Raw genomic sequence first — 72,089 nt, forward strand, 5'->3', positions numbered from 1 at the left:
ACAACCACAGCTCACACTCTAGTTTTGGTGTGACACCATACAAGCCTTGTATGACGGAAAAGGTAAGCCTTTGACTGATTGAGAATAGAGTATTCCTTGATTTTGAGACTAAGTGAATGATTTGTCAAGAAGGATTGGAACCGTTGAATGAAAAGTGTTCCGAATTATTTCGACTAAAGGTAAATTAAGTTTGGAGGACCAAACTTCCTAAAGGGGGGAAGACTGTGATACCCCTGTTCTGTAATATGTCAATTGGTCCTTAATATGAGTATAATTATGTGATTGATATGATTTTGTGTTCCATTATGTAAAAATGTGTAGTTTTGACTTTCTATCTGTTCACTGTAGGAATATCTGCTTGATTTTTCCGCTTCAGAAATTAAATTAGAAGCCTTATCGGCCACAAAACCCAAAATTTATTACGCCATTGTGATTGGCATAATTTTTAGAGCCTACGGTGAAATTTAATTGAAAATTTATTTGGGTCAGATTAAATCGATTAAATTGATGAATTGGTGCCCATTACTTTATTATTATATTGGAATTAGTGGGGCCTTATGTATAGGGTCATACACTCTCTCATTGTTTCTTTTTGAGTCCAAAAATCTGAGTTATACATTGTGAGAGTGAGGAGGCCGACTATAGAGAGAGAGAGAGAGAAAGAAGAATTGTGCAATTTTGGTCTTGAAGTTTATTAATTTTGAAGCCACACTCATGAATTTGCTATTGATTGAAAGGATTGAGCCTCTAGGTAGGTAATTGATCTTGAATTCATAAGTTTGGACTTGTGATTTTGTGTATTCAAGCTAGTTGGGTAATCAAGAATGAGAAAGAGCATGTATTGAGTTTGTAATGTTGAATTTGAAGTCAAGTGATGCATGCATGTGTTCAATTGTCATGAATTTGTATAGTTATGTATGAAAAATATGATTCATGTGGAATTTTGGTTAGAACTCATGCTTGTGGTCATCATTTACACCATCTAGGTGAAGAATGGAGGTTATATCCCACATGCATGTACAAATCACAAGAGTATGAACTTGAATGCATGAAATTGTTATGTTGGAAGTAAGCTTGGTGTAAATTTGAGACATGCATGTAGATAATTTATGAAATTAAGCTTCAATATGTGGTAATTTGATGCTTGTACCATGTTAGTACATGTCTATGAGTAATTTGAGCCATAACATGCATGAATTGTTGGTTAAAAGTCGAAATGAAGCTCAAGAACACAATTTTGGATTTTCCAGAATTTTGAGTTCCGCTCGAGCGGGAAATGCGTGCTCCCAGTAGTTTTGCATACTTGATGTCCGCTTGAGCGGGGTAATTCACGCTCGAGCGGGGGAGCTATTTTGACAGGCCTTCCGCTCGAGCACCCTATTTCACGCTCGAGCATATTTTTGATGCAACCAGCACTTTTGCAGGCCTATAGGGTCCGCTCAAGAGGGTAAGTCCACGCTCGAGCGGGGACCCTGTTTTCTGAAATTTTGTTTGCGTGTTCTATGTTTCGTTTTCCGTTCTCTTTCACTTGCAAGCACTCTTAGGCATATGTTAAGCATTGTAAATGAGTTAAAGAGATAAGAATGAAGCCTAAAGAGGAAAATGTGAATTTTGAACGGATTGAATTGTTAGTGACGCTTGTATGTTCATGGCATGTATAGGGTCGAGTTCCAGGGCGAACCAATCAACCGATCATTGTGAGTAATATCTGACATATGTTATTGTCCAATTGCTACTTCTATGTAAGTTTTGTAAAGTTCATTAATTTGAATGGTGGACACAGTTTGATACGAAAGGCCTATGAGCCAGTTTGATACGAAAGGCCTATGAGCCAGTTTGATATGAAAGTTTGAAAGGCCTATGAGCCAGTTTGACATGAATTAATGGATAGGCCAGAGGCCGTTTTGTCATGAATGGATGGGCCAAAGGCCGTTTGACACGAATGAGTGGGCCAGAGGCCGTTTTGACAGGAATGAAAGATAAATGGGCTAAAGGCCAGTATGTTTGAAACTACAGTAACTTGACGTAAATTGTATATACAGTTTAAATAGAAATGTGAATTGGGCCTAAGGCCGTTCAGAATATGTTGTTCTACATATTGTTGTATCTTCTTATTTGATATTATTCACTGGGCTTTCGCTCACGCTCATTCATGTGTTTATAGGTGAGCTAAGAGAGGTCCAGACCCAGCCCCAGTGAAGCCAGTGTGGAACAACCAAGTTTTTGAGAGTCAGCCCCTACGTCTCACGCACGAGACTCGTCTTCGCCCTTTTGTTTGGTATTCATATTTTGTCATGTTGGCGAGGACTCTGTATTTGTTGTGCATAGTTTTGACGGGGTGACTTAGACTAATGATCCTGTCTATACAGAACCTTATGTTACTGTATTTTCTGATGTAAGTTGTTAACATATTTGTGTCTGGAATGTTATGACGTGCATATAAGCATAGCTCCATGGACAAAGTTTTAAATTGCTTTCGTTTGGCCCCCATTAACTCTGTTAAAATACATTTGGTTTGGTTTGAGGCCGTAGGTAATCTCATGATTACTGGCCGGTTACGTCCTTAACCCACGGGGGTGGGTTCGGGTCGTGACAACCACAGCCCAACACGTCTTTATGAAAGAGAAAACACACAACCTAGGATACATAACACCAGTACCCTTCACCAAAATACTTACACAGTACCATCATAAAGCACATATGCAAACAATCACATAGAGACTTCCATCAATTTACATATCATTTACCACATAACATGTAACACATAATCGCGCTAAGTCTACAAAGATCATTCGTTCCAGCACTCACTTAGATTTCTCATTAGAAACAACGTTGATCAAGCGCATTTCCAATAAGACCTCCAAGTTAGTCAACTAGACACCGAATAATATCTATGTATCTCAACACCATGCCCACATAAATGCAACACATAAGCATGTTATCACATAGCACACAACATATAAATGTCCTCACCGAGCATGATAAACCCATTATAGCTAACCAATTTCTGTGAGCCCAAGGTTTTTAAACCCGGTTAGCTCTGATACAAAGTTGTCATGCCCCGAATTTACGGAGTCCGACCCATGTAAATAAACTACCCATCGGTAAACAATAAACAATAACTCTCATGCAGATGTATATAATATACACAATACACTTGTTTCACCAATTTCATATATTCCTAGATACAACATCTACGCCGAATGAATGTTCTGTACTTGAAACATACACAGATGTTATAATTTAAATTAAACGCCAAGAGGCTTACATCATATACAAAGGGTGTTATTCTTATAAGAATGGTACACGACCAATGGTTCCAAACATATCTTCACGTTTCAGTCCACATCCACACATGTACACCTGAAAATATTTTCAACCACATAGGGTGAGCATAAAGCCCAATAGAGAATATTTCAAAAACTAAACATGTTCAACCAGCATAAATGACCGAGCTGCAATACATATATATAATATACTCAAATGCATTTTCAAATCCATCTGGTTTCTCAACAAAACATTTTCTTTCCAGTTACCAAAACCTTTTCTTTGTTCAAAACATTTTCCAAATTCAAAACATCAGTTTGATATAAAATCCCATTCCAAAACCAATCCAGGTATCTCAATACCAACCGAAAAATACATCGCCAAATCAAATACGAATACATCGTTAACCAGTAGCAATTACGTTGCTAAAATCATTTCCAAATCATTTATTTCCAAAACCAAAATGCCAATAAATAAAATGGAATCTCCAGGGCTAGTGTTCATACGAGTAACTATACAAGTCACAAGGTCATTTTTATTAGGATTATCTGGAAGGCTCGACACCTACCGCGCTGGCTTTAGGTCTTACACCATAGACACACATGCCAACTTAATTCTGCTTTAACACCCCCTACCCACCTTTACCACTTTATTTACCCTTTTCCAAAGAACACAATACATGTGATCCAATATATAGTTTTTCTAAAACAATACAATGTTCCAGATATAATACAAGACTTCCCAAAATCCACTGTCCAAGACATACCATTTAAATTTCCAAAATCCATTATATACTCCATGACATGCATGATTTACAAACAATCCAGTTTGCCTAGTCTATATGCAATTTCTAACACATGAGAATGCTATCCTCCACCGCTAGCCAAAACAGTTTTCTCTAATACAATAATTAAAAGACAACAAACATAGCTATACAATCTCATATAACTCCCAATAACCCCATATTTTCCAAAAGGGTAAGATACCAGCCATTTCTAAAATCCAACAACCATTTTCCAAAACACAATCCAACTTCCAAAACAACATCATTTAGGATTTTCTACAAATTGGGGCTTTTCCTTTTTTAGAAATCCATATGCAATTTTGTATACCGAAAATAGTTATAGTAGAAAAACCAAAGCCCAATAACTCCCAATTTCACAAAACCATTAAACCCGAAATAAAATTCCAAAATCAACCAAATGGATACAAAATATAAATAACCAAATGCACCACAAATAGCTACAAAACTCATATTGAGTTAAGGAAATAGACCCTGCCTTTTGAAGCAAAGAGGAGACAAGTCGAATAAACCACCGGCAACGAAAACACGATCTGCTTAGATTAAAATGAAGCCCTCATCGAGCTCTACATTTTTATATAAGGGACTAGGGGTAGAAGGTGGGTAAAAATAGATGAAACCCAAGCTCAAAGGGTTGAAAAAGTAAAAAATGACGAAAATGAGAGAGAAAGGGAAGAAACAGATCTGAAAAGTGATATTTTCAACTTTTTGGACCCTTATATAGAAAAACAGACCACAGGCGCGAACCCCAGGCTGCGGCTGCCAACTTAGCCACCGACCTGGTCGCGGGCATGACCAGGTCTACCGCGGGTATGACTAACTGGATTGCACGGTTGCGAGCACAACTACCCCATTCGCGAGTGCGACTTATTGAGCTGTGGCCTGACACTGCAATCTCTCACAACCTACGCACCTCTGCTCCCATACATAGGACTTGAGAGTTGGTTTTCATCACGGCCTGGCCACAGCCACCACCTGCACTAATGCCCATTGTAGGCGCGATGCTTATTGGTCGTGGGCTCGACCAGTCTATGCTCAGGTTTCTGGGCTGCTGTCCAGCAAACCCTCTAACATAACCCGAAGGTCCAAACAACTCAGAAAGGTCTAACTCACTCAGAACAACCCCGTGTCAAAGAAAATGATCAGGTTAAACTGATTCGAGCCACTACAAATGCATAACTGGTGTAGGTACACTAGTTAGTGCACTAATTGGTGCATGTAGCACCACCGTTAGGGTTAGTGTTTGTAACGCCCTTAAAATAATACATAAAACCCATCACTTTAGACATGCATTGATATAAAAGAAACTAACCATCTTCCCATTAATCAGAGTAGTTCTTACAAAAGTATTACATGTTAACAACAAAAGCAAATGCCCTACGGGCTTATAGCTTTCCAAGTTAACACTTGGTTACAAAAAGAAGAGTGCTAACTCAATACATATTAAGCCATTGGCTTGAATTTACATGTAATACATCAAAAGAAAGCAAACAACGAAGGCAGTCTGTTTGCCTCTAACCTTCCAAGCTATGTCCTTGGAGGTGGCATGCTACCTGCACTTGAAAATGATGTCCCATAAAGGGTGAGCCAACGCCCAGTAGAGATATGCTAAACACAGTATGAGTAATAACTAAGACATTGACAATTGATAAATGTTCAATTTCCATAAATCAATTCATAACCCATTTCCATTTCATGACCACTATGTTCATATTTCATTTCAGTTTCCATTTCTTATCAATTTCACAATTTACGTCAACGGCTCAGAACCTGGCCAACCACTTATATGAGACAGTGACTCATATTAAACGTCTCACATTTCATAATAGATAAACATACTAGTTGTATCAACATCTCAACAGATAAGCATACAAGCTGCATCCACATTTCAACAGATATGCATATTAGCTATATCAACACTTCCAAAGATAAGCATATGAGCTGTATCAACACTTCCATAGATAAACATATAAGCTGTATCAACACGTTAACTGACAAGCATATGAGCTGTATCAGTGGAGTCCATCCCCTATCTCCTCCCAAACAACATCCGGTTTAGAGGTCCATCCCCTATCTTTTCCTAAATCGTGGAGTACATCCCCTATCTCCTCTCACACACACAATGTATATATACATAGGTCATATACACAATCAATCAATACACAACGTTAATGTATTCTAACAACCGTCATACTCTATGACATATTCAATTGATTAGTTTTAGTTTGCCTAATCATCATGCACTGTCTACAACAATCAAAACTACCCTCCACCGGTAGCCCAAGCAATTATTTCTAAACAGATAATAAAAGCTCGAACAGATAAAATATCAATGTTTTCAAAAGTGTGCGATTAATAAATCCAACTCCACTATTCTACTATATAATGAGCCAATTTCATTATTTCCAACTCAATTTCATATAACCACAATTTTCCCAAATTAATCATACTAATTAATTTATACAACCAATTAGGGTTTTCTACCACATTTTCCAATATTGACCCAATGGTCTATATATCAACAACCAACATCAATAACACCATTTTGAAACCCAAAATACATGTTTAAGAATCAAAATGACAAAACCCCCATTTATACTTTTTGAAACCCTAAGTCCCAAAATCAACCATTTAACAAAATGCCGAAAATCTAGGTTAAAACCCATAGTAGTGAGTAGGAATCCCTACCTCAAAATCGGAGCCCAAGAGAAGAGGATGAAGAAAACCAAAATGCTCCAAACCACAAGTTTCTCGGATCAAAATGTAGCCCTCGACGATCAACACAACTTTTACACAGGCCAAAGGGGAGGGGAACACTCTAACTAGATCAAACCCTAGAGAGAAGGGAGTTTTTAGAGAGAGAAGCTCTCAAATGGTGTTTTGGAAAAGTAAGAGAGAGAGAGGAAGTGTAGAAAATGATTCAAAAATGCCCAGCTGCCCTCAGTTATACAACATTCCCGCTCGAACGGAAAACACAACGCTCGAGCGTCAAGAACAAAAAACTAGGTCCGCTCGAGCGCAATAAGGCCCGCTCGAGCGCCAAGACACAAGAATAAAGTACATCCGCTTGAGCGCGAAAACCAGTCCGCTCGAGCGTAGATTTTCATCTCCCAGAACTTTCACCAACGAGGTACTACCCGCTCGAGCGCCAACAAGCTTGCTCGAGCTCAACCCGCTCGAGCACAAGAAACCCGCTCGAGCGTAGAAAACACACTTGCAGAAGTTTTGCAGGGACTCGAAATGCTGGAAGGGTGTAAACCCCTCTCGAGCGTAAAATGACCCGCTCGAGCGGACCACTCAAAAACTGGGCAACAGCAATGGGAGCCAAAGCTCTACCAACTTGTAACAACTAAGCCCAACACATCCTAAAACTCAAACAAATGGAATTAAAGGACGACAACAAGATAGACACAACTACCAATTCCACGGAACCGAGTCCAGAATGCAACAGAACAGTAAAGGGAATACCGGAATCGCTATAACCTTCCCCCTTTAAAGAATTTCGTCCCCGAAATTAAATACAAGTTTATCAAAAACAAGTTTTCTCCATTCCCAACAATATTACAACATAATGTTAAACAATCCGACCCGTTATCGATCAATCCCATCTCTTTTCAAGAGGCATATCACATTATACATAACAACCTACATTATCAACATGCATTCCTTTGAAATTTACCAATTTCAACTCATTTTCCACAATTCTATAATACATGCAACATTAACATCATGCTTGCATTCCCACAATACATTGAACATATGCAATGTTATAACAAATTTCCATTAACCAAAACATTCACAATGTTTTACAACTTAAGACATATATAATGCTCTTAAAGTTCAACGATATTACAAAATTACCAAGGCATGGTTACACATCAACAAACAAGTCCGGATATTTCTCGCGGACTTCCAACTCACGTTCCCAAGTGGCTTCCTCCACTCCATGATGTTTCCACAAAACCTTTACCAAGGGAATGGTCTTGCCTCGCAAGACTTGACCCGCTTATCCAAGACTCGAACCGGTCTCTCCTCATAAGAGGCATCCTCATCTACCTCTAAGTCGGTCCAATCTAACACATGGGACGGATACGGCTCATACTTCTGAAGCATACTCACATGAAACATGTCATGTACCCTGGACAACTGCGGTGGCAAAGCTAAACAATAAGCAACCTCCCAAATCCTCTCAAGGATCTCAAAGGGACCGATAAACCAAGGGGATAACTTCCCACTCTTCCCGAGCCTCATCAGACCTCGCCTAGGTGATATTTTCAAGAAGACATGATCACCTGCCTCAAACGCCAAAGGCCTCCTCCTACTGTCGGCATAACTCTTTTGGCGACTCTGGGCTGTAACAAGCCTCCTACGGATAAGTTCAACTTTCTCTGTCGTCTCCTTAACCAACTCTGGACCCAACAAAGGTGCATCACCCACCTCGGCCCAACACACTGGAGACCTACACGGTCGGCCATACAAGGCCTCAAACGGTGCCATACCGATGCTAGACTGAAAACTGTTGTTGTAGGCAAACTCCACCAAGGGCAAGTGCCTCTCCCACATCCCACTAAAGTCAATGACACAACCTCGAAGCATATCCTCAAGGATCTGAATAGTATGCTCGGACTGCCCGTCAGTCTGAGGATGATAAGCCGTACTAAAGGTCAACTTAGTGCCCAAGGCACTCTGCAAACTCTGCCACAACCTAGCAGTAAAACAAGGATCTCTATCTGAGACGATCATCACTGGGACCCCGTGCAATCTCACTATGTCCTGAATATACAAGTCGGCGAGATGATCTACCGAATCTCTCACGCGCATAGGAATGAAGTGCGCCGACTTAGTCAACCGGTCTACAACCACCCAAATGGCATCACTACCCCGCTGAGTCCTCGGAAGACCTACAACGAAGTCCATAGTGACATGCTCCCACTTCTACTCGGCAATAGGCAAGGGTTGCAACAAACCCGCTAGCCTCTGATGCTCGGCCTTCACTTGTTGACAAGTAAGACACTTTGATACGAAAACAGCCACATCTCTCTTCATACCCCGCCACCAAAACTAGCGACCCAAATCCCGATACATCTTAGTGCCTCCCGGATACACCGCAAGGCGTGAATGATGGAACTCTCGGAGTACTTCCTCTCGGAAAGACTCCGGCGCAAACAAACGGTCTCGGTATCTCACACTTAGGTCGGGATACACCGTCAAACCCTTCTCAACCTTCCCACTGGAGATCTTCTCTCGGAGGGATTCTACCTCAAGGTCACCTTTCTGTGCCTCTAACACTCGGGTCACAAGTGTAGGCTGCACAATAACAAAAAACAAGGCCGCAGCCTCAACAGATTCGCCCAGAAGCAAATCAAACTCGCCAAGTGCACCCAACATCTCCCATTCCCAGATGGCTATACAAGCTACATCACTAATGGGTTTCCTACTAAGGGCATCGGCCACAACATTGGCCTTTCCTGGGTGATAGTGCAACTCAAAATCATAGTCCTCAATGAACTCCATCCACCTCCTCTGCCTCAGATTCAAGTCTCTCTGTGTAAAAAGGTATTTCAAACTCTTGTGGTTCGAGAACACCTCGAACCTCTCACCATAAAGGTAGTGCCTCCAAATCTTCAAGGCGAAGATCACTGCTACTAACTCTAGGTCGTGTGTAGGGTAATTTTTCTCGTGTATTTTTAACTGACGTGAGCCATAAGCTACCACTTTCCTCTCTTGCATCAACACACAACCCAAACCCTCTCGTGAGGTATCCCAATAAACCGCATAACCCAACCCTCTCTCCAGAATAATCAAAACCAGAGCGGTGGTCAATCTAACCTTCAACTCCTGGAACGACTTTTCGCAAGTCTCACTCCACACAAACTTGATCCCTTTCCGCGTCAATCTAGTCAACGGCGAAGCTAGCCTGGAGAAATCTTTCACAAACCGACGGTCATACCCAGCTAATCCCAGAAAACTGTGGATCTCAAACACACTCTTAGGCTGTGCCCAATCTTGCACTGCCTCTACCTTGGATCTATCAACAGACACCCCTTCCCCGGATACCACATGGCCTAAGAATTTGACCTCTCCTAGCCAGAACTCACACTTCCCAAACTTGGCATACAACCTATGGGCTCTAAGCAATTCAAGCACCACTCTCAAGTGTTCCTCGTGCTCCTCCTCAGAAGGTGAATAGATAAGAATGTCGTCCACGAAAACGACCACAAATCGATCTAAGAATTCCCGGAAGATCCGGTTCATCAAGTCCATAAAGACTGCTGGTGCATTGGTAAGCCCAAATGGCATCACCAGAAACTCATAATGGCCATACCGCGTACGGAATGCCGTCTTAGGAATATCCTCCTCCCTGACCCTCAACTGGTGGTAACCCGATCTCAAGTCTATCTTAGAGAAACAACGGGAACCCTTCAACTGGTCAAACAAATCATCTATATGGGGCATAGGGTACTTATTCTTAACCGTAGCCCGATTCAACTTTCGGTAGTCGATACACAATCTCAAGGCACCATCTTTCTTTTTAACAAAGAGGGTCGGTGCTCCCCACGGCAAAACACTAGGGCGAACAAAACCCTTATCTAGCAATTCCTGGAGCTGAATCTTCAACTCACTCAACTCGGCTGGGGCAAAACGATATGGTGCCATAGAAATCGGCGCTGTGCCGGGCACTAAATCAATAGAGAACTCTATCTCTCGATGAGGTGGCAAACTGACGAGATCCTCGGGAAAAACGTCCGAATACTCCCAAACCACCCTCGGCAATACAATCTGGGTCTCATCACACTCACCACTCATAAAGCTAGCAAGTAGACCACTAAGCTTATTCCGCCCTCGCGGATCATACATCGGTGGCAACACACTACCAACCCGATCCCCTAAGAAATGGAAACACTCTCCGCTCAAGGTACATGCTGTGACCCTCTGGCGGTAACAATCAATAACAGACCGGTATGTTGATAGCTAGTCCGTACCCAAAATAACATCAAAACCCTTCATGGGCATGACAACAAAAGGAAAAGGAAGCCTATGGTCGGCGACCTCTATATCACAACCTCTACATCCGTGTTTCAAAATCAATTCACCCCCAACAGGTGATACAACACAAATAGGAGACGCTAACTATGCCAACTCCAACACCAACACAGATGCGAATGCAGCAGATACAAAAGAATGAGATGCACCCATATCAATCAATACATTAGCAACCGAGTTGCAAAACAAGAAGGTACCTCTCACTACGGATGGAGCCGGTACTAGGTCCTGCGCGGTAACAGCATACACGCGCCCTGTAGGCCTCTGACCCACCTGCTCACCTCTAGGAGCAAAAGACTGCTGCACTGACTGGGATGACGAAGCTCCCGGATTGGCCCTCGAGGCCTGCACAGACTGAACTGGCTGATAACTCTGCGTCTGCTTAGAACCAGACACTCCTGAAGTGGCACTCAACTGTGGGCAATACCTCTTTAGGTACCCAGGCTGACCACACTGATAACAAGACAAAGGCTGGCCCCTGCCCTGACTCTGGCCCTGAGGTCTAGCTGAAGAAGAAGCAGCTCGCTGACCCCCTCCCTTCTGCGGGCAAACCGAAGACTTGTGACCCAGCTGGCCACACGCAAAACAAGTCAAGCCTCCCTGACTACCTCTCCCAGAGCCCGCACTCGGTACTGGAAAGGTCGATCTAGTCAAACCTCCCTGAGACTGCTGAGGGTTAGAACCCCTCTGTCTCCTGCCGTCACCCTGACCATCTTGGCTCCTCTTGGAGCCTCTCTACCCTTCATCCTCCTTCTACATCGTAATCTCCATATGAGCTGCAGCATCAACCAAACGTCTGTACTCTCGGATAAAGGACCCTCCAACTCTCAGCTTGAGTCCACGTCTCAACTTCCGCTCAAACTCAAAGCAACGACGTTCCTCAGACGCCACAAGTTCAGGTGCAAACCTGGGCAGACTAGTAAAAGTAGCCTCAAACTCGGCCACTGACAAGCCCTGCTGTTTAAGCTGGCAAAACTGCTCCCTCAGCTTCTCCCTAGCAGTTGAAGATAAAAACTTCTCCTGGAAAGCATTCACAAACGCCTCCCATGCACCACCAACACTGCCCTTCTCGTACTTCCACCGTTGACCCGCATCTCCCTTCAGTTAGAAGGATGCCAAGGTCACCTTTAAAGCCCCATCCTCGATGCCAAGCATCTCGAACGTCTTCTCCATCTGTTCCAACCACTCGTCAGCCTTAAGTGGCTCATTCGGATCCTCAACAAACTCGTCCGGATTGGACCGAAAGAATTCCCTCTTCAAGAAGGAAGGCCTTGCCTCAGCTGCGTGGGCCTGTTCCTGATCCCCTGCTCTGAGAATACCCAAAGCTCCTGCTATCTCTCGGGCCAAGGCACTCATAGCCTGCTGACCCGCTGGCTCGGCCACATTGGCCTGACCAACACCCTCCTGCTGTGCCGGGATATCATCCGGTAAAGGCATCTCCTGCCTACCACGCCTGCCACGCCTACCACGTGCTCGTCCTGACATCCTAATAAAGGTAACCAAGACCATTAGCACATTCACAAATGTGCCGAAGCTATAACACTCACGTCCTAATGCATGGACAACTGTAATTCACTCCACATAAGCACATAATCACATAAGCAATTACGAATTTCATTTCCGGATAATGATAGTCCCGAGGCGTTAATTGAGTTCCAGTTAGAAACAGCATTGATCAAGTGCTTTTCCAACAAGACTCCCAGAAACCCAAAGATCTAATCAACATCGTAGAAACTACGTTTCATACCCACATAGTCACATAAACATGTTATCATCTAAGAACATAACACTACATCTAAGTCTCTATCAAGCGAGACAAACCCATTGTGATCCTAATCACTTCCCACGTACCCAAAGTATTCGAACCCGGTAGCTCTGATACCAAGTTGTAACGCCCTTAAAATAATACATAAAACCCATCACTTTAGACATGCATTGATATAAAAGAAACTAACCATCTTCCCATTAATCAGAGTAGTTCTTACAAAAGTATTACATGTTAACAACAAAAGCAAATGCCCTACGGGCTTACAGCTTTCCAAGTTAACACTTGGTTACAAAAAGAAGAGTGCTAACTCAATACATATTAAGCCATTGGCTTGAATTTACATGTAATACATCAAAAGAAAGCAAACAACAAAAGCAGTCTGTCTGCCTCTAACCTCCCAAGCTATGTCCTTGGAGGTGGCATGCTACCTGTACCTGAAAATGATGTCCCATAAAGGGTGAGCCAACGCCCAGTAGAGATATGCTAAACACAGTATGAGTAATAACTAAGACATTAGCAATTGATAAATGTTCAATTTCCATAAATCAATTCATAACCCATTTCCATTTCATGACCACTATGTTCATATTTCATTTCAGTTTCCATTTCTTATCAATTTCACAATTTACGTCAACGGCTCAGAACCTGGCCAACCACTTATATGAGACAGTGACTCATATTAAACGTCTCCCATTTCACAATAGATAAACATACTAGTTGTATCAACATCTCAACAGATAAGCATACAAGCTGTATCTACATTTCAACAAATATGCATATTAGCTATATCAACATTTCCAAAGATAAGCATATGAGCTGTAACAACACTTCCATAGATAAGCATATAAGCTGTATCAACACGTTAACTGACAAGCATATGAGCTGTATCAGTGGAGTCCATCCCCTATCTCCTCCCAAACAACATCCGGTTTAGAGGTCCATCCCCTATCTTCTCCTAAATCGTGGAGTACATCCCCTATCTCCTCCCACACACACAACGTATATACACATAGGTTATATACACAATCAATCAATACATAACGTTAATGTATTCTAACAATCGTCATACTCTATGACATATTCAATTGATTAGTTTTAGTTTTCCTAATCATCATGCATTGTCTACAACAATCAAAACTACCCTCCACCGGTAGCCCAAACAATTATTTCTAAACAGATAATAAAAGCTCCAATAGATAAAATATCAATGTTTTCAAAAGTGAGCGATTAATAAATCCAACTCCACTATTCTACTATATAATGAGCCAATTTCATTATTTCCAACTCAATTTCATATAACCACAATTTTTCCAAATTAATCATACTAATTAATTTATACAACCAATTAGGGTTTACTACCCCATTTTCCAATATTGACCCAATGGTCTATATATCAACAACCAACATCAATAACACCATTTTGAAACCCAAAATACATGTTTAAGAATCAAAATGACAAAACCCCCATTTTTACTTTTTGAAACCCTAAGTCCCAAAATCAACCATTTAACAAAATGCCCAAAATCTAGGTTAAAACCCATAGTAGTGAATAGGAATCCCTACCTCAAATTCGGAGCCCAAGAGAAGAGGATGAAGAAAACCAAAATGCTCCAAACCACAAGTTTCTCGGATCAAAATGTAGCCCTCGACGATCAACACAACTTTTACAAAGGCCAAAGGGGAGGGGAACACTCTAACTAGATCAAACCCTAGAGAGAAGGGAGTTTCTAGAGAGAGAAGCTCTCAAATGGCGTTTTGGAAAAGTAAGAGAGAGAGAGGAAGTGTAGAAAATGATTCAAAAATGCCCAGCTGCCCTCAGTTATACGACATTCCTGCTCGAGCGCAATAAGGCCCGCTCGAGCGCAAAGACACAAGAATAAAGTACATCCGCTCGAGCGCGAAAACCAGTCCGCTCGAGCGTAGATTTTTATCTCCCAGAACTTTCACCAACGAGGTACTACCCGTTCGAGCGCCAACAAGCCCGCTCAAGCTCAACCCGCTCGAGCGCAAGAAACCCGCTCGAGCGTAGAAAACACACCTGCAGAAGTTTTGTAGGGACTCGAAATGCTGGAAGGGTGTAAACCCCGCTCGAGCGTAAAATGACCCGCTCGAGCGGACCACTCAAAAACTGGGCAACAGTAATGGGAGCCAAAGCTCTACCAACCTGTAACAACCAAGCCCAACACATCCTAAAACTCAAACAAAGGGAATTAAAGGACGACAACAAGATAGACACAACTACCAATTCCACGAAACCGAGTCCGGAATGCAACATAACAGTAAAGGGAATACCGGAATCGCTATAGTGTTTGGTTAGGATTAAGAATTAATTTGGAGAATAAAATGAATATGAGGGTATTTTTGACATTTGATTTAATTTTTTACTTTGATTTAGAACTTTTGCATTGCCCACTCTAAATTTGGGAGAGTATGGCACACCTTTATTATCTTTAATGAAAGAATTAACTGTAGCACTTTAGTCCAAAGCCATAAGGAAGTTCTCCACCGATATTTGAACCACAGGGGATAAAGTGCTCTGAGGCTAAACCATAAAGGGGTAAAGTGAATTTTGCCCTAAAAAATTCTTAGGTGCTCTAAGTACACTACATGATATTATTATTCACCACTCACCGAGCATTATGTTTTATGCCCTAACACAAAATTGTAGGCCTTACCCTTTCTACCAATTACAAACCTCCTAGTAACCACTGACCATGCCCTAAAAATATTAGATAATTTCTCCTAGTTCAAGTGGGCACTAATGTTGTCACATTTACTTTTGTTTTGTTGTTTCAAAATTTAAAAACTTCATAACTTTTATTATATATATATATATATTTATTTTTAATTTAAAAAAAAATCATAGTTTAGAGTCTACACAATGAGATCTATCAAACAAGACCAATATAGTATATAAAATTTTATAAAAGTGAAATATTAGTTTTTGAGCTATACAAAACTAACAATTTCTCAATTTGTAAAATTATCTAGTAAAACTGAGAAATTTCTCAACTTTGCACCGAAATAGTCCGTATAATTGCTTCGTCAACTAAGAAATTTTTATTTTCTTAATTCCGTAATTGAGATATTTCTTAATTTGTTTATGTATGTTTATGTGTGAAAGATATATTTAATTTGTTTAAAATTTTAATTTATGGTTAGAAATTAAGAAAATGTAAATTGACTTACTTTTCAATTTTCTAAACTAAGAAAGTTCTTCAAACTGAAACATTTTTTAAATTTTAGTAATCATATATTTTAGATAAATTTCATAGTTGCAACGTAATTTTTTAATTTTTGGATGAAATTTGTAGTGTAATTTTTTCATTTTAAGTATGATTTTTCTCCATTTTTGTATGAAATTTTCTCTTAATTAACTCAACCAATTCCATATATTATATAAGAAAAAATTAGAACAAGTAAATATTGTTAGTTAAGTAAATTAAGAAAATTTATTATTAAAAATGGTTTAAACTTTAAATTTATAATAAAAAACATATTTTTATTTTTATATAATTTTAAATTTAATATTATTCTTGTTTAATAGATTTAGTTGGGTTGATTATAGAAATATAAATTTTATCAAAAATAAATGTATATTGTAAAAATTATGATGGTTTGAAGTTTTAAAAATCAAAATAAATGTCACATCACCATACTCTTTATAAACAATTACAAATGATGAACAATTATTATTTGAGGGATAACTTCGTCTATGAAAAATTAATGGTCTTGAAGGAGAAATTTTTTTTATTTAAGATTTAATAGAGTATAAATTTACAAAATAAGACTTGTGCATATATGTCGTTAAAAAAAAAATGAAAAAAGGTTGCTATAGCTATTTTTTAGCATGATGTACTTTTGCTAAACCCCAATATTAGACCAAGGGCCTCTTATTTGGGCTCTGTTTAGGTGTGCAACATATGCAACCTAATTATTAGCCTTAAGATTACAAAGAATTGATCAAGGCCATTGAATTGTTTAATGGTAAAGATTGAAAACCCGGGCAACCGGTTAACCCTCCTATTTCCATCCCACTTACCTCACTCTTTCTATTTCATCTCTCCCTCTTCTTCTCTTCCTCAGTGTAACCCTTGATTTCCATTAATAACAAGAAGCCTCTGTTGGGTTCCATTGTTGAATCTCTGTATAATCCTTGATTTCCAACAATAACGGAACTATAAGCCTCTGTTAGGTTCCATCGTTGAAGTGAAGGCGTTCTTTCCAACTAGATATCAGGTATGGAGCTCTCTCTCTCTCTCTCTCTCTCTCTCTCTCTGTACTTCAGCGATTTTCCCTCAACCAAACCTCCATTTTAACTTTAACCCCTCTACAATTCGCTTAACTCGAAACCCCCCCATCTGCGACAATAACCTCTCTCTCTCTTTCTCAATCGATATATGGGGATGCCCTAACACACACACACTCTCTCTCTCTCTCTCAATCGATTTTTGGCATGCGCTAACTGCATCTTTCTTTTCATGATCGATCAATTGCTCAATCTCCTTCACACTTTTAAAATCAATTCTATTTATGCTTATTATTATTATTTAGATAAGTTATGATCTGAGTTAGATATGTAAGTTTTATTGATTTAAAGTATGATAGTGAGAGATATTTTCAAATTAGATTTGTTTAAATAGACTTTAAAAATTTTAAAATTTTAAAATTTTAAAATTGGATATTGAGAGGCAAAAGAAAGATTTCAATTGAATAAATAAACAAATTTATTAATTTTAGCTGTTTGTATATCTGATTTTTAATTATTTTTGTTATGTTATAATATAATATATAAGATATAGATAGATACTTACAACTCTCATGAAAAATATTATCTATTTTTTGGGGGAGAAAGAGAAGGAAAACAAGTTTTAATATTTTTTTTTCAAAATTGGTGAGAGAGATTAGGATGGAGAGATTATAAAATATTTTTGTTATGTTCTCATTTGAAATCCATAAATTAAAGGATAATTATTATTTTTAAAATGATTAAATAAATAAATCAATTAATAATTTTTTTAATCTATTTTATAAATTAAAAAAAAATCAATAATTTCAGAATGAGAATTTAAAACTCTTAAGAAGTTTCTCATTAGAAATTTTCCATTTTTTATATAGTATATTAAAAAAATATGACCTTGTTTGGGAAGTTGGATATTTTAGTTTTTGATTATAGGTTAAAATATTTATGTTTGAGAAGATGGTTGAATTTTTTTATAATTAGATATGATATTTGTGGAAGAAAAAATAAAATAATTATATGATGTCACATTTTATCTTATTAATTATTTTAATCTATTTTATTTTTTTTTGTAAATTTTAGTCTAACAACTTAAAAATAGTCTTTACCAAACAACGCGTGGTGCCATATTGTACCGCGTTGGGTTAGGTGCTATGTTACTTTATGCATAATGCGCAAACTGCATTGTTTTTGTCCCGACTTTTGCATTACCTTTTTATTCGTTATTGTTATTTATTTATTTATTTATTTTAAGATTGACTACGGTTGTTATAGCTTGATATGTGGTTGTAACAACAATAAATAAATAAATAAATAAATTAACGTGCCGTGTTTGGACTTACGAGCTCATTATTGGTTCTTTTTAATAATTTTATATATGATCATCATTTAAATTAAACTAATAAAAAGTCATATTTATAAATGTTATGATAACTCATATCTTATTTAAAATTTTTTAAACTGATAAGTTCTATTTATTAAATTGAGAATATTATCAATTTTTTACAATTTTTAAAATTAAGAACATCATCAATTTTGCATAGTAGTATTTCAGATAATTGTTTCACTAACTGATGAAAAAAACAAAGCATGAAATTAAACGTTCTTAACCTTCTACTTATTAGTTTGATTCAACTATCCAATAAAATTAAGAACATTATCAGTTTTTTCTAGTTTTAAAATTGAGAACATTATCAGTTTGTTCATTTTCAAAGTTTTTATTTTTAGTTTTACACATTAATGTTCCATCATCATATTCCTTTATAGACAAAAAATTTTCAACTTTGCATAAAAAAATAATTCAATTTTTTCAATTTTTTTTTTGCAAGTATTTTTTAATTTTTTTTTTCAATTTGAAAGTTGATATTTTAAAGTTTTGAAAATCAAAATGTCAAATAATCACGTTCCTATATAGATAATCATAAGTGACGAACTATCATTATTTGAAGGGCAATTCTAACTATTAAAAATTTAATAGAACTTGAAGGTCCAAAAAATCTTAATTAGGATTTCATAGAGTATGAGTTTATAAATTAGGAATTGTGTATAAATGCTCTTAAATTAATAGTTAGATGATTAGATAACATTTATCATGTAATTTAAAAAAATAAATTGTTAATTTTGTTTTAAGATGAATTACTTCTCAGTAAAACAAATTAAAAAAATTATACAGACATTGAATGGTGCAATTATAGCGATTCTGATTTAGACCCGGCCCATTTTGTATTCTTGACTCGGGTTTCATGGTTTTGTATTGTTGTGCTTGTCATGTTTCTCCTTATTTCTCATTGAGTTTGAGTTTGGGAGTGTCCTGAATGTGTTTGGAACAGGTTGGTTACTAGTTGGTTCAAACTGTTGTTGCTTAGAATTTGACCTCTTCGCTCGAGCGAGCTTTGTGAGCTCCTAGTACTTTTGCAGGCCTATAAAGATACTAGGGAGGCAGTGTTCTTCGCCCGACCGAGACTTCTTGCGTTCGAACGACGGTCTTCTGTCTGTAAAACTTTTGAGAGTATGTATTATGCGCTCGAGTATAATTTCTTGCACTCAAGCGGAACAACTTATTGTGTCTGGTCGCTCAAGTGACAATTCTTGCGTTCAAGTGAGCTGCGCGTATATCAGTTCACAACAACACATTTTTACATCACTTTTTCATATATTTTTCTCTCAAAACCCTAGATCGACCATTTCTCTCTCTAAAACCCAACTTTTCTCTACAAATACACTTGGATCTAGGGATCTCTCTACCCTACTCCTTTTGAGAAAAAGATAGAGCACGCCGTGGGCTCTCTTTTCATCAGAACAAAAGTGGATTTCGGTTCATTTGAGGTTTCTCCGCTCTCTCCTTGATCTCTAACTTCGAGATAGGGACTTTCTACACTCTTCTATGAGTTTTAATTTAGCTATTTGTTAATGTGTAATAAATATTGGAATTTGGGTTGATTTTGAACAAATTTAGAGTTTTGGTTTAAAATCAAAAGAGGAGTTTTCAAATGTACACTGTCCAAATCATTAGAATTACATTAAAACTCTTAATTTGGGTTTATTTTTTTGGTTTAAATTTGGGTGTTTTTTTTTTTTTTTTTTTTGAATTGACTACGCCTTCACATGTACACTGTCCAAATCATTAGAATTATATTCAATACAAGAAAAGTGAGTTTATGAGACGGAATTATTTGCGACGGCACACTTGCCGTCTCAAAAAGTCACTTTTTTGCGACGGCAAAAAATGTCGTCTCAAAAAAGCAGAGTATTTGCGACGGCACCATTTGCCATCTCAAAAAAGCAGAGCATTTGCGACGGCACAATTTGCCATCTCAAAAAATGAGCCGTCGCAAATACTCTCATTTTTTGAGACGGCAAATTGTGTCGTCACAAATGTTCTGCTTTTTTGAGACGGCAAATGGTGTCATCGCAAATACTCTGCTTTTTTGAGACGACATTTTCTGCCGTCGCAAAAGTGCCTTTCGTGTTTTTTTTTTTTGTTTTTAGCGAATATTTTTTAAATTTTAAATATTTTTTTTAGATGCAGCTTACTTAGATGTATCTAAAAAATAAAAAATTATGAAAACATATTTTTAAAAATTAATAATTACATAAAAATACAAAAAAAAATGTATTGAATTATTGTTTTTTTTTTTTTTGTATTTTTGGTATTTAGTGAATTTTTAAAAGATTTTTTTTACAATTTTTTATTTTTATTTTTTGGGCGTATTTATGTTAGGTGTGTCTAAAGATTAAAAAAAAATACTTAAAATATTAAAAAAATTCTGTAAAAACAATATAACACGGAAAACAAGAAAGTATAATTTTCTCAAAACAGTTTTTGAAAAACTCTAACCTAGCATAGTGATTGTGGTTTTGAGATAGCTTCATATATATATATAGTCACAAAAATGGTTTGAATAAATTCAACGGTATTTTTCTGTCACAAAAAAAATTAAAAAAACAATATCGTCTTACTCTTTTGATATAACATTTCTCTTTTCATTCATTTTTTCATTTTCCTGTCTCTCTGTCTCTATCTTTCTCTATTCTCTTTATCTCTTTCACTCGTCACTCTTTTTTCTCTGTCTGTCTGTTTCCCTCTCTTATTTTCTCTCTATGTCTCTCGCCTATCTCTCTTCTCTCTATCTCTCTCATCAGTTTTCTCTCTCTGTCTCTCTCGCTCATCTCTCTTCTCTCTATCTCTCTCATATCTTTTCTTTCTCTCTCTTATCTTTCTATCTCTCTCTATCTCTCTCGTCCATTTCTCTTCTCTCTCTGTCTCTCTGTTTTTCGGTGTCTCTCTCTCGCTCATCTCTTTTTGCTCTATTTCTCTCTCTTTTTGTCTATCTCTCGCTCATCTCTTGTTTCTCTCTTTTTTTCTATCTCTCTCTCTCCCTGTCTCTCTCTCACTCATCACTCTTCTATCTCTCTTTACTTGTCTATTTGTTTATTTTCTCCCTCACTATGTTCGCCTTGCTCACTCTCTTACTTCCATCCTCTCTATTTATCGAGCTCCTTCTCGATTTATCGATCCACTATAAGAAAATACACTTTTAGCGACCACTTTGTCTCTCTCTCTCTCTCGCTCATCACTCTATCTTTGTCTCTCTTCTTTATCTGTCTCTCAGAAAATTAAAATATTTTTAAAATATTTAAATATTTAAAATTTTTAAAAAATTGATTTGAATTAAGTTTTGAAAAGAGTTTTGAATTATGTGTTTGGTTATGAGTTTCGAAAAGTAATGATTATATTTTGAATTGAGTTTTGAAAAATGGATGTAGAATTATGATTTGAAAGCTTAAAACAAACACCATACTTAAATCAATGGGTGGAACTATGACCACTACCACTACCACTACCACTCTCTCTGTCTCTTTTTTTTCTATGCCTCTCTCCCGTTAATCTCTTTTCACTTTCTTTCTCTCTCTTTTTGTTTATCTCTTGCCCATCTCTTGTTTCTCTCTCTTTTGCTGTCTATCTCTCTCTATCTCTTTCTCTCTCTCTCTCACTTATTACTCTTCTCTCTCTGTCTGCCTGTCTGTCTGTTTGTCTCTCTCCCCTACTGTATTCGCATTCCTCACTCTCTCCCTCATCTCTTCTTTATTTATTGAGCTCCTTTTCAATTTATCGATTAACTACAAGAAAATGTACTTTTAGCGACCACTTTGTCTCTTTCTCGCTCATCACTTTGTCTCTTTCTCTGTCTCTCTATCTCTTTTCTCTATTTGTCTCTCACTCATCTCTCTCTTTCACCACCTATCTTCTTTACCACATTTACCACTACTGCAAATGCCATTCAACTACCACCACTCTTCTCTTTCTCTCTTTCACTCATCACTCTTGTTTCTCTATCTGTTTGTCTATCTGTCTGTTTGTCTGTCTGTCTGTGTGTCTTTCGTTCATCTTTCTTCTCTCTATTTCTCTTATTTGTCTTCTCTCTCTGTCTCTCTCGCTCATCTCCCTTCTCTCTATCTCTCACATCTCTTTTCTCTCTCTATTTCTCTCGCTCATCTCTCATTTTCTCTCTCTCTGTCTCTCTCGCTCATCTATCTTCTCTCTATCTCTCTATTTTTCTATTCTCTCTCTCGTTCATTTCTTTTCGCTCTCTTTTTGTATCGCTCATGATCTCTTGTTTCTCTCTCTTTTTTCTGTCTCTCTCTATCTCTTTCTCTCTTTGTCTGTCTGTCTCTCTCCCCGTCTCTCTCTCTCACTCATCACTCCTAATAGAAAATAATTTTTATTAAAATATTATCCTTACTTCTACCAAATAAAAAAAAATAATAATAATTTTTTATTCATTGAAATAAAAATGAAACAAATAAATTCTCAACCTTAATAACGAAAAGAAAATGAAAATTATTATTTATTTATTTTTTATTATTTAAATATTCATTTATGATAAAATTATTATTTTTTATTTTTTTTCCCAATCCCACCCGCTCGGTTTCCCCTCTTTTTTTTCCATTCTCGCGCCCCCCAAAATCCCCACTCTCTTATAACCAAAATCCCTAATTTCTACCAAATCTCTCTCTCTCTCTCTCTCGCGACTATGAGCATGGGCGACGACGACGTTTACCCAAATCCCCCTCTTCTTTTTCTTTTTCGTTTTCCCGCTGTTTCTAATTCCCCCCTTACTTTCCCCCCTTTTGTTTCTCACTCACGATCCCCAATCCCCAACCCCTTAAACAAAAATATCCCCAATTTCAAAAATTCCCAAAATACTCTCTCTTTCTCTCTCTCGACTGCAAGCAGCGGCAAGGGGGGACAACGGCGGGCAACGAGGTGGAGGTCATCCGAATGGTTGTGAGAGAATCGCGATCAAGATCTTTGAGAATGGCGAGTGTTGCTGGGATGATTGGCTGAGGTTATGGATCTTCTTCGTGGATCCAATTAAAGAATTCGAAGAAGAAGAAAGCGATGAGGAAAAATGACAGGGTTAGGGTTTGTACTGCTTCGTATTCTGCTTCTTCTGCTGTCACTGATCCCTACAAGACATTGAGGATTCAACCAGGTGCTTCTGAATCTGAGGTCAAGAAAGCTTTCAGACAACTTGCTCTCCATGTAATTTCTCTTTCCATTTTCTTTTCAAATGTTGTTTTTTATATTTTCCTTTTTTGATTAATATCTTCTTCTATAAAATCTGGTTCTGATTGGTCTCCTTTCCTATTAATTTTTTATTTTTAAATTCATTTGAAAAATGTTAGAAACTCAGGATTTAGATCTTAAATTCACCTAATATGACAAGGTAGTAAAGTTGACACTTATTGCAAAAAAAAATTAGATTCTCAAACATTTTTGATTATGCTTAGAATGAGTGGTTTGAAAAAATATCGGATAAAAAATAAATAAAAATTTAATTGCAATTGCATTTGATGCATGTTTCATTTAATGTTATTTTTCATTTATTTGATTTGATTTAATTTTTTTTTGATTAATTATTAATGTGGAACCCATTTTATTAATTAATAATTATGTTTGTAATATGATCCAATTTTCAGCATCATCCGGATGTTTGCAGAGGAAACAATTGTGGGGTTCAGTTTCACCACATTAATGAAGCTTATGATGTAAGTCCCCTACTCTTTTTGTCTATGGGCCTTTTATTTTATTTATTTTTAATTATGATAGAGAATTCTCATGGTTCATTCATGTATTTTATTAATAATTTAAGAGTTTATCTTGTAAGATTTTGCCTTTAGTTGTCAAGAATAGTATGAAAACCTTTATTTGGAGTGGTTGCAACTTACATGGGTGTTGCTTTATTTAAAAGTTGTCAGTCTTGCTTCAGTAACATTAGCATTTGTGGGAACCAGGCTAGTTAATGCTGTTTTCATGGCTTCGCTTCACTTTTTTTCCTCCCATTCATTTCTGGTTCAAGATTTATTGGTAGTGTTAGTGATTTGAGCTTACATCTTTCTTCAGTGATGATTTTTGTATGGGATATATGTTTCACGATGTACTATGTAATAACACAACTTATGGCAAATCCAGTTACTACTTACCATTTTTAGAGGCTCTTTTCTGTCATATAATTTCATAGAACAGAACTTTGTTTAGTCCCTGCCCCTGGTATGATTGATTATGATATGAACATATATTTCTTCTTCTTACAGGTACTTAGTGATCCCAAATGTCGAGGGTGATGGTAGAGACGAATGGGAGATCAGATCGTCCATTGGCTTGGACTTAATGCTTGATAAATAAAATTTTCAATTAAAGTGAGTTATTTAATTTTTCTTGTGCAGTTGGATGAACATTTTTCTCGTCCTATGAAAGAATTTGTTTCCCTGTGTTTAAAGAAGGCTCCTTCTGAGGTAGGTACCTATGCCCGCAAAATTCCTGCCTTTTTTTTACTCATCTTATTGTGAAATTTTGTGGTGTAGATTATGGAGAAACTTATGGGTCATTCACAACACTGGATGTTCTTGCTAAGAACTATTTTCTTATGTAGTTCACTTTCCATAGAAAATCCTAAATGGTTGAGAAGTGCTGTGTTGGGTTGTGTTTAATTTGATCTTTTTCTTATGATCAGTAACAATTAATTTGATCTGCCTCTTCTTGCAGGCTTCACAATGAAAAAAACATACTGAGAGAATTTTTGGGCCTTTTAGCACTTTTTGGTGCCATGTCTCCATGTATACTTCCAATAACAATCTTTGATATTCATACTTGACATTGTGTTGCACTCATTTTGGATACTAGTTAACTAACACACATGGTCTGGATTCCTAAAATATACTTACAATAATAAAAAGAAATCTTTACTAACATATAGTTGCTCTCCCTCATGCTTGACATCTACATAATTTATGTTAGATCATGTATGATTTTGACTCCGCTTGCTGTTGAATTTTGTTGGATGCTTTCAATACCGTTAAGTTAGGAATAATGAATGTGTAAATAGTTATTGAGGGCTGCCTTCACATGTTGGGTTGTCTTGCCAAATATTGCTTTATTAGCAATGTTTTCCCTCTTGATTACTTTAGATGGTTAATATTTTTCTTGAAATGTAGCTCAACCTCTAACCAGGTGGATTGTCCAATGCATAGAGTCTACCCTAGAGTCCATACCATACCATGTTTCCAGATAGCCTAAGCAACTCTAGACATTCAGTGTGGCTTGTTGTCCAATCAAGGGCCTAGTTGATTGACCCAAGTACAAAAGGTTATTATCCTTGATTTATTTACTCCCTTCTTAATTCTAGAATTTCTATTTAATCTATCAAATATCAAATTAGCATGGCTTCAGGTGTAATCCTTGATCAGTTTGCATTACTCTATAAAAATTGACAGTTTTTGTTTTGTTTCCTATATAAAGGAAAAGAGAAATTGGAGAAGCAGTCCATTTTATGCTCCGTTTGGAGGAGGAGCTCGATTTTGTCCAGGGGCAGAATTAGCTCGCCTTCAAATTGCTCTCTTTCTTCATTACTTCGTTACTACGTACAGGTTATTTTCATCCCTCAAATACTTATGAAAAACATTACACAGACAAACAGACTTTTACGTAGTACCAAAATAAAAAATAAAAAACTTAAGAAAAATTATGTTGCATTAATTAATAATGGTTGTAAAATATGTCCTCAAATTATGGGTTTGTTTTTTGAGGGTTTATATATATATATATATATATATATATATCACCAAATACGTTTCACCATTTTCTTCAACTTCTTAGATAGATCCACACAATAAACTCCACCATATTTGCATGTAGGACACATCACATTCAAAAATTAATGGTGGGTCTCATTATTTATTTATAAATATGACGGATTATATACATATTGTTTTTTGTGTGGATGATGTGAAGAAATTATGCTGTAAATGAAGTTCTTATTTCGCTGCAAATTATTTTGGTAGGTGGACCCAACTCAAGAAGGATCAGATGTCTTTCTTTCCTTCAGCTCGATTAGTGAATGGCTTTCAAATCCAAATAACCAGACGGGATGACGAGTTGAAAAAAATAAAATTTTTATTTTCCCATTTTATACATTACATACTGTTTCCCTCCATATTTCAACCTTGAGGAAAACTGAGGGTTGAATATTTTGTAACCAATTTTCATAGTACAGATTTGTATTGTAGTGATGAAACATTCGACCTTCCTTCAAGCTTGCAGGTGAATTGAATATGTGAGATTGTGCAACTCAAAAAGAAAAGATTTTGTGGGATGAGGTGAAAATTTTAAGATCAAAACTGTAAGTGGAATAAAGAATTTGTGGGAACATTGTCAGTCTTTTTATTAAAACTGAGTTAAGTAACAGAAGTGATCATTGGTTACCTTTGTGAACTCTTGCTTTGTTTGAATTGTGAATTTATAAATGGAGAAAAAAGTAATTTTTATTCATTTATATTGTGTTTATTTTTTTCATTTCTTTTATATTTTTAAATTTTATCGGAGGATAATTATGGATGGAAGAATATTTTATTATGAAGAAATTGTTATTTTATACAGGAATTTTTATATTATTATGTAATTATTATGGAGAAATTTTAATATTTTTAATAATTTTATCGAAGGATTTTTTTTTCTTTTTTGTGACGGCACTACATTGTCGCAAAAAACATAAAATTTTATTATTTTTATTGATTTTGTTACAGGTTTTACTTTTTACGACGACACTAAACTGTCGCAAAAAATAGAAATTTTATTATTTTTTAATAACTTTTGCGACGGCATTACACTGTCGCAAAAAAATAAAATTTTTTATATTTTTAATATTTTTTGCGACGGCACCACACCGTTGCAAAAACAGTGTTTTTGCCGTTGCAAAAAAAGATTATTAGCGACGCTATTTTTTGTCGTCTCAAATAACATTTTTAGCGACGGTAAAATAGTGCCGTTGCAAAAAGTCAAGAAATTTCAAACATTATTAGCGACTGCACAGTGTCGTCGCAAAAGGCAAAAATGCCGTCGCAAAAACATTAGCCGTCACAAATGGCAAAAATGCCGTCGCAAAAATTCTTTTGCGACCCCTCGACCCCTCCATTTGCGACCCCCTATTGCCGTCACAAAAAGTCATTTTGCCGTCGCAAAAAGTTTTTGCGACGGCATTAGGAGTATTAGCGACGGTATTTTACCGTCACAAAAAGTCAATTTTTTTGTAGTGATTAAAACTCTTAAATTAAAGTTTCCAAACATTATTTGTTGTTATAACTTGATATGTGGTTGTTATAACAAATTATATAAAAAAATAAAATAAAATAAAAAATTAACGTGCCGTGTTTGGACTTACGAGCTCATTATTGGTTTTTTTTTTTAATAATTTATTTTATGATCATCATTTAAATCAAACTAATAATTATCATTTTATTTTATTTTATTATGTTTGAGCATTGGATATGCATATCATACTTATATCTTTGCTAATATTCATATATTGTGTTAAAATTGTTTGTACTGGGTTTTGGCCCACCTTACTTGGGAAAATCATTTTCAGGTGTTGGTGATATGCCTCCAGGACTTAACTTGGAAGGATTGTGAAGCTGAAGACTCAGTTTTGTTTATTTTATATTTAACTTTTGTACAAGCCTAGGGCTTTAATTGTATTGAGCTTATGATTCATTTTTTATGTACCCAAGCCTTGGCTTGGAAAGATGTAAGCCCTTAGGCCCCGTTTGTTTTGGGGTTAAATAGATGGGAGGGGATTAGGATGGAGGAGGTGATATAGATGGAGGTTGGAAGGGGGATTGAAATGGAGGAGGTGGAGAAGGTATTAGAAAAATAGTGAGGGGATCAGAAATTTTTTTATTTTCTACATATTGGGAATTTTTTTTTTAAATATTAATGTTTAATTTTTTATATTTTTTTATTTGTTTTATTATTTTATATAAAAATAATTTAACAATTCCTACACTAACAACTATCATCAAAACAAACACAATTTTACTTAATCCCCTTACTATCAATCCCCTCACTATGAATCTCCTCCATTCTATCTCGGAAAACAAACCGGGCCTTAGGGTATATGAACATTTGTTTAGCTTATCATTTCTATTATGTCATCTTGTATTAGTTGTTTGGAGTTGAATTATTGTAATTATTACGAGGCGTTACAGCAATTTTGAGTTGCACTCTCAAAATTTTTGAGTTGCATCCCATCATACAAGGAATTGCACCCTATGTTTTACACATTGTTTTTTTGGTCTTCTACCCTCTATTAATACTTCTTATTTTTTTATATAATGCAAATGTGATTTGAATAAATAGTTATCAATCTTTGATCAATTTAATTTTTTTAAAAAAATAATCTACTTGAGAGATATTAAAAATTTCAGAGCACCAAAATAATTCCATGTAGTCTCAAAAGAACTCTAACAAGTGCCGAACATTCAAGCCATATACGTACCAAATATAAAAATTGGAGATCATTCGATCATTAAAATCATATTTAATTTCGTTAATGATCGGATTTTTCTGATTTTATCCCTTTATTGATTTATTGGTTTCTTCTCACATTGTTATAGTAGCATGGTTCATTTTTCCTATCTTTCTAACATTATCACATTATTAATATCAATAATTAGAAAAGTATGGAACAAGGAGGAGACAGATCATCTCGACTAGTTAATTATAAAGTTATTTACACAAAGATTCCCGAAACTTTTGAGAAGTATCATTTTAAATCTCTACATTACAAAAGCGTATAAATGAACCTTTTAATCTATTGAAAAGTGTCACATTTCTACTATAAAAAAAGTATAAATAAACCCCTGAACTATTAGCATGTTTAAGTTTAACACCTTCCATTAACGGTCCAATTTGTACATTTTTATAGAACATTTGTACGCTTTTATAGTTTAGAAGGTAAATTGATATTTCTTAATAATTTAGGAGGCCAATTTGTACGTTTTATAATTCAGAAGATCAAAATGATATTTCTCAATTATTTAAGGGGTCTTTGTGTAAATAATCCTTAATCATACCAACACCACACCCATTAACTGAATTCTTTGGACCACCTTTTAGCATGAAGATCAGTTTCTTAAATTCCAATGATTAGGCAATATTTTATCAATTGTTATAACTTGCGTCACATTTGACACCAAATTTAGCTATGGCTAATTTTTTTTTTTTTTTTGTTTTTTTGATCGGTTGAAAAAGGAATTTTATTGATGAATACAAATATACAACACAAAAATTTACATCAATAAAAAAAGAAAAGAAAAAGGAAGGCGAGAGAAAATAAATATCATAGCGAACTTCAAAATCCCAACTAGCTAAACTTGTTAGCTCAAAAACACTGTTCAGGTTGACTATTCATCTTTCCAAATCACCCTGTCAAACAAATTTCAAGAAGTCTCAAAAATCATCAAATAGTTCAAAAAATTTCAATAAATCACCATAAATATTTACATAAATTTTTTAAGAATACATGACACTCACGTCCCTTGAAATTTTAAGAAAATATAGTTAGTCCTACACTTTTGACATAATTATGCTAACTTCCATTGAGATTTTAATTCACATAGTAGTTAAATATTTTTTTCATCAGTTATTATTGATGGAAAAAACAATATTCTTATCAATTTTTAACTAAAATGTATATTTATCTTTATACATTTTAGCATCTACCTATCATTCAGATTAATTTCAACTGTATCAGACTAAAAAAGATATTGATATAAGTATATAAAAAATGTGAGACTAATTAAATCTCAAATAACTGTAATTTAACCAATTTATAATGATAAATGTAAATCAAAACACAAAACATGCAGCGGATAAAATGTTTAGATCATACCTTTTTGATGATAGAACCTCGTGGATAAATCACGTGCTTCCAGAAACTGATAAACCAACCCAGCAGTGAAGTGATATCACAGATTGAATATCACCCACACAAATCACTGTGCAAAAGACTTGATCGTTGTTTTTGGGAGAGAGTCAGTATATGGGTAGAAACAGATCATACGTTGTTTCTCTCTTAATCACCCATAACCATATTCCAGATATATAATATGCTATTATTATCTATCCATATCAGTTAATGGAGATAATATCTGTATCCTGAGTGGTTATCCTAAATAGGTTTGAATTCAATTTCAAAACCTATTTGGAAAAGGTTCAAATTCAAATTCAAATGGTCATGCCACATGGGCGCCCATTACTAACATCTCCCACTCGCACATGAGTTGGCATGACACTGCCACATCTCTATCTCAATCTCCCCAAAAATGAACAATCTCATACTAGCCAATGCACCGTGCGACCGCTGAGAACACCTGCCTGTGGGAGCTCTATACTAGAAACTCAATATGAGTCAGCATAGAGACATCAACCCAAAAAGAACAGAAATAGTGTCTCATGTACCCAGACCCATCTAGCTACATCAGTCCAAAAACATCTCTAATCCCTCAAAGAGCATGTTTGACTCTCCCAGGTCCCGCATTATATTCACACCCAATCAGCATCCTATAAAGAGCGATGTGAGTTGTCGACAGTGAATATAGAGCAGAGATGTAGAACTAGATGATCTTCCCTTCACCCTCATATCATTCAATTTAAAATTGACCGCTTTCCCAGTAATGTCCCTTAAAGCCGAATCATACATGACCGCAGGCAACATACCAAAGTAGCTGAACATCAACTCCTCATCTTATGACATAGTCAAAGGTCACAAAAGGCACAAAGTGAAGTCATTTAGGGAAAAATGACTTTTAGGACTCACACGGTGAAGAAGCAGGGATCCATTCTTTCACCTCGCTAACGGGTCGATAAGCACATGCAGTATGAATGCATGTTATAGTGGAGTTACTCTTCCAAAGATTGATGTTAAACTCACACACCATACAGATCTTAGTCTAGTCGCTCTTAAGCGCACGAGTCGCTTCCTAGCGTCTAACTCGAATTCTCTATTTGCTCGTCTCTCAGGCATCAAATGAGATCTCGCATTTGGCTATCCATAACAGACATATCATGGAAAAGTGGGTACTTTCATATCCATGGTCGGTCTCTAACAAGACCTCATCTTGGCTCCAACCAAGGCGACATAGCTAGTGGATAATTTTAGCTTCTAGTCTCATCCTTACTCGCTACTTAGCGCTAAGGGCGATTGCTCGTGTGAGTGAGCCAATCTTGCCTGCTAACATCAATTTAATTATTTTGTGTATGCTAATTCACAGACCATTACTAAAAGTAGTAAACATAAATGTGTAATAGAAACAAGTATGAATACTAATGGCATAAATATCCCCAAAAAAAAGAGTTCAACTGAATACACATAAAAAAAATATCACCACCTACGTAGTCCTAAAGCCCTAACATGAGTAAGATAAACATCTCTAGCAATGGGCTTAGTCAAAGGGTCCGTAACCATGCGACTCGTAGGGATGTGCTCCAGGATCACTTCTTTCTGCGCCAAAATGTCTTTGATAAAGTTGAACCTCACATCAATGTGTTTGGTTCTGCCATGGTATTTAGGATCCTTAGCGTAAGTGAGTGCAGCCATGCTGTCACAATGGATAGTCACGGGGTCTGAAGTGTGTGTGACAACATCCAAATGTTGAAGGAATCTCCTCAACCACACGGCTTCCTGAACGGCAGATGAACAAGCCACAAACTCAGCCTCCATAGTCGATAAGGCGATACAGGATTGCTTCTTACTGCTCCAAGAAATAGCACCATCGCTAAGCATGAAAGCATATCCTGAAGTAGACTTACGCTCATCTAGGTCTCCTCCCTAGTCAGCATCACAATAGCCAACTAGATGTAGATCTGAACTCTGGTAGCAAAGTGTGTAATCTGCAGTTCCTTTAAGATATCGTAATATCCTCTTAACTGCTTTCCAATGAGCTGGTCCTGGGTTGGATTGGTAACGACTCACCAATCCGACTGCATAACAAATGTCAGGACGTGTACACATCATAGCATACATCAAGCTTCCAACAGCATTTGCATAGGGAACACAGGCCATCTTTTCATTTTCTTCTTGAGTCTTAGGACCCATATCAAGGCTTAGGCTCTTGCCTTTTGCAACAGGAGTGTCAATGGGTTTGCAGCTCTGCATCTGGAACCGCTCTAGAATAGTCTTAATGTAAGTCTCTTGAGACAAACCAAGAAGTCTCCTAGAGCGATCCCTAAGGATCTTAACACCGAGCACATAGCTCGCCTCACCCATGTCCTTCATTTCAAATGTAGAGAACAACCACATTTTAGTGGCGACAATCATCTCCTTGTCATTTCCAGCCAATAATATGTCATCTACATATAATGACAATATCAGAAAAATGTCCTTGGACCGCTTAACGTACACACAGTGATCTTCATCAATCATCGTAAACCTATTCGAAACAATGGCTCGATGAAATCTCAGATTCCACTGTCTGGATGATTGCTTTAAGCCATAAATAGATCGTTGAAGCTTGCAAACTTTGCGCTCCTGACCTACTGCCACAAAGCCTTCTGGTTGATCCATATAGATCTCTTCATCCAATTCTCCATTGAGAAATGCAGTTTTAACGTCCATCTGATATAGCTCTAAGTCCAACTGAGCTACTATGGCCAGGATTAGGCGAATAGAGGCAAACCTTACAACTGGTGAAAAAGTTTCCTCATAGTCCACACTCTCTCGTTGGGTGTAACCTTTCGCCACTAGGCGAGCCTTATACCTTTCTATGGAACCATCCGCCTTGCGCTTGATTTTGAGAACCCATTTGTTCCCAATAGTCTTGCGCCCTAGCGGCAAATCAACCAAGTCCCAGACATGATTTTTCTTCATAGACTCTATTTCTTCATCCATTGCAGTACTCCATTCTTTACTAGCAGGGGATGAGAGAGCCTCTTTGAGATTCTTAGGCTCCATCTCATCACTCGGAGCAATCATGAATGCTTCCCCTTCAATCTCAAAACGACGACGGGGTATAGCTCCACGTTTGCTTCTACGTAGTTGAGAATCCTGAGAATCCTCATCCATTGGATCTAATCCATGGGTAGGTAGATCGCTCCCACTGTCCCTAGGAGCTTGAGGAATTATTTCCTCATTCTCTACTAAGCTACTAGGTGCGCCTTCAAGTGGATCCTCCATCTCGTAGAATTCTACTTCTCTAGTTACCTCACCTCTGTTAGGGAAATCCTCCTCTAGGAAATTCACATCTCGTGACTCAATTTCAGTCACACTTCCATCCGGATGCTCCCCAATAAATACATAGCCCTTAGAATGCTCACTATAGCGAATGAAGATACACTTCTTTCCTCTAGGGCCCAACTTCCCAAACTTATGAGAAGCGTTGTGTATGTAAGCTGCCGAACCCCAAGGCCGCAAATTGCCCAAATCAGGCTTTTTGCCAGTCCACATCTCATATGGGGTGGAAGGAACTGATTTGGAGGGCACACGGTTAAGGACGTAGGCAGCAGTCAACAAAGCATCTCCCCAATAAGAAATTGGAAGATTAGCTTGCGCCATCATTGATCTAACCATGTCAAGCAATGTGCAATTCCTTCTCTCCGCTACACCATTTTGTTGCGGAGTCCTAGGAATTGTCAATTGCCTGATAACTCCTTTTTCCTCACAGAGCACTTTAAATTGCTTAGATAGATACTCACGTCCTCGGTCAGTCCTTAGAGCTTTAATGCTCTTGTCTAATTGATTCTCAACCTCATTAACATACCGTCTAAAGCAATCCAATGCTTCTGACTTGTGAGAAATCAGATAGACATGACCAAAACACGTGCAATCATCTATAAATGTGATGAAATAAGGGGCTCCATGCCTTGCCCTCACATTCATTGGTCCACATATATTAGAATGAATAAGTTGCAATGGGATAGATGCCCTTATGGCTTTCCCAAATGGTTTCCTTGTTGCCTTTCCAGCAAGACAGTGCTCACAAGTAGGCAAAGTGACTCTAGCGAGTGGGCCTAAAAGACCTTCTCTAGCCAATCTAGTCATCCTGTCTTGCCCTATGTGGCCTAATCTAGCATGCGATCTCATAGAATCATTATCACAAAAAGATGCAATATTAGAAATAGAGCCATTGGCATTTTTATTAATACTAGAATCATCCACATCCAAAACTAAAAAACCATCTGAAAGATAACCAAAACCATAAAAAATTGTTCCCAAATAAATGCTAACACCATTATTCTCAAAACAAAAACTAAAACCAAGGCTCATCATGCTAATAAATGAAACTAAGTTTCGCCGAATATCCGGAGCATAAAGAACATCATGAAGATACAAGGTGCGCCCTCGTCGCATTTCCAGCTTGAATGTGCCAATGCCAAGCACCTCCACACTAGACTCGTTCCCCATGTAAACGTTTCTGCTCCCAACAGGTACTCGGCGATACTTAACGAACCCTACTCTGTCCCTCGCGATGTGGTCTGTTGCTCCGGAGTCTACAACCCAAAAATGAGGAGAATGAGCAATTAATGCTTGACTAGACACAAAGCATTGAATGCGAGAAATTAAGTAAGGGAGTACCTTCTTCTGCTCAGGGCAATCCCGAGCGAAGTGTCCTTCTTTGTTACAGTTAAAGCATGTCAATTTAGCCTTTGCCTTCTTACCACCTCTCTTGCCCCTACGCTTGAAATTTCTAGCGCCATTGGGCTTAAGCGCAGCCGCTGTTTGCTTCTTAGGGGCACCTTTTGCTTTTCCACGTTTGAACTGAGAAGTCCTACGTGAGCTTGACTCAACCACCATAGCAGAACCATCAGACTTAGCCGCCTCAAGGCGCTCAACCTCTAGCTCCAAATGACGCGATATGTCTTCGAATGTTTTCACACTCTCATTATGCATCATGTTCTGCTTCATCTGCTCCCAAGAATTTGGCAGAGAGCGTATCACAGCCTGTACTTGCTGCTCTTGAGTCAAATTATGCCCAGCAGCCGCAAGCTCACGTATCATGGCTGACATGACTCTCAAATGCTGCTTCATCGAGTGATGCGCCCTTTTCTGATATGAGTCAAACTTCATAGTCAGCCCACGTAGCTTTGCCAAAGAGGTAATACCAAACTTTTGCTTGAGAGCTTCCCACATCTCAAATGCAGTCGGGCAATGCTCAAACTCACTAATCAAGTCGTTGTGCATGCTGCTCAACATAGTAAAGCGCGCACACCGATCTTTGTTACGCCAAGTCTGAAAGGCTTCAAGATCACGACGATGTTGAGCTGTATTGCCCTGCTCTGGCTCAACCATCACTTGTTCAAGTGTGGTCAACACTTCTTGCTCATTGAGGAGGTATTGGATCTTACGGCGCCATATATCATAATTGTCGCCATCCAATTTCTCTCCCTTAGTTAAGTCTGCCACCATTGTCTTAGCAGCCATTTCTACATACAGAGTAAATAAATGCACAGGGGATATTAATGATAGCAACACAAAACAAAATATTTTGCAGCAAAAAGAATCTAAATTAAATAATGATAATTTTACACATGTCTCAAGATCGAAAATTTGCTATGCTCGTAATCATCTCTTGCGCCTCTAGTGATAATTATCAAAATTTAATTTCATTCCATGCGCAAAAAACAATCAAACAATCTCCCACTACTTATGGCATATACAAAGCATGATAAATTCCATACAATAGCATCTCAATATAAATTTACAAACAACTCATGCTATATTTATTTAATGATGGAATTCAAATAAATAAATAAATAAATAATCATGCTTCTTTAATTGCAACATATTAAAAACCCAAAAAAAATATGTTGTATTCAATATTCAGATTATGCCATAATTAAAGTGTACATCATTTTTGAAATTTTCTGGAATTTTCTGAAATTTTCTGGAATTTTAAATAACTAATAAACACACATAAAATTAGAAATAAAAAATCCAGAAACTGATAAGCAGAAACAATATTCAGATTATGCCATAATTAAAATGTACATCATTCTGAAATATTCTGAAATTTTTCTGAAATATTCTGAAATTTTAAATGACTAATAAATACACATAAAATTAGAAATAAAAAATCCAGAAACTGATAAAATGAGAAAATATTACCAGTAAATAATAAAATCTTTCAGAAGTCTACAATAAATATTTCAACCCCAGAAAATTATTTATGCAATACCAGAAGCATTTTAAAGCATAAAACATGAATGATTAACACAGAAAAAATATTTTATATTTTCTGAAAATTTTCAAAATTTTACAGAATGTAGAAAAATTAATTCTGAGTCTAACAGTACAAGCCACGCATAAAACAAATATGTAATGAATTAATTATGACCATTTAACGCGATTCAGAATTAAAAACAAAACAAACAGTGCCTAATACGCCAGCAGCCAAGCCAGTCGAGCCGGCGGAGGAAAACGGCGCGGCTCAGCACGTGGCTCGGCGCGCGGCTCAGATCGAGGCTCGGCGCGCGGCTCAGCCCGCGGCTCGGAGCACGGTGCGCGTGCGTGGCGCGGAGGGCGCGCGCGTGGACAGCGCAGCTGACGCGCGCGTGAGGGCGCATGCAGGTGCGTCGGTAGAGCATCTGGCGCGTGGGAGCGCGTGGCTGCGCGTGGGAGCGCGTGGAAACGGCTCACGGCGTCAAGTGGCGTGTGCAGACCACGCGCCGCCTTTCAGGGTGTTTTCTGGTCCGATTTTTGTACTGCCGGACTGCTTTTTTCAAAATAAAACTATTTATGGTATGAAAAAAGACATTAATGAACATAAAAAATATATTTATGCTCCTAATCTGATAAAAATAAATTTTTTTTTTCTCCTCTACAAATATTCATGTGTATAATGTATACATATACATATAAAAGTATACACATGATTAAAGGAAACACGAAAATATCCATTAACTACGCTCTGATACCAATGTAAATCAAAACACAAAACATGCAGCGGATAAAATGTTTAGATCATACCTTTTTGATGATAGAACCTCGTGGATAAATCACGTGCTTCCAGAAACTGATAAACCAACCCAGCAGTGAAGTGATATCACAGATTGAATATCACCCACACAAATCACTGTGCAAAAGACTTGATCGTTGTTTTTGGGAGAGAGTCAGTATATGGGTAGAAACAGATCATACGTTGTTTCTCTCTTAATCACCCATAACCATATTCCAGATATATAATATGTTATTATTATCTATCCATATCAGTTAATGGAGATAATATCTGTATCCTGAGTGGTTATTTTGAATTCAATTTCAAAACCTATTTGGAAAAGGTTCAAATTCAAATTCAAATGGTCATGCCACATGGGTGCCTATTACTAACAATAAATTCGACCCAGTATTATTGCGTATCGTATCAACAATAAACGGGAGTCAAGACTTAATACCTAACAAGTCATGCTTTAAATTAATAGGCTAACACAATCCAACTCACTAACCCACGATTTTCAGCTTATACTAATCTCACAATGAACTTATCATTTTTCTAGCGATTTTCAATGTTAAAATATATGATTTTCAGGACTGATTTGTCTATAAAAGTCTCATTGAAGACTAACTGGGTAAATTCAAATTAATAGGATCAATTGGTAGTTTTTAAAATAAATAAAAAACAAGGGTTGGTGTGTGGGCTAGGAATTGGGTTTGTGAAGATATTATTGAAAGTGTAACGAGAACAAATTAAAATTAGATGAAATGTGAAAAGAAAAAGGGTGTAAAGATTTAATTTAATGGTGTAAGTAGAATTTACGCTATCTCATTTTGGACAAAATAAATCTACACGAACTTGCTTTGAAATGAAAGAACTTGCTTTGAAATGAAAAAGCAACTGCACAAGGAAAAACTATGGGTGGCCTTTGGGACAAATTAAAATAGTATTTCAATTTAATATTTATTGATTAGGTGTCTTGCACCGCGTTGGGTTAGGTGTCATATTATTTTTTGCACTAACGCGTAAATCGCATTGTTGTTATCCCATCTTTTGGATGACCTTTTCATTTGTTATTGGTTTTTTTTTTTTTTTTACTTTTTTTTTTGAATTGACTACGCCTTCTCATGTACACTGTCCAAATTATTAGAATTACATTAAAACTCATAAATTAGAGTTTTCAAACATTATTTGTTGTTATAACTTGATATGTGGTTGTTATAACAAATTATATTAAAAAATAAAATAAAATAAAAAATTAACGTGCCGTGTTTGGACTTACTAGCTCATTATTGGTTTTTTTTAATAATTTATTTTATGATCATCATTTAAATCAAACTAATAATTATCACTTTTATTTTATTTTATTATGTATGTCACAAAAAATAAGGAGTTAATTATTTAAATGTTATATTTACAAATGTTATGGTAACTTAAGTCTTATTTAAAAAAATTTAAACCAATAAGTTTTATTTTGTAAAACTGATAATATTATCAATTTTTTTTTCAATTTTTAAAATTAAGAACATCATCAATTTTGCATAGTAATGTTTCAAATAATTGTTTCAGTAACTGATGAAAAAAATAGAGTATGATATTAAACGTTTTTGCCCTTCTACTTATTGGTTTGATTCAACTATCCAACAAAACCAAGAATATTATGAGTTTATCTAGTTTTAAAGTTTTTTTTTTTTTTTTTAAAATTTTGCACATCAATGTTTTATCATCATACTTCTTTATAGATACAAAATTTTCAATTTTGCATTAAAATATAATTCATTTTTTTCAAAAAAAAAACAACATAATTTTTTTTTTGCACAATTTTTTTTTTAAATTTTTTTAATTTGAAAGTTGATATTTTAAAATTTTAAAAATCAAAATAAGTGTCAAATCATCATGTTCCTATATAGATAATTATAAATGATGAACAATCATTGTTTGAATGACAATTTCGATTATTAAAAATTTAATAGAATTTGAAAGTTCAATAAATTTTAATTAAGACTTAATGAAATATAAATTTATAAATTAAAACTTATATATAAATGTCTGAAAATAAATAACATATGAAGTGGATTCGGCAAAGCTTTTTTCTCTGTGTGACTTGTATTAACCTCTCTGTGTCTCTCTCTCAACTAAACCATCATTTTATTATGAGCCTTCTCAAGCAATTTAGTCCAGCCTCTCCACTCACTCCACATCCCAACCATTTCTCTTCTCCAACCGTCATCCTAGGCTACCCATCCCTTTAAACCCAGGTTTTGTTGGGAGGGAGGGACCGGTTTTGAATTCAATTGAACTGCCACAGAATGATATTGGAAGTGCCTGTTGTGTCCTTCATTGTCAACAGACTTGGAGACTTGTTGATAGAAGAAGCAAAATTCTTATATGGAGTAAGCGACCAAGTCGAACAAATCCGAATCGAGTTAAACCGAATGCAATGCTTCTTACAAGAGGCAGATTATGCAATACAATCATATCATCATGTAGATGCGAGGGTCGACAACTGGGTTGCGGAAGTCAGAAAACTTGCTTATGAAACCGAAGACATCCTCGAAACTTATGTTATCGAAGTTTCATCCAAAAGGAACAAAAGGGGTTTCCGAAAGAGCCTTAAAAGATTCGCTTGCATCTTCAACGAAGGGCAAGATGTTCACAGGGTGGGATGTGAGATTGGTACCATTAAAAACAAGATCACTGAGCTTACCGCTAGTTTACGTACATATGGCTTGCAATGTATAGGTGAGCAGTTCAAGTGTTGATTTTAAATTTAAGTTTTTATTTATTTATTTATGAATACTTTCAATTATTGTTATATATTTTTATTTTAAGTATATTTTTCTCTCTTTTGAGATGCAAAATTATTACTAATTAAAATTTGAAATTTAAATTATGCTAATATATTCCATTAATCTTTCATGTGACATAATCAATTTTATAATATTTTATATTTTAATTTTTCAGTTATATTTAGAAGAAATTAAAAAGACATAACTCTATAAGTTTGTATAAGCATTTAAGAATAACAACAATTTGCTTGCTAGTTAAAATTCTTGAGATTTGAAATATTAAAATAAAAATGACAACTTTAACTTTATAGTTCAAAATGCCCTCATGATTCCAATTAAAAAAATTCCAAAACTCATAACCAAACATTCAATTCAAAACTCTTTTTAAAACTCATAACCAAACCCTTTTTGAAAACTCTATTTTTTTTATAAAAAAAAAAATCAATTTTTTTTTTTTAGTTTTGTTCTTTAAAATTATTATTTTTTATTATTTTGAAAAAATATTTTTTTAGAAAATAAATTTTTATTTTTATTTTTTGAATAAAAATATTTTTTATTTTTTCAAAAAAAATATTTTGTTATTTTTTTAAGTGTTGGCCAAATAATTTGTTATGATTTTGATATACATGGGCAATCCAAATTTTTTTAAAATTTTAAAAAACTTAAATATTTAAAAAAATATTTTGTATTTAAAAAAAATTTAAAATTAAAATATTTAGAAAATAAAATATTTAAAAAAATAAACCGAACTAAGCCTTAAGTCTCATCAAACTGGGTCAGCTACATGAATCATTCTTCTCTACTTGACTCTTCCAACGGCCATTTGGTTAGTCAAATTTAGGAGATTCATATCTCTATTTACTGTACTTTCCCATGTTAATTTATATCTGTCCATTCCCCTAACACTTCCATCTACTGTCATTGTGTCGCATCTTACATCTATTGGTCTCCTTTTGTAACGCCCTCAAAAAAACAACATTAAACCCATCAAATAAGACATTCATTGACATGTGAAATAACCACATTCTTCCATTTCTCAGAGTTCCATTACAAAAGTATTACATGTTAACAACAAAAGCAAATGCCTTATGGGCTTACAGCTTTCCAAGTTAACACTTGGTTACAACAAAGAGTACTAACTCGTTTACACATTAAGCCCTTGGCTTGAATTTACATGTAATACATCAAAAAGTAAAACGACAAAAGTATGTCCGCCTCTAGCCTCCCAAGCTATGTCCTTGGAGGTGGCATGCTACCTGTACCTGAAAATGATATCCCCATATAGGGTGAGCCACAGCCCAGTAGAAATACACTAAACCAACCATGAACAATGACTAAAAGATTAGCAATTGTTAGATGGCCAACACTGATACATTCACATAAATCACATATTTATGTCATATGACTTATGAGTCCAAGTTACTTTTCATTTTTCCCTTTTCAACAGATAAGCATGTTAGCTCTATCATCATTCCAACAGATATGTATAAAAACTATATCCCACATTCACAGATAAGCATATAAGCTGTATCCACATTCCCAACAGATATGTATAATAACAATATCCCACATTTACAGATAAGCATATAAGCTGTATCCACACTTCACAAAGATAAGCATATGAGCTCTATCTTCACTTCTCTAGACAAGCATATGAGCTGTATCTACGGAGTTCATCCCCTATCTTCTCCCAACACTATCCGGTTTAGAGGTACATCCCCTATCTTCCCCTAAACCGCGGAGTACATTCCCCATCTCCTCCTCTACACATAACGTATACAAACACATTGGTTCTGTATACAATCACTCAATACATACAATTAATGTATTCTATCAACCGTCAAATTCCATGACACATTCCATTGATTAGTTTCAGTTTGCCTAATCATCATGCATTGTCTACAACAATCACGACTATCCTCCACCGATAGCTCAAAGCAGTTATTTCTAAACAGAAAATAAATGCACAAATGGATATTCAATCAACATTTCATTTCCTCATTTCTCACAATTAATTATTCCAATTAATCAAACCATGTAATTAGGTCAATTACCATAATTAACATTTCAACCCGTAGGTCCCATTTTCAACAATGATTCAACATTTATATCATTTCCCCATGCCAAACATGCATCTAGGTTTATTATAGATAAAACCCCAACTTTTGTAAAATCACACAAAAAGCCCCAAACTTTCACAAAATTACCCAACCAAACCCAACATCTCAAAATACTAAAATTTAAAGACAAAATCCATAGAGAGGAGTAGGATATCCCTACCTCAAATTCGGAGTCCCAAAGGAGAAGATGACAAAACCCAACGTGTTCCAAAACCCGAGATTTTCAGATTAAAATGTAGCCCTCGACGATCAACAACTTTTTTGTAAAGGCCAAAGGTGAGCAAATCACTCTTACTAGATCAAAACCTAGAGAGAAGGTAGAGTCTAGAGTGAGAGGCTCAACAATGGTGATTTTGGAAAAGTAAGAGAGAGAAGAGAAAGTGAAAAAGTGATTTGAAAAGTCACAACTTCGAAACTTAAACCCAGTCTTCCGCTCGAGCGTAAAACACCCCGCTCGAGCGTCACTCACAGACTCCCGCTCGAGCGGCCAAACTCTCGCTCGAGCGCCGGATGCACTCTCCCAGCATCTCGACAGAACCAGGTCTCCGCTCGAGCTTCCAACTCCCCGCTCGAGCGGCACTCACACAACCCCGTTCGAGCGGCCAATCCCACGCTCGAGCGTACAACACTGCACAGGAAATACTGGATGGGTGTATTCCCCGCTCGAGCGCCCAAACCCCCGCTCGAGCGTACAGGCCAAAATCTGGGCAACTAGTTTTGGTTTCTAAACTCAACCAACCTGTAACAAACCCGCCCAACACATCCTATAACTCAAATACTAAGTAAAAAGGATGTAAACAAGATAATAAACAACTACCAACATCCACGGACACACGTCCGGATCACTGTACAACAAGGGTAAATTAGGGATCGCTATAACCTCCCCCCCTTAAAGAATTTCGCCCCCGAAATTAAGCACAAGTTTTCAAAAACAAGTTTTCCTTCATTTTAAACAATGTCACATTTTAACATTCAACAATTCGACCCATAACCGGTCATCCCATCCCTTTAACAAGAGACATTTCACAATATGTAAACAACATATGTACTTTCAACATGCATCAACACTATGCATTTCCTTTCCAATTTCAACAACATGTTCAACATATATAATGTTACGTTCAACTTCCATATGAGGCAAGTCCCAAAACATACTTCCAATAAACCAAACATTTTCAATGTTTCACAACTTAAGACATATACAAAAGCTCTTAAGATTAACAATAGTTCAAAATCTAAATACAAGATCACATATCAACAAACAAGTCCGGATATTTTTCGCGGACTTCCAACTCACGTTCCCAAGTGGCTTCCTCCACTCCGTGATGTTTCCACAAGACTTTCACCAATGGAATGGTCTTACCACGCAGGACCTGATCCCGCCTATCCAAGACCCGAACCGATCTCTCCTCATATGAGGCATCCTCATCTACCTCTAAATCGGTCCAATCCAACACATGTGATGGATCTGGCTCATACTTCCGAAGCATACTCACATGAAACACGTCATGCACTCCGGACAACTGTGGCGGTAAAGCTAACCGATAAGCAACCTCGCCAATCCTCTCAAGGATCTCAAAAGGACCAATAAACCGAGGGGATAACTTCCCACTCTTCCCAAACCTCATCAAACCTCGCCTAGGTGATATCTTCAAAAAGACATGATCACCTACCTCAAACGCCAAAGGCCTCCTCCTACGGTCGGCATAACTCTTTTGTCGACTCTGGGCTGTAACAAGCCTCCTACGGGTAAGCTCAACTTTCTCCGTCATCTCCCTAACCAACTCCGGACCCAACAAAGGTGCATCACCCACCTCGGCCCAACACACTGGAGACCTACACGGTCGGCCATACAAGGCCTCAAACGGCGCCATACCGATGCTAGACTGAAAACTGTTGTTGTAGGCAAACTCTACCAAGGGTAAGTGCCTCTCCCACGTCCCACTGAAGTCCAGGACACAACCCCGAAGCATATCCTCGAGGATCTGAATAGTACGCTCGGACTGCCCGTCAGTCTGAGGATGATAAGCCGTACTAAAGGTCAACTTAGTGCCCAAGGCACTCTGCAAGCTCTGCCACAACCTAGTAGTAAAACGAGGATCTCTATCTGAGACGATCGTCACTGGGACCCCGTGTAATCTCACTACGTCCCGAATATACAAGTCGGCAAGATGATCCACCGAATCTCTCACGCGCATAGGAATAAAGTGCGCCGACTTAGTCAACCGGTCTACAACCACCCAAATAGCATCACTACCCCGCTGAGTCCTCGGAAGACCTACAACGAAGTCCATAGTGACATGCTCCCACTTCCACTCGGCAATAGGCAAGGGTTGCAACAAACCCGCTGGCCTCTGATGCTCGGCCTTCACTTGCTGGCAAGTAAGGCACTTCAATACGAAAACAGCCACATCTCTCTTCATACCCTGCCACCAAAACTGGCGACCCAAATCCTGATACATCTTAGTACCTCCCGGATGCACCGCAAGGCGCGAATGGTGAAACTCTCGGAGTACTTCCTCTCGGCAAGACTCCGGTACAAACAAACGGTCTCGGTATCTCACACTCAGGTCGGAATACACCGTCAAACCCTTCTCAACTTTCCCACTGGAGATCTTCTCTCGGAGGGATTCTACCTCAAGGTCACCTCTCTGTGCCTCTAACACTCTGGTCACAAGCGTAGGCTGTGCAACAACAGAAAACAAGGCCGCAGCCTCAATAGATTCGCCCAGTAGCAAATCAAACTCGCCAAGTGCTCCCAACATCTCCCATTCCCGGATGGCTATATTAGCCACATCACTAATGGATTTCCTACTAAGGGCATCGGCCACAACATTGGCCTTTCCCGGATGATAATGCAACTCAAAATCATAATCTTCGATGAACTCCATCCATCTCCTCTGCCTCAAATTCAAGTCTCTCTGTGTAAACAGATACTTCAAACTCTTGTGGTCCGAGAACACCTCGAACTTCTCACCATAAAGGTAGTGCCTCCAGATTTTCAAGGCAAAGATCACAGCTGCTAACTCTAGGTCGTGTGTGGAGTAATTCTTCTCGTGTATTTTCAACTGACGTGAACCATAAGCTACCACTTTCCCCTCTTGCATCAACACACAACCCAAACCCTCTCGTGAGGCATCACAATAAACCGCATAACCCAACTCTCTCTCCGGAATAATCAACACCGGAGCGGTGGTCAATCTAACTTTCAGCTCTTGGAACGACTTTTCACAAGCCTCACCCTATACAAAGTTGACTCCCTTCCGAGTCAGTCTAGTCAACGGTGACGCTAACCTGGAGAACTCTTTCACAAACCGGCGGTAGTACCCAGCTAATCCCAGAAAACTGCGGATCTCAAACACACTCTTAGGCTGTGCCCAATCTTGTACTGCCTCTACCTTGGATGTATCAACAGACACCCCTTCCCCGGATACCACGTGGCCTAGGAATTTGACTTCCCTCAGCCAGAACTCACACTTCCCAAACTTGGCATACAGCCTATGGGCTCTAAGTAACTCAAGCACCACTCTCAAGTGTTCCTCGTGCTCCTCCTCAGAAGGCGAATAAACAAGAATGTCGTCCAAAAAAACGACTTCAAACCGATCCAAGAATTCCCGGAAGATCCGGTTCATCAAGTCCATAAAGACTGCCGGTGCATTGGTAAGCCCGAATGGCATCACCAGAAACTCGTAATGGCCATACCGCGTACGGAATGCCGTCTTAGGAATATCCTCCTCCCTGACCCTCAACTGGTGGTAACCCGATCTCAAATCTATCTTAGAGAAACAACGGGAACCCTTCAACTGGTCAAACAAATCATCTATACGGGGCATAGGGTACTTATTCTTAACCGTAGCCCGATTCAACTTCCGGTAGTCAATACACAATCTCAAGGCACCATCTTTCTTTTTAACAAAGAGGGCCGGTGCTCCCCACAGCGAAACACTAGGGCGAACAAAGCCCTTATCTCGCAATTCCTGGAGCTGAACCTTCAACTGAACCAACTCTGCTGGAGCAAAACGGTAAGGTGCCATAGAAATCGGCGCTGTGCCAGGCACTGAATCAATAGAGAACTCTATCTCTCGGTGAGGTGACAAACTAACATGGTCTTCGGAAAAGACATCCGAATACTCACAAACCACCCTCGGCAACACAATCTGGGTCTCATCACACTCACCACTCTCAAAGCTAGCAAGTAGACTACTAAGCTCACTTCGCCCTCGCGAATCATACCCCGGTGGCAACACACTACCAACCCGGTCTCCCAAGAAATGGAACCACTCCCCGCTCAAGGTACATAACGTGACCCTCTGGCGGTAGCAATCAATAACAGCCCGGTATGACGATAGCCAGTCCATACCCAAAATAACATCAAAACCCTTCATGGGCATGACAACAAACGGAAAAGGAAGCCTATAGTCGGCGACCTCTATATCACAACCTCTAACACCCTGTTTCAGAATCAACTCACCACCCAAAGGCGATACCACACAAATAGGAGATGCTAACTGTGCTAACTCCAATTCCAAAACAGATGCAAATGCAGCAGATACAAAAGAATGAGATGCACCCGTGTCTATCAACACATTAGCAACCGAGTTGCAAAACAGAAAAGTACCTCTCACTACTGATGGAGCCGGTACCAAATCCTGCGCGGTAACAGCATACACGCGCCCTGTAGGCCCCTGGTCTAGCTGCTTACCTCTAGGAGCAAAAGACTGCTGCACAGACTGGGATGACGAAGCTCCCAGATTGGCCCTCGAGGCCTGCACAGACTGAGCTGGCTGAAAACCCTGCGTCTTCCTAGAACCAGACGCTCCCGAAGTAGCACTCAACTGCGGGTAAAACCTCTTCAGGTGCCCAGGCTGTCCACACTGATAACAAGACAAGGGCTGCCCCCTGCCCAAACTCTGACTCTGCGGTCTAGCTGAGGAAGAAGCAGCTCTCTGACCCCCACCCTTCTGCGGGCAAACAGAAGCCTTGTGACCCAACTGGCCACACTTAAAACAAGCAAACTCCCCCTGATTGCCTCTCCCCGAGCCTGCACTCGGCACTGGAAAGGTCGATCTAGAAACTGCTCCCTGAGACTGCTGAGGGTTATAACCCCTCTGTCTCCTGCCATCACCCTGACCATCTTGGCCCCTCTTGGAGCCCCTCTGCTCGTCCTCCTCTTCCTGCATCATAATTTCCATATGAGCAGTAGCATCTACCAGGTGTCTATACTCTCGAATGTAAGACCCACCAACTCTCAACTTGAGGCCTCGCCTCAACTTCCGCTCAAACTCATAGCAACGGCGTTCCTCAAACGCCACCAGTTCAGGTGCAAACCTGGACAGACTGGTAAAAGTAGCCTCAAACTCGGCCACCGACAAGCCCTGCTGTTTGAGCCGGCTAAACTGATCCCTCAGCTTCTCCCTCGCTGCTGCAGACAAAAACCTCTCCTGAAAAGCATTCACAAACGCCTCCCAAGTACCACCCACACGAGCCTTCTCGTACTTCCACCATTGACCCGCATCTCCCTTCAGTTGGAAGGATGCCAAGGTCACTTTCAGTGCTCCGTCCTCGATGCCAAGCATCTCGAACGTCTTACTCATTTGCTCTAGCCACTCATCAGCCTTCAGTGGCTCCTTCGGATCCCCGACAAACTCATCCGGATTAGACCGGAAAAACTCCCTCTTCAAGAAAGAAGGCCCTGCCTCAGCTGCCTGATTCCCAGCTCTAAGAATACCCAAAGCTCCTGCTATCTCTCTGGCCAAGGCACCCATAGCCTGCTGACCCACTGGCTCGGCCACATTGGCCTGGCCAACTCCCTCCTGTACTGCCGGAATCTCACCCGATAACGGTACTTCCTGCCTCGCAGGTCTACCACGCCTAGCACCTCTTCCTCGTCCTGACATCCTAATAAAGATAATACAGAACGTTAGCACATTCATAAATGTGCCGAAACTAAACACTCACGTCCTAATGCATGGACAACTGTATTTCACTCCACATAAGCACATAAACACATAAGCACTTACGAATTTCATTTCCGGATAATGATAGTCCCAAGGCGTTACTAGAGTTCCGGTTAGAAACAGCATTGATCAAGTGCTTTTCCAACAAGACTCCCAGAAACCCAAGGATTCAATCAACATCCTAGAAATTAAATCCCATACCCACATAGTCACATAAGCATGTCATCAATTAAGCACATGGCATATGATACTACATCTAAGTCTCTGTCAAGCGAGACAAACCCATTGTGATACTAATCACTTCCCACGGACCCAAACTATTCGAACCCGGTACGCTCTGATACCAAGTTGTAACGCCCTCAAAAAAACAACATTAAACCCATTAAATAAGACATTCATTGACCTGTGAAATAACCACATTCTTCCATTTCTCAGAGTTCCATTACAAAAGTATTACATGTTAACAACAAAAGCAAATGCCTTATGGGCTTACAGCTTTCCAAGTTAACACTTGGTTACAACAAAGAGTACTAACTCGTTTACACATTAAGCCCTTGGCTTGAATTTACATGTAATAAATCAAAAAGTAAAACGACAAAAGTATGTCCGCCTCTAGCCTCCCAAGCTATGTCCTTGGAGGTGGCATGCTACCTGTACCTGAAAATGATATCCCCATATAGGGTGAGCCACAGCCCAGTAGAAATACACTAAACCAACAATGAACAATGACTAAAAGATTAGCAATTGATAGATGGCCAACACTGATACATTCACATAAATCACATATTTATGTCATACGACTTATGAGTCCAAGTTACTTTTCATTTTCCCATTTTCAACAGATAAGCATGTTAGCTCTATCATCATTCCAACAGATATGTATAAAAACTATATCCCACATTCACAGATAAGCATATAAGCTGTATCCACATTCCCAACAGATATGTATAACAACAATATCCCACATTTACAGATAAGCATATAAGCTGTATCCACACTTCACAAAGATAAGCATATGAGCTCTATCTTCACTTCTCTAGACAAGCATATGAGCTGTATCTACGGAGTTCATCCCCTATCTTCTCCCAACACTATCCGGTTTAGAGGTACATCCCCTATCGTCCCCTAAATCGCGGAGTACATCCCCCATCTCCTCCTCTACACATAACGTATACAAACACATTGGTTCTGTATACAATCACTCAATACATACAATTAATGTATTCTATCAACCGTCAAATTCCATGACACATTCCATTGATTAGTTTCAGTTTGCCTAATCATCATGCATTGTCTACAACAATCACGACTATCCTCCACCGATAGCCCAAAGCAGTTATTTCTAAACAGAAAACAAATGCACAAATGGATATTCAATCAACATTTCATTTCCTCATTTCTCACAATTAATTATTACAATTAATCAAACCATGTAATTAGGTCAATTACCATAATTAACATTTCAACCCTTAGGTCCCATTTTCAACAATGATTCAACATTTATATCATTTCCCCATGCCAAACATGCATCTAGGTTTATTATAGATAAAACCCCAACTTTTGTAAAATCACACAAAAAGCCCCAAACTTTCACAAAATTACCCAACCAAACCCAACATCTCAAAATACTAAAATTTAAAGACAAAATCCATAGAGAGGAGTAGGATATCCCTACCTCAAATTCGGAGTCCCAAAGGAGAAGATGACAAAACCCAACGTGTTCCAAAACCCGAGATTTTCAGATTAAAATGTAGCCCTCGACGATCAACAACTTTTTTGTAAAGGCCAAAGGTGAGCAAATCACTCCTACTAGATCAAAACCTAGAGAGAAGGTAGAGTCTAGAGTGAGAGGCTCAACAATGGTGATTTTGGAAAAGTAAGAGAGAGAAGAGAAAGTGAAAAAGTGATTTGAAAAGTCACAACTTCGAAACTTAAACCCAGTCTTCCGCTCGAGCGTAAAACACCCCGCTCGAGCGTCACTCACAGACTCCCGCTCGAGCGGCCAAACTCTCGCTCGAGCGCCGGATGCACTCTCCCAACATCTCGACAGAACCAGGTCTCCGCTCGAGCTTCCAACTCCCCGCTCGAGCGGCACTCACACAACCCCGCTCGAGCGGCCAATCCCACGCTCGAGCGTACAACACTGCACAGGAAATACTGGATGGGTGTATTCCCCGCTCGAGCGCCCAAACCCCCGCTCGAGCGTACAGGCCAAAATCTGGGCAACTAGTTTTGGTTTCTAAACTCAACCAACCTGTAACAAACCCGCCCAACACATCCTATAACTCAAATACTAAGTAAAAAGGATGTAAACAAGATAATAAACAACTACCAACATCCACGGACACACGTCCGGATCACTGTACAACAAGGGTAAATTAGGGATCGCTATAGTATATGGCTAAATTATCTCAATCTATTCTCTCTCAACTTATTTTCTATTGGTACTACTCCTATTCATTCACGAATATACTCATTCATAATTCTGTCTTTTCGAATCTTGCCACACATCTACATTGACATCCTTATTTCAACAACACTTATCTTATCTACTTGTTGTTTCTTAAATGCTCAACATTCCGTCACTTACAATATCGCTGGTCTAATAGCCGTTCTATAAGACTTTCCTTTTAATGTAGTGAATACTTGTTTATCATACAGTGTCCCAGACGCACTCTTCCAATTAAGCCACCATGCCTTAATTCTATGAACTACATCCACGCGAATCTCATCAACTGTTGTGATAATCAATCCTAAATAATGAAAATGTTCACTCTTAGGTAGTTTTTGGTTCTCAATTTTCACTTCTTCTATGCTTCTATTGTTACTATAATTACACTCTATGCACTTGTCTTAGTTCTACTTATCCTAGATCCTTTAAATTCAAGTGTTTCTCTACAGGTCTCCAACTTAGTGTTAACTCCTTCTCTACTTTCGTCCACTAACACGATATTATCTGCAAAAAGTATACACCATGGCGCATCATCCTAAATATTTTTCGTCAACTCATCCATAACTAAAGCAAAAGGATAATGACTTAAGGTTGATCTATGGTGTAACTCCACAATAATTGGAAATTCACATGTGTCTCCAGCAGACGATCTAATAGTGATCACCACACCTTCATACATGTCCCTAATCACATCAATGTATCCTTTTGTCACCCATTTCTCCTCTAATATTTACAAGATTTATTCCAAGGTACTCTATCATGCTTTCTCAAAATCAATAAAAACCATATGAATGTCTCTTATAGATATATGTATATTTCTATTACTCTCCTCAAAAGACAGATCGTTTCTATTGTTGACCTATCAGGCATAAATCCAAATTGATTTTCTAACACTTCTGTTAAAATATTTTTTTAAAAATACAACGCACAAATGTAGTAAATACAATGCACATTAAAAAAATATATATTTAGAATAAAAAAATTTATCCTAAAAAAAATAAAATTTAGTAAATTTTCAAAGATTTAAAAAAATAAACTCAAAACAATTTCAAAGTACAACTCAAAACTTAAAACTCTTTTAAAACACATAACCAAACAAGTTTTCTATTTTCAAAACTCATTTCACAAATCTGTCTTTCAAAACACAACTCCACACTCAAATCATGATTCTAAAATTAAACCAAACGAAGCCCTAATTTTTCTCATAACATTGTTTCTCTCTCATGTGACCTTTTACGTTGTTGAAGTGGTTTCAAAATTTTAAAATTTAATAACATTTGATTTAAATCTCCATTTTTTGTAAAATTTATATTCTCAAAAATTTCATTGACTAGTCTGACTTGGTCCTCGAAATTTCACTGACTAATCGAAATTTTACCGACCTGCCTCAGGTTAATAAAATTTCGTCAAATTTTTTTTTAATTTTATATTCATCATGAACCTTATTTTATAGATATTAATGAAACAATTCAAAAAATACAAATTTTATAAATAAAAAAAATTAAATCAAAAGTTATATAATTTTGAAATTTTTAAATAAGTTAAAAAAGTAATAGGTGATACCTGAAGCGATATAGTGGGAGTATTTTTGTCATTGTATATTTTGGAGGACCTATATTACTCTGAAAAATTGTGCTGTCCTTGTTCTTCTAAAAAAATATTGCTAGAAATAATAAACAAAAAATCATGTAAATTTATAGAAACATATAAAAAAAATAATATTTCACAATTTTAACCTCTACTTTTTAAATATATATTTTATAAAGGATGTATTGTTATATGGTGAAAAATGATTCATAAATAGAATTCTTATATACAAAATTCATACAAATTATGTGACATTGTTATTTTTAGACCATAAAATGAGTGTTTTTTTTTTCCTCTTTAAAATGAAAGAATCACAAAAGAAAAAGAAAAAAAATCATTTTATGTGAGGTTTTTTTGTATGAAAATTCTATTTGTACAATATTATTATTGAAAATTGATTGTTAGAAATACTAAACTAATACTGCTACAGGTGAAGGCATAAGAAGTTCGATAGTTGAGAAGCAACAAGAATTGAGGCAAACGTATCAGCATGTTCTTGAAGAGGATTTTGTTGGGTTTGAGGAAGACTTGAACAAGGTTGTGAAACATTTGGTGCAAGTTAATGACTATACTCCTAGTCGAGTTGTCTCTATTTATGGCATGGGTGGTTTGGGGAAGACCACTCTAGCTAAAAAAGTATATCATCACCAAGATGTCCAGAATCATTTTGATTATTTGGCATGGGTATGCGTATCTCAACAATACCAAACAAGAGATATTCTGCAAAGAATCTTCATCAAACTTGTTCCAGAGAGGAAGGAGGAGGTTGTCAGGATGAGAAATAAAGAGTTGTTTGAGCAACTTTATGAAGTCCAGCAGAGTAAAAAATGCTTAGTTGTATTGGATGATATTTGGTCAATAGAGGCTTGGAAGAGCTTGAAACCGGCCTTCCCAGATAGAAACATGGGCAGCAAAATATTGCTAACGACTCGTAATAAAGCACTGCCTTCACAGATAGATCCATACTGTATCTTCCATGAACCCCAGTGTTTAAATGACGAGGAAAGTTGGGATCTACTTCAAAAGAAATCATTACTGAGAAGAGATGGTAGAGGTAATATTAATCAATCCACATTGCTATATATTTTGATACAAATTAAATTATTTCAATGTTAGTTTTCATATCATCTGTGTGATCTATTATCATCTAAAAAGATTAATGACCCATGGGCAAAAATTTGGAAAAGATGGAAAATACTTTAGCTCTACTGGCCATAGGGTCATACCAAATGTATTTAGAATATTCATTTTACGAAAACTACATAAAATTGAAAACTTTCAAGGGATTACTTTCCAGTGAGATAGAAAATAAAATTCTACACAAACATGTTTGCACCTCTGTACCTTTTCACTCGCATTTCATCACATAATCACTTGCACCCCATATTTTTATAATGTTTTTTCCTCTATCCCACTGTGTTGTAATTCCCCTAAGTTTCAATAGTTGGAATAGGGAAGGACATATAAAAATAAATAAATAAAAAATCAAATTAATCAGGCATTCAAAATCACATGATCCATAGTTGTTTTCTAAAAATAGATAGTATATTATCAAAATCATATATTTTTTTTAAAAAATAAATATGATCTTATTATTATGTGGTTATAAATATATGACTAATTATGATTTTTTTTTATAGTTGATTTACTCGATAAATCTTACAATACAAATGATTCAAATAATCGAAATAGACCCAAATTAACCCCACACAAAGGGTTACAACAAACATTCCCAATATACCAACAAAACTCAATGTTATCAAACATATAGAAACATAAAATTTATACATATATGTATATATATATATATATATATGGCGTAAATTATCAATAGGTCAAAATAGTTAGACTTAATTTTCATCAAGTAAAATTCAAAATAAGTACTAGTAAAATCGTAGCTAAAAAAAACTTTTTGTGATAATTTTTTGCATGTTGCTAAAAATTGACAATTACTGATTTTTTTTGGTCATAGTTTTTATATGTTATAACTAAAATTTACAATTAGTAATATTTTTCTGTGACAAAATTTTCAAACTGTAGCTAAAAGTTGAATATTAGTGACTTTTGTGACATTTTTTAAAACTCTTTAATTTTTGGATGGGGATGGAGGAAGAAGAAGAGAAGGAAGAGAGAGTTCATTGTGTATATACATACATACATATATATATATATATATAAATATATATCTTTGATTGGGAAACATTAAGAGAGAGAGAGAGAGAGGAAAGAAGAAGAAGAAGATGAAGATGAGGGTATAACTGTCAATTTACAACTTCTGCTAACAGAAAGTTAGTGTGCATTTCAATCCACAAATCACATAAGGGTTATGTGGTGATTTTTGAATGTTAAGGGGTAATCTACACCCTGCCCAAACCACAAGTGGGTAAAGTGAAGTTTGCCTCTAATTAAAATAACAAATTCTCAAATGGGGTCACAATTCATTTCTTGACCCCTTAACATCACTCTCTTTGCACCAAATGCATGCATGAGTTTGAGCTTTTTCTTCTTCTTTGTTGACATAGAACGTTTGATTGAAAAGATGCAAGTACCAATGTAAATAGTGCTAACTTTGAGGCAAAGTTGAGGACACGGCTGTTTTGGACCCCAACAATTGGTTGGAAAAAAAACTATCCCTTAAATAGAAACAAAAAAGGTTGTTGATGTAGTAAATTATTTAAAATTAACGGATGATTATTTTCAAATATATGGTTTGTGTCTAGAATGTTATTGACTATCCCTATTACAGTTGTTATTGAAGAAATAAACTTTTTAAAATTGAAATTGATTAAATCTTACCTTTGGTCAACTTTGTCACAAGAATAATTCAATGGATTTGATTGTTAAATTGAATTATGCAAGTTTGATTAGTAATTTTACAACTACTAATTTGAGTTTTATACTCGAGAATACAAAAGTTCAAAAATTTTAAATAAAATTTAAATTACCAACCGATTTGATTTTGCAGAAGAAATAAAATTTTTAAAATTGAAATTGATTAAATCTTACCTTTGGTCAACTTTGTCACGAGAATAATTCAATGGATTTGATTGTTAAATTGAATTATGCCAGTTGATTAGTAATTTTACAACTACTAATTTGAGTTTTATACTCGAGAATACGAAAGTTCAAAAATTTTAAATAAAGCTTAAATTACCAACCGATTTGATTTTGCAAAAAAAAAAATAAAAAAAAAAATAAAATAAAATCAATCCATATTACAAGCTCGCTTTAGAATTATCTATCTATATATATATATATATAAAAGGCCCACGTTAAAAAATTTGATTTGGGGGTCGAAAGAGTCGGCAAATTTTCATTTTTTATTGCTTATTCACGCATGCATTCATTAGAATTTTCATTTTTGTTGTTTTATAGACTTTAGGCAATAATTTAATTTTTGTTGTCTTTAAATTTTGCATTTTGTTATTTTTGTAGACTCTGGAGTGCTTGACACAAATATGGAGGCAATAGGGAGGAAAATGGTAAAGTTGTGTGCTGGTTTACCGTTAGCAATCATTGTGCTTGGTGGACTTTTGGCAACAAGGCATACATTAAGGGAATGGGAGGTTGTATACCAAAATGTTCGTTCGCATAAATGGAGTGACGACCCCATACAAGATGACAATGGAGTATCAACGGTGTTAGCTTTAAGCTACCATGACTTGCCTTACCAATTGAGGCCATGTTTTCTATATTTTGGTCACTTTCCGGAAGATTATGAGGTAGATGCTAAAAGACTATATCACTTGTGGATAAGTGACGGTATAATTGTAGATGATGATAGAGTGGGAGATGAAACAATAATGGATGTGGCAAAACGTTACTTGGGTGTGCTTGCACAGAGGTGCATGGTTCAAGTACAAGTAGAGAAGGATACTGAAAGGATCACTTATTGCGGCATTCATGACCTTATGTTGGAGCTGTGTTTATCAAAGGCAAAAATGAATGATTTTCTTGGGATCATTCATCTCCAATGCGAAACTGATCTAGCTAATTACTTTTCCACCACAACATCAACAACTACTGCTCCTAAAATACGCAAACTTGCAATTCATTTGGATAGGGATGTCGAGAGAGTTGTCCTCCCTGAATTGGAGGCAACTAAACATCTAAGATCCATATTGATCTGCACTTCAAGGAGTGTCGATGAGGAGTCTTTAATAGAGTTCAACTCCCATTTGAAGTTCTTCAAATTGCTTAGGAATTTGGATCTTGAAGCACTTAAGTTTGATGAAAAGTCAGTCGAATCAATAGGCAACCTAATTAGCTTGAGGTATTTGAGGTTTCAAGGTTGTCGGATACCGAAATGGCATTCATCTATCTGCAAGTTGAAACACTTGCAAACCTTGGATTTACGATTTTGCAAGTTCAACTCAGGTGAAGTAATAGTCATACATGGAATGGAACAATTGAGGCATTTGTATATTCAGTTGAATGATGTTAAATTCAAATTTGATGGGTTGAGCAACCTCGAAACATTACGAGGATTTAGCACAAGGTGTTGTGACGTCAATGATCTGTGTAAATTGATCAATCTTCGGCAACTAGAAGATGCAGCCTTCTTGAAGGTGCACAATCAGGACTTAGCGGCTTTCATCAATTACCTAGGCATCGGTGCCGACCACCTCCGACAAACATCTGTATTCGTTGAATTTTGCTTCAAAGAAGAAGAAGAGTTGACTCTTCTCAAACAACTGTTAGAGTGTCACCATCTTTACATGTTGAAAATTCGTGGAATTATTCCCGAGTTACCAGAGTACTGCCAGGGTTTCTCTCCCAACCTCATCACGTTAGCGTTGGTGGGATGTAACCTTGAAGAAGACCCTCTGCCAACATTGAAGAGGATACCCGACCTACAATATCTCTTTTTAGGTGACGATGCCTTTGTGGGGGACAAAATGGTTTGCTCCGCTAATGGTTTCCCCAAACTCAAAACCCTACATCTCTTTAGGTTGACGCATTTAAAAGAGTGGGAGGTGGAAAAAGGAGCCATGCCCAATCTCTCTGCTTTAGAAATTGCTTTTTGCCCTGTACTAGAAATGGTTCCAGAGGGACTGAGATTCATTGCTACCCTCAAACAATTTACAATTAAGGATGGGAGCGAAAATTTCATGAACAAGCTTCGAAGGGTCAATGGTGAAGAAGGAGAAGATTTTTACAAAGTGCAACATGTGTCCCACCTCGACATTCGGTAAATTTCATAATTCTGGATAATTCTTTCTTTGACAAGAGACGAAAAAATTGTTGGGTCTCTTATCATTTCTTTCACATCCCCCTCATTAATTCTCATCATAAAATATGTTGAGATATATCTCTCTGCTTTTTTGCCTTTATATTTGTTTAGGGGTGGACAAATTATCATACAATAAAAAAAAAACTAAACCAAACTGACATTATTGGGTTGGTTTGGTTTTCTTTTTTTGAATACATTGGTTTAGTCTTGAGTCTTCAATTCTATAATTCAATAGGATTGGATTAATTTTTGGTTTAGGTTATATCTATATCGAACAAACCTGATAACCAAATCTATATATTTATTTATATTATAAGATTCAATATATATTGGTATGTTTTTGTCTAATTGGTCTATTTTAATGGATTTGATTGCAACTAATCATTTTTCACTATTTATTTTGATTTTCAGTTGAGGGTTGCTAGCATAAGAAGAATCGGAATCGGAAGCGGAAGAAGAAAATACTAGAAGGTAAAGGTGGAATTTACGGTATTAGTTATGTTACTGGATTTGATTTATTTTGATTGTATTTAAGCTTGAGTTGGACTTCACTATATTATTCACAATTGTTGGCTTGTTTTAAACAATATTTATTTTATGTTTACGTTAGATTTAAATGTTGAAGACTTGTTTATTTTGATTATCATTGATTGATTCATTTTTTTAGATTGGATTGATTTGGTTTAAGTGCATGATTCATTTAATATCAATTCAAACCAACTGACCCAATCACACCCCTCTATTGCACTACAAGAATTTACACATTTGCCGACCAAAAAAATTTTGGTCGCAAAAAAATGACATTTGGTGACCAAATATTAATTAGTCACGAATGATCATTATTTTTGGCGACCAAATATTATTGGTCGCAGAATGTTATATTTTGGCGACCAAAAAATGAGTTGGTCGCAGAAAGTGGTATACTTTTGCCGACCAACTACAAATTTGGTCGCGGAAGGTCACATATTTTTTGGCGACCAAAAATTTGGTCGCCAAAAACTTTTTTTCAACAACTAAAAAAAATTAGTTGCCAAATTAGTACTTTTAGCGACTAATATTTTAGTCACCGTTGATTGAGATTTGGCGACTAAAAAAATTTGTCTGCGAAGGTACCTTTTCTGCGACTAATATGGTCTTTTGGTCGCCAAAAATTTGGGAGGGAAATTTGAAACGTAGAAGACATAAACAAATAGAAATATTCGCTTGCTCTCCCTCTCCCTCTCTCTCACCATTGCCCTTCTCTATTTCTCTCTTTGCTCTCTGTCTATTTCTCTTTCTCTTTGACATTCACATAAACACAAACCCTAGGCCACCATTCAAAATCACTATAGTACAAGAATTCAACAATACTCAACCTTTGCCCTCGGTCTCTCTCCCTTTCTCTCTCTACATATATATATATAATGCGGCGAATTTTAGTACGGAGAGAGGGATTTGAGCTCTGATGAATTGATTCCTTTTCTGGTTTGATTCTTCTTCTTCAACATAGCTTTGATTCTTCTTCTTCTTCTTTTTCAACATAGCTTCGACTTGCAGCTCTAACAGGTTAGTTCCGACTTTTCTTCTTCTTCTTCTCTATTTTTCGATCCTTCTATGTGTGTAACAGAGGAGACCAAACAAAGAGGAAGATGTCAGACCTAGACAGTCAAATTGAGCAGCTGAAGAAGTGCGAGCCTTTGAAAGAGTCCGAAGTCAAGTCCCTTTGCCTGAAAGCCATGGAAATCCTCGTCGAACAGAGCAATGTTCAAAGGGTCGACACACCTGTCACTGTAAGTGATCAAAAACATGCTCTTTTTTATACTCTGCTCGTGTATATATGTTAATTGCCCTTAAATCTTAATTGGGTTTTGTTCTGTTTGGCTTATTGTAGTTGAGCTATTAGTGATTTATTATTTAACCGTTTGATTTGTGTTGATTATGTTTTCGGAATCAATCAAGATTTATGTATTAATTTTGGAGATTTTTGTTAAGAACTTAATAAAAAGAAAAGAAAAGAAAGAATTTGAGGTTTTATGGGATTGGGAATTGGGTTTCTGTAAAATATCATTTTCTTGAAAATGTGGTAGTTGAAACCCTCCTCCCCCAATCCTCCGAAGCAACTTGTTTAGCGAGGAATGGGTGTTTGAAAATGCAGAATATCTTTTTGATGGGGCTGACATTTATTTGGACTTAAATGAACTGCAAGAATACAGTGGCTATTTGGTTATAACTTATAATTGTTTCAAATCAAGTGCAATTTATATACTTGTAATTTGATAATATTGCTACAAAGTTTGGTTTTCATTATTTATTTATTTATTATTATTTTCATTATTGAGTTCAAGTATGTGTTGTTGATGAATTTCATTTATCTTTCTTCATTTTTTTAGTTTTATTTATTAATCTAACATTGTGGTATGAATTACTTTTGACAAATTTGGTCAGATTTGTTAAGTTGACCCAAGTCCTACTGGATGAATCAGTATTGAAACTGAAGCTGGTGATCTATTCTACCAGTTTTTTTTTTTCCTTGCAGGTTACATACACCAGTATAATTCATTGGATTCACGAGTTCTTACATTTGATACCTCTTTTGGCCTTATAAAATGGGTTTTATGATAGTGTTTTACATAACTGAACAGATTTTGTTGATTTTACAAATAGGTTTGGAAAATGAGATTTACAAAACCAAATCAAGCAAGACCAGTGGGATTAGAAACTAGACTCAATAGTAGGTTAAACCTGTAGAGTTTCATAATTTTTTGGGTTTGTGGTTTAAGAGGTAATGATTTTTGCAGTTCACCCATTTGTTCTGTCTTTTTGTCAAAAATGAGTTCCATGCATTGTTTAGATCATAACTCCACTTACACACAATCTGACTTGTTGCGACTAGCGGCATTTGAAAATAGACTTAATAAGGAACACTTCGACCAAATTTCATGATCTTTGAGTAAGTAGATTAAGAGATGTGCATTTTCAAAGTTGATGGTTCTGGAGCAGGTGTTGTCAACACAGCACTCTAATAACAAATTAAAGCTAATTTTGACCGTCATGCCTTAATCCTTAACCTGGCATGGTGGTACACAGATTACTTAGTGTGTGCGAAACACTTGGCTTTTCGTTTTAAATTTTAAATGTAAATTATAATAGGCATGTCTAATCAACACGTAATTGTTAATTAAAGGTGTCTGTTAACGCCAAGGGTTTGGCCTGATGGATGAGGCCTGGACTTGGTAAACTCTGATAGAAAGTGAACCTATTAGTAAACTCTGATTGAGTGGGAGCAAATATTGTTTTAAAGAAAGTGATTTATTGCGCTTCAAAGCCTTCTGTTAACAGATTTTCTTTTAAACGTTTGGTTTAACTGATGCTATCACTTTCCAGCCAACCCCTGTATTATTGGGATCAAACCCAAGTACATTTTGTTTTTGGATCCTGAAACATATTTCTGCCTTGTTTAACAGATCATTTTACTATGGCTGACTATTGTACATTGCAAGGTTACATCTCTCATGATTAATTCTTTCCGAAATTATATATTGGTGTAGTGAGCTAATTTGGAATTTTATTTTAATGTGAATTGCAGAAGCAACACCTAAGACAATATGGGTAAAAGGTCTTGCCCTTTATCACTTGAAATCACATCTTCAGGTTTGTTGTTTCCAATTTTTTTGTATGCATATAATTTGATATTGTTCTCTAGTTTTGTTTGTTTGACATGCTCAAATGTCAAACCTCTTTCCCATGACCCTACCTATTCACAAGCACAAAGGAAAATATGAGAAAAAGAAAAGACTCCTTGAGCTTTCCTGCTGGAAGGGGTTGAACATTTGAATACCAATTTGAACCATTCTTTTTCAGTTTTATTCTTATAGCGACCCCGGTCTTTTCCCATTTGATTATTGTATCTGGACTTAGGTTCCGTATATTCTGTCATTGCATAATTGTTGTTGTCGTCTTTTATTTTCTTATTTGGAGTTATAGGATGTGTTGGGCAGGTTTATTTCAGGTTGGTTGGGTTCGTAAACCAAGTGTTGCTGTCCAGTTTTTGGGTTGGTCGCTCGAGCGAGGGCTTGGTCGCTCGAGCGAGTATTGTATTTTGTGTCTGATGGCTTGATCCAGCTTTTCTTCGATCGAGCGAGAGATTGCGTCTAGTATAGACCTGAGAGCAGTGTTTCTTCGCTCGAGCGAGATTTTCTTCGCTCGAGCGAGCGAGGTGTATGTTTTCGAGTTCCTCACTCGAGCGAGCATTCTGTCGCTCGAGCGTGCTTCTGGGTTGCAGACCTGAAGCATTGCATTCTTTGCTCGAGCGAGCTTTTCTTCGCTCGAGCGAGTATTTATTGTGTCTGGTCGCTCGAGCGACCAAGTCTTCGCTCGAGCGAGCCTGTCGGGTTTAAATAGGTAGCAGCGTGTTTCAGATCAGTTTTTCATCCACTTTCAGATTCCAAAACCCTAGGTACGAGTTCTCTCTCCTTCTACACACCTTCTTTCTTAGGATTGATCTACTTAGAGTGAGTTTCTACCTTAGATCCTTTATTAAAAAGATAGAGTGAGTCGAGGGCTTCCATTTAATCTGAGCGTTTGGTGGTTTGGAGCACATTGGAATTTGGGTCTTCATCTCCGTCTTCTCCATTCGGGTTATCTTCTTCGAGGTAGGGATTTCCTACTCCATCTTATAAGTTTTGTTCTAAGTTTTAGTATTTTGATATGTTGGTGGTACTTTGGTAATTTTGGGAAAAACCCTAGTTGTATTAATAAATTAATTTGTATAATTAATTTAAGGAAATTGGGAAAATATGGTTAAATTCATAGAATTGAAGAATTCATTGATTAAATGGTGTAGTTGGATAATTTAAATCACTCGCTTATTGAATTGTTGATATATTTATTTTCAGTCTAGAAATAACTGTTTTGGGCTATCGGTGGAGGATAGCCGTGATTGTTGTAGACATTGCATGTGGATTAGGGATAACTGAAACTAATCACATTGGTTAAGTCATTAATTTTGACTATTGAATTAATACAGAAAATACGTGTATTGATTGAGCATTGCATTTGCATATTGTGTGGGAGGAGATAGGGGATGTACTCCACGGTTTAGGGGAAGATAGGGGATGGACCTCTAAACCGGATTTTGTTTGGGAGGAGATAGGGGATGGACTCCATTAGCATCACTATTATGTGTGCTTATTATATTGAAGTGTTTTTACATGTTATTGATACAGCACTAAAATGTGTATCAAATGGGAAGTATGAAGTGTTTTGATATGAGCCTGAGTCTCATCTGTGTTGTTGATATTGGAAGTAATGTGAATATATTATATAGTTCACTGTTGTAAGTTTGGCCAGGTTCTGAGCCTTATTGATAATAATGGGAATTGAAACATGTCATAGACGTTAGTGTCATGAGACTGTATTAAGTTATAATTGGTTATCTTGGTTAACCATCTATTGAATGCTATAGCTTTATTCAATGCTTATATTTGGTTTAGTATTTTTCTACTGGGCTGTGGCTTACCCTTTATGGGAACATCATTTTCAGGTCCAGGTGATAAACTACCTCCAAGGACTTAGCTTGGAAGGATTTGGATTTTGAAGACTATCTTTAGTTATTTGTTTTTATTTGATAAACATTCAAGCCTAGGGCTTTATTTGTATTTGAGTTAGAACTCATATTTTTGTGTCCAAGTGTTGGCTTGGAAAGATGTAAGCCCATAGGGCATTTAATCTGATGTTACATGTAATGTTTTCATTTAGTAGTACTCTGATGAATGAGATAATGAATTGCTTTCTTTTAATATTGCATGTCAATGATATATATTATGGGTTTATTTTGAGGGCGTGACAATTCTGTTGATTTGTTACTAGCTTTGCTCATTTGCTGACTCTATAGATAACAATCTTTAATGTATTCACAGGCATAGTATTTGGTGTCTCATTTTTGCAGAAATGTCGTTTGGGGAAGCAATCTTGCAAGGAGTTACCTGACAGCTCTAAAGATGGTATCAACCTTGTTCTCACTATAATGCTTAGTAGTTTGTACATTGCATTATTGATAAACCATATGAAATTTAGCCCATCTACTACATTTGTATGTTGAATTTAAGGTGATCTTCAAATCAAGCTAATAAAAATAAGTTAGAACTACTTGAAAATTTAAATGCACACAAATGTGAGAACTTTTTGTCCTTTGGTATTAGGCATCCTTATTTCCATTAAGTTCATATATTGAAGGTCTGGTTTTGGGGTGTGTGTGGTTTATGTGGGATATGAGGGTGCATATCGTTGAAGAGAGGGAGCAGATGAATATCTGATGCATTAGGGAGTGAAAACGATGGATGTTTCATGACATTAGTATTAGTAATTGAAATTCGTATTGATTCATTGGTATTGTGTAATTGGAATTACAGCGTCTTGCATTGCTGAGAGTCAAGACACTAGTTCATGTACAGCATCATCGTCAAAACTAGCTCAAGATTTAAATAAGTATGTTACACACTTTTTCCTTCTTTCTTAATTTTTATTTTTAGCAAGTCTGAGACACATAAGCACTGAAGCCGAGCAGTACAGATTTAAACTAGCTCACTGTAATACCTGTATATAAACCTAAATTGACCTTCTGGTAACTAGTTTTGAGCTAAACAAAGCAGCACAGATATACTGTTGTCAATATGTGGTGATGACAAGAACCTGGAATGCTTCAATTTACAGTAGCTCTGTTCCCTGCCTTCGTAATTTTTATTTATTTATTTTTTTTAATCTGGGCAAGATGTGTTTGAATTTCATGGCATATTGTTTTTCACATAATTTGATTAATCCATGAAAGCCTTGCCCCTCAAATCCCTTATTAGATCATGAAGAAAGCTGAAGTATTTTTATTTCTTTTCAAATTGGAGTATTGTGACATTGTTTGATTAAGCAAACCAAATAGGATGTGCTGTGAATTGAACATTTGGGTTCATGCCTTGTCTTTCAGGAGGTAATGATGCTTCTCACTCAGCTGAAGCTACAGCCCGCAGAGGATCAAGTAGTGTTGCTCGCCCTGACGTTGTATTGTGTTGTGTTGTTAATGAATGTTAATGAATGTTAATGCTTCAATTTAGAGTTGTATTGTGTCGAATGTTAATGAATTATGTATTGTGTCGAATGTTAATGATTCAGTTAATTTGAATGATGCTTTAAAATTATAGGTTTATTATGGATTGAATGAATTATTAGGAATTACAGGTGTATTGTTTTCCTGCTTTGGCGACCAATTTATTAGTCGCGACAAATAAATAATTTTTTTTTCTCAAAAAATGACAATTGCCGACCAAGAGTTTTGGTCGCAAAAAATACATCTATTGCCGACCAAAACAGCTCTTGGTCGTGGAAACTCACTTTTGCCGACTTGGTCTTTTTGGTCACGAAATGTGATAATTGGCGACCAAACTTTTTAGTCGCAAAATGTGACAATTGGCGACTAAGAAATTTGGTCGGGAAAATATTACTTTTCGCGACCAAAGTGTTTTAGCGACAAAATGAATTAGTCGCGGTAATTAAATATTCAGCGACCAAAAATTTAGTCGGCAAATCCAACTTTTGCCGACCAACCAAAATATTGGTCGCGAATTACTTTTGCCGACCCTCAATTGGCGACCAAAGTAGCGACCAAAAAATTTGGTCGCGGATAACTTTTGCCGACCAAAAATAGACTTTTAGCGACCAATTTTTTTGTTGCCAAAAGTGTTAATTCTTGTAGTGTTGGTTCATATCCAATAAATAATAATAATAATAATAATAATAATAATAATAATAATAATAATAATAATAATAATACAATACCTGAGTAATAAAAGTTGAGATTTTTTATAATATATCCCTTATAATAAGACTTTTTTTGTAAGAAAAAAAACGAGCCATGAGTTTTATTGTAAGGAGGACAACACAAGCAACAAACACAACCCAATTATTGAATAGCTAATTTTATTTTTTTAACTTTTAAACACTAACTTTTAATTTAAATTTTTATTTTTTAAAAGTAATTTTTGGAATACTCTCATCGAAATCCATTTAGTAAGAGGTCGTATTGAATATGCAATATTGAAGAAAATGTTATTTATTTTCGAACAATGAAATTTTTATTATCTATGAATTGAGAAATTTCAAATTAAAAGCTAAAAATCCAAAATTAAGCGCTACAAAATGAAAAAATCATATTTCATTGTTTGTAGATTAGAAAGAAATTTCACTGTCTATTGACATCAAATAAAAAATTTTAAACTAGAGGGATAAAATACAAAATTAGCATTGGTTGCTAAAAAGATTGCGATAAAAACAGGCATCATGCTCACTATCAAGTAGAAACTTTTGTTATGTATAGTGTTTTTTTTTCCCCCCCTCCTATGCTCCTTAATTTTTAATTTTTTTTTTTTTACGAGCAATAAATATCAGTGATGGACTAAACAATATATATACATATACATACTAGCAGTCCACACACGGGATGTGTGTACAACTCAAAAATATATATATATTATAAGAATAATAATAATAATAAAAATGCACATGCATTGCTCAAGTGGTAAGAACATTTATTATTAACTCCATGGTCATGAGTTTGAGACTTGTCCTCCTCTTTGTATAATTTTTACAAAAAATACAAATATAGGAGTATTTTGAAAAAACTCAAAATATGAGACAAAAACATCAAAACGTTATGTACATACATGTATGTGCATATATAGAAAAACTTAACGGAGATTTTATATTTTTTTGAATTACTAATCAGTGCACATGCAATGCATATGCCATATGGCCCTTCTAACAAATAAATCAGCACTCAATTGAACTTAGTAAATCAAAATTTCAAATGTAAAAACAACTTGTTACATGTGGACATTTTGGTTAAGGACACATTTTGGTTAAGAGGTCCTTGTTGCAAATCATGAAAGGAGGATTTTTTTTTTTAAACTGTGTTTGGATCATAGACTTAAGTAGGTATTTAAAAAAGACAAAAATGAAAAACTCAGTAAAATATACATGAATTAACATTCTAAAATTTTACATATCTCCTCAATCTTCATGAGAATTTCACTAAAATTTTACAACTTAGTGATATAATCACATATGTGCTTCCTTTTCTAGATAAGAAAGGTAAAGCAGCTCCTGAAGGTAACATAATTGTAAGTAAACCAAAAATTATCCCAAAGTTATGATTCAGTCACACATTGAGACTAAAATGGACAAACTATCAATTCAAACAGGTTCCCAAAATTCATGGTATAACTTCTAAATAATCAATGTATATATATAGCGATCCCGGTTTTCCCTTTCGATATCTGTTGTATTCTGGACTTTGGTTCCGCGGAGTTGGTAGTTGTATCTATCTTATTGTCATCCTTTGATTCCATTTGTTTGAGTTTTAGAATGTGTTGGGCATGTTTCGAGCAGGTGGGTTGAGCCTTGGTCTAAAATCTTGTTGCCAGGTTTTTGGTCGTTCCGCTCTAGCGGGTCGTCTAGCGCTCGAGCGGCGATTGCACACTCCCAGTATTTTGGTACTCTGCAAAACTTCTGCAGGTGTGATTTCTACGCTCAAGCGGATTTCCTGCACTCGAGCGGGTCGCGCTCGAGCGGGCTTGTTGGAGCTCGAGCGGGTAGTACATTTTTGGTGTGAGTTCTGGGAAGGGGAAATCTACGCTCGAGCGGACTGGTTTTCGCGCTCGAGCGGATGTACTTTATTCTTGTGTCTTGGCGCTCGAGCGGGCCTTCTTGCGCTCGAGCGTGTCTAGATTTTTGTGCGTGACGCTCGAGCGTCCTGTTCTCCGCTCAAGCGGGAATGTCGTATATCAGAAGGCAGTTAGGCATTTTTGAATCACTTTTTACATTCACTCTCTCTCTCTTACTTTCCCAAAATCGATTTTGAGAGCCTCTCTCTCTAGAGACTCCCTTCTCTCTAGGGTTTGATCTAGTTAGAGTGCTTCCCTTTCCTTTGGCCTTTGTAAAAGTTGTGTTGATCGTCAAGGGCTTTGTTTTGATCCGTGGATCTTGAAGTTTGGAGCATTTTGGTTTTCTTCATCTCCTTCCCTTGGGCTCCGAATTTGAGGTAGGGATTCCTACTCACTTTTATGGGTTTTGACCTAGATATTGAGTTTTTGTATAAATGGTTTTGGGTTTTGGAAACTAGGGTTTCAAATGTTTAATTTTGAAAAGAGGGTTTTGTTTATTTTGGACCATAAATACGTATTTGGGTTTCAAAATGAGTATATTGATGTTATTGGTAATATATGGATTCTTGGAGTCAATATTGGGAATCAAGGGGAAAATGCCATGTTTGGGTATTTTTGGGTCACTAGTGTAATTAATGACAAGTGTTGAGAAAATATGGAATTGAGTTGAATATAATGAAATTGGCTCATTATGAGATGGATTAGTGAAGTTGGATTTATTAATCGCTCACTTTTGGAAATATGGATAAATTATTTGTTAACGCATTTATTATCTGTTTAGAAATAATTACCTTGGGCTACCGGTGGAGGGTAGTCGTGATTGTTGTAGACAATGCATGATGATTAGGCAAACTAAAACTAATCAATGGAATGTGTCATCATATATGACAGTTGAAAGAATACATTAACTTTATGTATTGTTTGATGATGTATATGATAATTGTTTATATGCATTGTGTTGTGTGGGAGGGGATAGGGGATGCACTCCACGGTTTAGGGGAAGATAGGGGATGGACCTCTAAACCGGTTAATGTTTGGGAGAAGATAGGGGATGGACTCCGGTGATACAGCTCATATGCTTATCCGTGGAAGTGTTGATATAGCTCATATGCGTATCTATGGAAGTGTTGATATATCTCATATGCTTATCTGTTGAGGTGTTGATACAGCTTGTATACTTATCTATTGCGAAATGGGAAACGTTTAATATGAATTACTATTTCGTTTAGAGTGTGTGGCCAGGTTCTGAGCCACGGGTATGAATTTGGAAATTGGATAAGAAATGGAAAATGAAATGAAACATAGACATAGTGGTCATGTAATGGAAATAGTTTTATGAATTGATTTATGGGAGTTAAACATTTATCAATTGCTAATGTCTTAGTTACTGCTCATATTGTGTTTAGCATATCTCTACTGGGCGTTGGCTCACCCTACATGGGACATTATTTTCAGGTACAGGTAGCATGCCACCTCCAAGGACATAGCTTGGATGGTTGTGGGAGTTGAAGGCGCTTTTTGATTATTTTGTTTGTATTACATGTATATCAAGTCAAGGGCTTATTTTGTATAGAGTTAGTAGTCTCCTTTTGTGTAACCAAGTGTTGACTTGGAAAGCTGTAAGCCCGTAGGGCATTTGCTTTTGTTGTTAACATATAATACTGTTGTAAGAACTACTCTGATGAATGGAAAGGTGTTGATTTTCTTATATTACTGCATGTCTGAATGATGGGTATTATGTATTATTTTGAGGGCGTTACAATATATGTTGGGCAGCCATTTGCTAGTTACTTGTTACACCTATGAGCAAATCAGTATAATCACAATGGAGATAAAACTTTGATCTTTACTTCGAGAACCCCATGTTCTTCATTTGCTTAATGTCAAACCTCAATTCCTTTGAACACCATCTATTACTCGAAGTCAGAATCTGATAGTGGCATCTAGTAAGCAGCTTTTGGTTCTGTGTCAGTGATGGAAGGAGGACAATCTTGGTTTGACACCGCTCTCTTCTTGCATCTCTAATTTGGTCTATCTTCATCATCCTGGAAATTTTAATATGGTGATTGAGCAAACATATAGAAAGCAAAGGAAAATAAAAATGCATAAAACAAATACTGTTTAACGTACAAAATGCTTATGCAAGTCCCACTGCAGTGAATTGGGCAGTTGTATATACATAGCAAAATTAAGATCACTGATATTTATGTTTGTTAGTTGTAATTATGTGTTAAAATAGGAATTAATATTGGAGATTGATGTCAACTATAAATTGTCTTTACTAAGTATAAATAAAAAATTGCAAAATAAATTTGAGTTGTTTTTCTTTTGTTTCTATGACATTTGTATGTTTGAGAGGTTCTATTTAAGTTGAGTGTGAGGTTCTTCCCCAATGGGTGTGCGTTTCTTCCTCAATGGAAGCGAGTTTCTTACAAGTTTCTTCCTTGGAAGTGGAGAATCACATTTCTGAGTAAGAAATGTCAACCAAGAAGGAATGTTTTGCTACTAAGAGTGAAAAGCTCGATAACTTAAGCTAAAAATGCCAATTTTCCTTTGATAAGGGCAAGCTTCCATCTCTATAATGAAATTTTTTGAAGCGTTAAGGAGAAAAGTATTTGCATCATATTTAATTTTTAATATTTGTTTACTACTTTAATACAAAATTCAAAATTCTAATGCCTCAATGCCTTGAGGCTTACGCCTCTCCTCACAAGGGAAAAAATGCCTCATGTTACACATTTGCCTTAAAAAATGTTGGTAATTAGTAGTAAGAGGTGCCAAAAGGAGAAATGTTGGCAGTGGTGCTAAAAATTATTTAGATTTAGAGGTTGGGAACTATATAACACATAACACATAACACATAACACATAACACATAACACCAGCAGGCTCCAGGTAGTTCAACACAAAGTTCAACACAATTTCCTTTTCCAAAGGAGCCATTAAATCAATATGTCCTTGAAAAATGATGGGGGATAACTGTTAAAGAAAACAATTACAGAATATTTGAAAAATCTAGAATTCCGCTAGATATTGATTTGAGATTATGTATCAATTTTAAGCAATAAAACAATCCCAATCAAATAATCAAGACAAATCAACACAACGATTTTAACGTGGAAAAATCACAATTGGAGCACCTCTAATTGTGATAAAAAAACCACGGGTAACAGCCACAAAACAATCCACTAAGAAGATATAAACGAATTACACAGGTATACTCTCAATTACCTAGCGGATCCATGCCCGAATTGAACCAACCCCTATGTGCCTCTTCCAACCCCGTCTTCACCTCGGAATTGTCTTGACGATGAGCCACTCTAGAATCCACTAAAGCTTTAGGCTCGAATTCTTCAGAATCCACCGAGGAACAACTCTCTCTTTTGTATAGAATGAACAAACAATCCTTTGATGTATCCTCCTTAAACCATGAGTTGAATACTCAATGAAACATCAAAGAAAACTAGCAAAATAGCCCTAGATATAAACCCTAGAACCCAAGAAGAAGATCTGGAGGCATAACCCTAGATTTGGAGCAACATGCGAATTTATAGAATCTAAAATCGCAAGGTCCGCTCGAGTGTGGGAATTGACGCTCGAGCGGGGACTCTATATGACGTGTTCCAAACCAGGATGTACGCTCGAGTGGGGAAATGGATGCTCGAGCGTAAAAACATGATACTCAGTATTTTTGCAGACACGCATACTTCTGGAACTCACCATTCTCCGCTTGAGCGGGGGAATGTCCGCTCGAGCGGACAAGCAACTTTGAATGCACTTTTACATTTTGCTTCGGGGGCGCTGCCCTGGACCCGCCAAGGGGCGCTGCACCCTGGACCCCTGTAACGCCCTCAAAATAAACCCATAATATATATAACATTGACATGCATTAATAAAAGAAAACCAACCATTATACCATTCATCAGAGTATTCTTATTGAAAAGCATTACATGTAACATCAAAAGTAAATGCCCTACGGGCTTACATCTTTCCAAGCCAACACTTGGACACAAAATGTGAGTGCTAACTCAACTACAAATTAAGCCCTTGGCTTGAGTGTTTACATGTAATATCAAATAAAATAAATAACAACTAAACTAAACAGAGTCTTCAACTCCAATTCCTTCCAAGCTAAGTCCTTGGAAGTAGCTTATCACCTGAACCTGAAAATGATGTTCCCGTATAGGGTGAGCCACAGCCCAGTAGAAATATATTACACCAAATATAAGCATTGAATAAAGTAATCGCATTCAATAGATGGTTAACCTAAACATCCATTTCATTAACATATAGTTTCATGACAAGTTTCACTTTCCATCTATACCAATATGGCTCAGACCCTGGCCAAACTATAACAATGAACTATATATTACATCAACAAAACAAATGAGACTAAGGCTCATACCAAAACACTTCCATACTTCCCGTTTGATACACATTTTAGTGCTGTATCAACCACATATAAAAATACTTCCATAAATCAATAAGCACACATATTAGCGGTGCTAATGGAGTCCATCCCCTATCTCCTCCCAAACAATATCCGGTTTAGGAGTCCATCCCCTATCTCCTCCCAAACCGTGGAGTACATCCCCTATCTCCTCCCAAACAATATGCATATACAATGTATTAAACACTTGTCATATACAACACACAATCAATACATGTATTTTCTGTATTAATTCAACAGTCTAAATCAATGACTTAGCCAATGTGATTAGTTTCAATTTTCCCTAATCCAGATGCAATGTCTACACCAATCACGACTATCCTCCACCGATAGCCCAGAACAGTTATTTCTAAACAGGAAATAAATGTATCAACCAACATAATTCCAACATTTTCATAGGTGAGTGATTAAACTAACCAACTACACCATT

General features: G+C 36.7%; 1 protein-coding gene and 1 long non-coding RNA gene across 2 annotated transcripts; both read left to right on the forward strand.

Annotated features, from left to right (window-relative positions):
* Window positions 1–23,447: 23,447 nt before the first annotated feature.
* LOC114300697 (putative inactive disease susceptibility protein LOV1) lies at window positions 23,448–59,406 on the forward strand. Its single transcript, XM_082908497.1, has 10 exons — window positions 23,448–23,668; window positions 24,106–24,257; window positions 24,648–24,720; window positions 24,853–24,921; window positions 24,991–25,085; window positions 25,172–25,242; window positions 52,722–53,345; window positions 55,727–57,482; window positions 59,131–59,293; window positions 59,395–59,406. Exons 1-10 carry the CDS (start codon window positions 23,525–23,527, stop codon window positions 59,404–59,406), a joined length of 3,159 nt encoding a protein of 1,052 aa, XP_082764623.1. The 5' UTR covers window positions 23,448–23,524.
* Window positions 59,407–61,088: 1,682 nt separating this feature from the next.
* Window positions 61,089–64,698, forward strand: LOC114274826 (uncharacterized). Its single transcript, XR_014356234.1, has 3 exons — window positions 61,089–61,154; window positions 63,422–63,505; window positions 64,480–64,698. It is a non-coding gene; the product is annotated as an uncharacterized LOC114274826 (long non-coding RNA).
* The last annotated feature ends 7,391 nt before the right edge of the window (window positions 64,699–72,089 follow it).

Source organism: Camellia sinensis, chromosome 15 (assembly GCF_055761805.1).
Source record: "Camellia sinensis isolate YWXY chromosome 15, ASM5576180v1, whole genome shotgun sequence".
Taxonomy (NCBI): domain Eukaryota; kingdom Viridiplantae; phylum Streptophyta; class Magnoliopsida; order Ericales; family Theaceae; genus Camellia; species Camellia sinensis.

What these genes read in the sequence shown, in the direction of transcription:
- LOC114300697 (XM_082908497.1), top strand. Translation starts at nt 23,525, where the DNA reads ATGAGGAAAAATGACAGGGTTAGGGTTTGTACTGCTTCGTATTCTGCT. An exon ending in TATATTTCTTCTTCTTACAG is followed by an intron (nt 24,721 to 24,852) that starts GTACTTAGTGAT and finishes TTTCTTGTGCAG; the next exon opens with TTGGATGAACATTTTTCTCG. An exon ending in GTGTCCCACCTCGACATTCG is followed by an intron (nt 57,483 to 59,130) that starts GTAAATTTCATA and finishes TGTGTGTAACAG; the next exon opens with AGGAGACCAAACAAAGAGGA.